At 38.3% G+C, this 72,089-nt stretch overlaps 1 protein-coding gene across 1 annotated transcript; it reads right to left on the reverse strand.

Moving 5' to 3' along the window:
- Positions 1-944: 944 nt before the first annotated feature.
- LOC306755985 (uncharacterized protein) lies at positions 945-33,081 on the reverse strand. Its single transcript, XM_079240578.1, has 16 exons — positions 32,971-33,081; positions 31,089-31,212; positions 27,914-28,036; positions 26,213-26,365; positions 22,357-22,575; positions 20,862-21,027; positions 19,173-19,278; positions 18,868-18,963; positions 16,172-16,365; positions 13,127-13,254; positions 12,868-12,990; positions 6,327-6,479; positions 4,826-5,053; positions 2,976-3,141; positions 2,683-2,785; positions 945-2,218 (listed from the first exon to the last, which is right to left on the reverse strand). Exons 1-16 carry the CDS (start codon positions 32,973-32,975, stop codon positions 2,119-2,121), a joined length of 2,187 nt encoding a protein of 728 aa, XP_079096704.1. The 5' UTR covers positions 32,976-33,081; the 3' UTR covers positions 945-2,118.
- Positions 33,082-72,089: the final 39,008 nt, after the last annotated feature.

A 72,089-nucleotide genomic window follows, 5' to 3' on the forward strand; every position in this document is an offset into this window, starting at 1 on the left:
GTCTGTCCCTGCCTTCTCCCCTGTGTGTACATGAAGACTTTACCCATCTACCTCAACTGTGTGAGATGTTGTGTGGCAAAGATATTCCTTAACCAAAGAATCCATCCTGTCAGGGTGTCTGTCTATTTATCTTATCTTGTCTCTCCATCCGTCTCTTCCTCATGCCTTTTACTTCAAACCAAATGTGCTGGAATCAATCTGTAACAGGAGCCAAATGAGGCCCTCGTCCAGCCAAAGCTGAAGTCCAGTATGCTAGTGTCCATGTTGATTCATATTCTGTATATATAAATGAAATCATACTCAAGACCAAAAAAGAAGGAGGTGACAATCCAAGCAAGGAGGTTCTTGCTGTAATCAACGTTGCCTATTCCTTGTTTTCCGAAAAAATAGAATTATGACATGCTGTAAGAGAAAAAGCCCAAGAATCAAGCTCTCATCTTAAAACACAAAAGGTCAAACGAGACAGAAGCTATTTTTCCACATTTGTAAACCACCCCCTTCCCACCCCTGTTATTTCCAAATGTGTAGTGTAGTTAAAATACTGTTTGATCCCACTGTTGTAAGTAGGAATTAATAAAATCCATACAGAACGCTTTGAACGGGGACAAGCTAAAGGAGCTATTTGACTGAGTCATAGTTTCCTCAGCTTGGACTCGACCCACCATGCTTTACCGTGCCATCCTTGTCCATGTGTTAGACTTACTAATGAATGTGGCTAACCAACCAAAGGCTTTAAAAAATGATACACAACACTTTAAACGTCAATCATGGTGGGACATTTTGTATCAACAACTTAAGAAATCCCTTTGAATACCTCATGTGAAAATTGTTTGTTGTGATGTTGCACTAAAAAAAAATAATAAAAATGACTCATTTGTAACCCAAAACTGTGATCTGTGAATTTTATTATAACCTTGTTGGAGGTGTAAGGAGATAGACCGTGAGTTTTTAAAATCCAACACTGACAGCAGTGTTTTATGTAAACTGTTGCTTTGTGGTCTTATAATTGTGTTTTACTTGATTTTATACATTTCCAAATAAGGGGAAGAAAATGACATCGAAAATAACCAAGACTTCCCTTTAAAGTTGACTTCAAGACAATAAAATATTTCTTTAATTTCTCCCAAATTCACCCTCACACATTTAAGATTATTTGATGGGTTTACATGATCCTTGTCTAACCAGCTGTCCACATTTATGTGATGCCACAGTTCAATGTTGTGTCAGTTCTATTCATTCATGGACAATAATCACTATAATTTTAAGTAAATAATTGACAAACTTTAACCAAAATTCCCTTCATTAGCTTTTTATAAAGAAACTAAAAATGAACTTCCAATAAAATGATAATTACTTGTTTTTACGTCTTTGTTTTAAGCTAGGACATGGTTTATTGCCTCTGCTATCAGTGCTAAACTAGCTTAGCACTGATAGCTAGCTTAATATATTTATCATTGCATTTGATAAAACAAATAAAGCAAATGTTGAAATATTCTTTGGAAGGTCTACTCGGTCTCTTAGCTAAAATGGAGGCTGATGTTTGATAGGGTCAGCACAAAATAAAAACATATAAAAGATAATTTTTTTTATTTTGCCTACAGGCAGCTAGCATACGCTATGTGATGATATCAGCATGTTCACAAGGTTTTTTGCCAGGCAGACGGTTATTGATTTTATCCCTCTCTCTGTCATAACATGTAAAGGCTAAATTGACCAACAAGTCAATTTCCCAAAGAGTCAATGAAATCCTTTCAGACAGTTTTTATGGCAGGTTTAACACACAAAGTAGAGACTTCACCTTCACTGCAGCCAGATGTAACTACCACAGGCTTGACTGATTGGTATTAGAAACAGATGAATATACATTTGCTGTAAATCCCTGTGGCTAAATCTCAGCAATGATTAAACCTACATCTGTGTATGTATCAAAGATTTAACACATACAGACACTTAGTGTCACATGTATATAAAAAAGGTCAATTGCTTAGAGAAATATTAAATTCTCAAAAAAAAACAACAAAAACACTAAAAGTGCTGATTTTAAATCACAGAATTTGAACATGGCAGTAGGAAAAATAAAAACTTATAATAGTAGTATAAATTCATTTTCCTCTGCAGTTACATGATAGGGTAACATCCATAAAGAGCGATGCCGCACTGGTCGTTCTGGTTGCGAGCCATCCGGATGTAGCCCTGATCGCCAAACTGAGTTCCCCAGCTGCATGTGGAGAGAAGACAAGTTATTAGAGCATCATTTCCGGGATTAAAAATAATTATGAAATGTTTGCGTTATATATAGATGTGTTTATGTCCCTACCATAATTAATTTAAAAAAAATTACTTCTATGATGTGGATTAGGATGAATTGAAAGCCTGAAAAATATGGACTTAGAAATCGTTGTGATGTTTAAATCTCTTTCAAGCAATCTTTTGTACATCTGCCAGACAAAAACCAGCCTTAGCCAGGGTTAATTAATCTGACAGATTTGTGGAAACTTGAGCCAATGATTGTACTCATGTCAGCAAAATCATAAGTCCAAGTGAAACTGGACTGGGCTTGTTGATTTTCTGACTTCCTTCTTTCTCTTCTTGTTTTCTTCTCAAAACAAAGAGTGAAGATTACATATTTGTATGGATAAGTTGGGCTTTGAACGGGTATCATTGCAAACAAAAATGTCTTACCTGTTCTTGACCAGCCAATAGTCTTGCCCATTTAGTGTCCCGTAGCCCACAACTAGCACACCATGGTTCACTTTCTGGGTGCAGGTGGGATCATTGTAAATGCCTGACAAGGTTTAAAAAAAAAGAAAAAAGACTAAAAGTCATAAATTCTGTTGATATATTTTTAATTTAATGAAATAAATCACAATTAGTAAAAATTTCTAATAAATATATATCTTCTTAAAGATTTTTTTATGACTGTTAAAAAGGAGCTCTCTAAAGATAACCCTCTCAGCTGATAGTGGAGAGCTTACCACTGCTGTAGAAAGCAAATCTGGGCCGTCTGGCATCAATACCGACTGAAATGGGCCCAATAGTGGCAACGGCCTGCTTCAGAGATGACTCGTCACCCTCAGGTAGAAATCTGTATGCGGAACAATTGGCTGCTCGGTACTTGGGGTCATAGAGGCACTGTTGTTCCTGAAGATGGTGGAAAAAAACAGTTTTAAAGGATCAGATATTACCAATGCATTTCAAGAAATCAACTGCAATGTGAAAGGACTGATATCTGAAGGGATTTCTTGTTGCTCTAAAAGCAAACAGACAAACCAAACTGTTGATTTGTTAGCTTTTTAACCAACAAATGACACATTTTGGTGATATTGTAGAAAAGAGCAAAAGTGTTTTAGGTTTAAAATGATTGATTTACAAACTGTTTAGTGCACTTTAATCTTAAATTAACTCAACCATTTGGGTTTTAAATTCCTGATTTTACTTATATTATAAAAATGACACAATTATTTGTGATATGAAAACATCCAGTAAGTGTGAGGTCACAAAAACAAGCTGAATTTCATGATCAAAATCAACCAAAACTTTGTTTAAAACATATTTTATCAAAAGAGAATTAGCTAAAAATCAGTGTTTGGTGACATTTTACATCCCAGATAGAGATTTTATTTATTTTTGGTTGAGCTAAAGCCACGACACCTCCGTGAGGCCAGAACAAAAGTGCCCTCCTCCTCCTCCACAAAAACAGTACTGAACCAGCTGAAGCCTGGAGGACAAACATGTTGTCCGCTCCGATTAATTTATTGTTGTTCCAAAGAGACATCAACAGCAGACCACAGACAAGTGAAAAGATTGTTGCTGTCTACAGCCCGAAGGATTGCACTTAACTTTGTGTTAGTGTTCAAACACCCACACTGTTGTCTCACATGGCATTTTTTCTAGCTAAAAACCCCAGTTTGGATTAGATTCTCACCTGTTCTCACTACACCGAATAGAGTGATTTAAACTGTGATAAAAGGAATCTGAAATCAGAGCTCTGACCTCCGGTAAATTAAGAGACAAAGCATTGATCTATTTGGCATAACACGGTATTACTATATTGTGTTTAAAACAGATAAAACAGTGCAGGGTGATTAACATTAGCAAAACGGAGGTGTTGATGGGCCAAAATGATCTAATTTATGTATGACATTACCTGAGAGTTCTTGTTTAAAGTAAAAAACTAACAAAATTCTATAAAACAAAGTCTGCTAGATTCAAATGACTGTTTTTATGTTTTCTCATTCTAATTACTTGTGATTGCTTTCAACGTCAGATTGTGTACTGTACTTATATATTTTTGGTGTGTTACCTACAGTAGATATCAAAAACTAATCCTGATGGGCAAGTCAAACTTAAAACTAATTAAAAAAGGGACAGTCAAACCTGCAAAAAATGTAATATATGTTCGAGGGATTGTGGAGTTTTGCACTATCAATTCTACATCAGACAGTTGTTTTTTGCCTGTCATTAGATTTTCCCTGCTGCAGTGATGAAACACTGTCGGCAGTCCTTTCCAGCGCATCCACTGCAGCACAAAAAGTAGTTAAAAATCATTTTACACAAGCAACCATTTGTTGAAAGAAGTGAAGTAATGTAAAATTCAAAAGCGTTCATGCTTAAAGTGCTGTGACATTTTTAACATTTGAATTGTTTCAGCTGATAAAATAATAAAAGAAAAGGAGAAAGAAGAGTTTTTATGACCACTTTCAGTGTATCTTGTAGCTGCTCTGCCTTCTCTTTGTTACACGCTAAATACTCAGATCAGATGTCACACAATCCCACATAAAAAAACAAACAACTAAAAGCATAAAACAAATTTTATTTTACTTACCACTCCCTTATATGGATATGATGCATCAGAATCAATGCCCTGGTTGTCGATGACATACTGGAAGGCTTTGTGCATGAAGCCTCCATTGCAGCCATGATTCCCATATTTGCCACCAGCACAGTCCACCAGATTTTGTGGACTGAGGTCTACCAGCTTTCCTGTTTTCCTGGCTAACTGGCCCTCAAGGGCCCCTACAGCGCTAAACGCCCAGCAGGAGCCGCAGGCACCCTAGATTAAAAACAAAAGAAAAAAGGAAAGAAAATGTCCATTAAAAACTTCAATCATGGTCAAGAGTCTTCAAAATTTGTCCACTTAAAAGTGAGATGAAGCTGGTTTTTAGTTCCACAACATCACCTAAATCACCTCTGGTGAAGTCTGTGTGGCTGCGACACCTTTAAAGTTTTAATCTCCCTTTCTTTGTACATGTTATCTAGAAGTAAATGAAATGATAAAATACTTTATTTATCCCAGAAGGAAACTGACTGAATTGATTTTCCATCTACTGTTCAGTACGACGTTGCAGTATGCATACATGTCTTTCTTACTGCACCAGAAAATATCTCCCTTTTCTGTTTTATCTTTTATTCTTGATAACTTTTTCATGTCTCTTAAATTTTAATTCAAGTGTGTGCATGCTCCTTGGGCGCTTTCTTTCAGTGAGGAGTGGATGTCACACTTCTTCAAATTTTATTTATTTATTATTTTGTGTGTTTTTTTTACTACACATTTTATTAACATCATTTTTTTAAAAATACTTACATAATTCTATATAATTAGCAAACTAAATGATTGCTCATTGTTGTTTATTTACTGACAATACATCCAAACATTTTTCTGCTGCAGGCACGTAAACACGGACACGGCTTAATAGTCTTGCACATCATTTGATGCACATTTCCATGTTTTGGCAGCACAACATTTGAGTTTGCAACAATGGAGCCAGCAGAGGGTTCAGCATAGTTTAAGAGGTTAAAAAACACTCCAGACTCTCAGAGAAATTTTCTGTTTGTCAATTATATTCAATATTTTACACAGACTAGAGAGAATGCCAAAATCAATACTTGTGAGAACCGTATTCACCTCTGCAGCATAAATATGAGATCAGCTGGGCCATAATATATAAAAGTAAGGATAATGTTAGCTTTAAAAGTCTGTAAGAAATATGGGAATGTTTTCCTGTCAGTTCATAAAAATAAATGAACTGAACAAAAATGGGTGTTGCTTCGTGTTTAAGTTTAATTTAAAACCATTGAATCAGTGCTTTCACATCCTCTTGTAAACCTTCATAAAAAGTGGATGTGGTAAAACACTTGCTAAACTGGGATTTGTGGGTTTGACTTCCTATGAACACAGACTGAAAGAACAAGGAACAGGATGCATGTTGGTAGCGCCACAATAAATGCATCAGAATCAATAAACATTTGAATGTTTCTGCTTCCATCAGTAAAACAAATAATAATGGGGATTGAACCATTTTTCTCACCATTCTTTCTTCATTTACCTGCATCTTGACTTTTGTTACGCAGCCTTTCTCTCTCCAGTCAATGGAATCGGGTATATCAGCGCCTGAGGCTCCTGCAAAGGGAGATGGCGCCCTCTGGATGTCTGTGGGGGGACTGAGTGTGGCAAAAGACTGCAGGATCTCCTCTTCTGTCTATGATGAAGAAGATAAATCACACAAATTGCAGGATTGCTTAAAGACAATACAGTCGACACATGGACACAGCATGAAACCTGAGCTGACCCTTTGCTGTAACATTTTAACTGATGCATTTCTTATATTTTGAACTTGACTGAAAGTGGATGTTCATGCACGTCCATATAGGCAGGAAGATGTTTTAGGTTCATATACTGCATGAAGGTCAGACAGACTGAAAGATTCAACAGTGAGTCAGACAAAGAACTCACACAAAATATAAAATGCATGACTCCTTTTGAGCGAATTGTCATCAATTCTATAGTTTCCCTCAGCTCTTACCATTTCAACACCTCTCAGCTATTTCTATTTCTACTCTATTTTTAATCACTCTCCTCCTGCGAGGCTCAACTTGAGTCATTTTCAAGGGAAAAGGTTCTGGAAAAAGAAGAGGCATTTGAAAATATTTCATAAGATGGTCAAAAATAAATGGAATTGATGCAAGACTGTAAGTATAAATCTACCATTTATTTATTTATTGTGACTCATAATAACTTCATATATTCACATAAACATGAATTGGAACAAAAGAATTAAGATTTTAGTCTAACAATAAATGTGCATTTTCTCCAACAACATACATCAAAAGACACTGTAATTACAGTAATATTAAACACCTAGTAGTAACAGCCCAATTCATGTAAATTTTTTCTACTGTTGTCTGAAATTGCTGAAAATTAGCAACATGTTTCAATGCATCAGATAAAATTCATGTGAGTTCAGACCACAAAACCATTGTAACCAACCAGATAGAAGCTTCTTTATTTGTTAATGTCGTCCTCTTTCTGCCATCTGAGCTCAGTTTCTACTTCCTCTTTATGTTGTTGGACTTTGTTTATTAGATTGAGTGAATAAACTAAGAAAATCTACTGAAGCTGAAAATCGCAAACTCCAACTCTGACTGAAGAGAAGGAGGTTAAAGGACGCAAACCGGACAGTCATTTAACAATCCAGTTTGCTGCCTGAGTGTTTTAGTCAATCACTAAGTTAGACCCACAACACTGTAGGCTCCGGCCTCATATGGGTTGAACCCGTCCTACAGAGCTGAATTCGCAGTTGAGCTGAGAGCAGAAATCATTTCATTAGTCGAGTTGGGTCCAAAAGGCCACAGCCAAGAAACTGCAGCTTCTCATGAACAGAGTGGAAGAACAAAAGGGTTTAAAAAGGAAAAAAAAAAAGTCCAGCAAAGTTTCTAATGGACGTTCTTCATGGACTTAAAGCAAAGTCACAAACGTTGTTTTTTTCTGTCAAGATTTGTTTAGTTTTATATTTTCATTTGAATGAAACAGCTAACTTTTGGGTCATATTTAGCTTTGAGTTTGGATAAATCTCATGTTTCACTTTATGTTGTATAAATGAGTAAACATAGAAATGTGAGCACAACAAGCAGTTTGTGTGCGTTATTTTACCATTTATAAAGATTGTTTTATTTTTGTTTGTTTTGTTAAGATTTTTCCACAGTACTGGCAGTATATGTAAAACATCTGTGGACCTAGAAACTTCCTGATTTCCTTCAAGCTTTCACCAATAACTGTTCAGTAGGATTTGTAGGCAAGTGGCTCCTGTAGAGGAAATGTAAGGTAAAAAAAAAAAAAGCCAAACAGAAAAAAAAAACCAAAACAACCAAGAAACCCCCTAAAAAAAACAAAACAAACATAGTCTTTAAATTTCAGTCTGTTATATTACTTTTATGCATCTGGGTCTTTCTTTTAAATTGATCAGCATTTACAAAATGTAGAAAAATCTGTAACTGAAAAGTTGTTGAGATGGGTTATTAGCTTGTGTGTTTACTGTAACCAGAGAAAACACACATCACAGTGTTTTCCACAGGGCGGCTCTGTATTCACATGCTTCGACAGTGAGATCACTGATTTGGATTTTACCTCACCACAAAGCAAAACAACAAAAACCTACCTGGCCACAAAAACCTTCATGCAAAACAATTTTGCATTAAATTTTTTCTCACATAACATTTGACAAAAACAGGAAAAAAATCACAACATTGAAGAATAATAAAAAAATATGTGCCTATAGAATCACTACTATAAAAGATACAGTATATACAAGGAAAACAACAATAAAATACAAAAAAATAAAATAAAAACCCTAACATGAGTAGCATCAGTACAAATTTTAGTAAATGTTGTAGATGGAACTCAGAATATGTTTCTGAACAATACATGGTGCTTTTAGATGCATCCATAGAAACGGAGCGTGTTGGAAATCAGACTCTCACGATGGCGCACATACACCAAGCAGAGGCAGCATGGATCATTTTCATCCATCCAGCCATCCATCCATCCATCTTCTGCCGCTTATCCGGAGTCGGGTCGCGGGGGCAGCAGCCTAAGCAGGGAAGCCCAGACTTCCCTCTCCCCAGCCACATTTGCCAACTCTGCGGGGGGTATCCCGTGGCGTTCCCAGGCCAGCCAAGAGATATAATCCCTCCAGCGTGTCCTGGGTCTTCCCCGGGGTCTCCTCCCAGAGGGACGTGCCTGGAACACCTCACCAGGGAGGCGTCCAGGAGGCATCCTGACCAGATGCCCGAGCCACCTCAACTGGTTCCTCTCGATGCGGAGGAGCAGCGGCTCTACTCTGAGCCCCTCCCGGATGACCGAGCTCCTCACCCTATCTCTAAGGGTGAGCCCGGCCACCCTGCGGAGGAAACCCATTTCAGCCGCCTGTATACGAGATCTCGTTCTTTCGGTCACGACCCACAGCTCATGACCATAGGTGAGGGTAGGAACGTAGATCGACTGGTAAATCAAGAGCTTCGCCTTCTGGCTCAGCTCCTTCTTCACCACGACAGACCGGCGCAGAGCCCGCATTACTGCAGACGCCGCACCGATCCGTCTGTCGATCTCGCGCTCCATCTTTCCCTCACTCGTGAACAAGACCCAGAGATATTTAAACTCCTCCACTTGAGGCAGGACCTCACTCCCGACCGGGAGAGGGCAATCCACCCTATTCCGGCTTAGGACCATGGTCTCAGATTTGGAGGCGCTGATTCTCATCCCAGCCGCTTCACACTCGGCCGCGAATCGCTCAAGCGAGAGCTGGAGATCACGACCAGATGAAGCCAACAGGACCACGTCATCCGCAAAAAGCAGGGACCCAATCCTGAGGCCACCAAGTCGGATCCCCTCAACACCTCGGCTGCGCCTAGAAATTCTGTCCATATAAGTTATGAACAGAATCGGTGATAAAGGGCAGCCTTGGCGGAGTCCAACCCTCACCGGAAACGAATCCGACTTACTTCCGGCAATGCGGACCAAGCTCTGACACCTGTCGTACAGGGACCGGACAGCCCTTACAAGGGGGTCCGGTACCCCATACTCCCGGAGTACCCCCCACAGGAGCCCCCGGGGGACACGGTCGAATGCCTTCTCCAGGTCCACAAAACACATGTAGACTGGTTGGGCAAACTTCCATACCCCCTCCAGGACCCCAAAGAGGGTATAGAGCTGGTCCACTGTTCCGCGACCAGGACGAAAACCACACTGCTCCTCCTCAATCCGGGATTCAACTATCCGGCGGACCCTCCTCTCCAGAACCCCTGAATAGACTTTACCAGGGAGGCTGAGGAGTGTGATTCCCCTGTAATTGGAACACACCCTCCGGTCCCCCTTCTTAAAAAGGGGGACCACCACCCCAGTCTGCCAATCCAGCAGTACTGCCCCTGATGTCCACGCAATGCTGCAGAGGCGTGTCAGCCAGGACAGCCCCACAGCATCCAGAGCCTTAAGGAACTCCGGGCGGATCTCATCCACCCCCGGGGCCTTGCCGCCAAGGAGCTTTTTGACCACCTCAGCGACTTCAGCCCCAGAGATAGGAGAGTCCACCCCTGAGTCCGCCAGCTCTGCTTCCTCATCGGAAGACGTGTTGGTAGGATTGAGGAGGTCTTCGAAGTATTCCTTCCACCGACCCACTACGTCCCGAGTTGAGGTCAGCAGCTCCCCACCTCCACTGTACACAGTATTGACGGAGCACTGCTTCCCCCTCCTGAGCCGCCGGATGGTGGACCAGAATCTCCTCGAAGCCGTCCGGAAGTCTTTCTCCATGGCCTCCCCGAACTCCTCCCATGCCCGAGTTTTTGTCTCGGCAACAGCCGAAGCCGCAGGCCGCTTAGCCCGCCGGTACCCATCAACTGCCTCCAGAGTCCCACAGGCCAAGAAGGCCCGATAGGACTCCTTCTTCAGCTTGACGGCATCCCTCACTGTTGGTGTCCAACAACGAGTCCTGGGATTACCGCCACGACAGGCACCAACGACCTTACAGCCACAGCTCCGGCTGGCCGCCTCAGCAATAGAGGCACGGAACACAGCCCATTCGGACTCAATGTCCCCCGCCTCACTCTGGACATGGTTGAAGCTCTGCTGAAGGTGGGAGTTGAAGCTCGCTCTGACGGGGGACTCAGCCAGGCGTTCCCAGCAGACCCTCACAACACGTTTGGGCCTGCCAGATCTGACCAGCTTCCTCCCTCACCACCTGAGCCAACTCACCACCAGGTGGTGATCAGTTGACAGCTCCGCCCCCCTCTTCACCCGAGTGTCCAAGGCATGTGGCCGCAGGTCCGACGACACGACTACAAAATCGATCATCGAACTGCGGCCCAGGGAATCCTGATGCCAGGTGTACATATGAACACTCTTATGTTGGAACATGGTGTTCGTTATGGACAATCCATGACGAGCATAGAAGTCCAATAACAAAACACCATTTGGGTTCAGAGGAGGGGGACCATGCCTCCCAATCACTCCCCTCCAGGTCTCACTGTCATTGCCCACGTGAGCATTGAAGTCCCCCAGCAGAACAATGGAGTCCCCAGAAGGAGCACCCTCCAGCACTCCCTCCAAGGACTCCAGAAAGGGTGGGTACTCTGAACTGCTGTTCAGTGCATAAGCACAGACAACAGTCAGGACCCGTCCCCCCACCCGGAGGCGGAGAGAAACTACCCTTTCATCCACCGGGGTAAACCCCAACGTGCAGGCACCAAGCTGGGGGCTGATGAGAATGCCCACACCTGCTCGGCGCCTCCCACCATGAGCAACTCCAGAGTGGAAGAAAGTCCAGCCCCTTTCAAGGGTACTGGTTCCAGAGCCCAAGCCATGCGTCGAGGTGAGTCCAACTATATCTAGCCGGAACCGCTCAACCTCGCGCACAAGCTCAGGCTCCTTCCCCACCAGAGAGGTGACGTTCCACGTCCCTAGAGCCAGCTTCTGCAGCTGGGGATCGGACCGCCAGGGTCCCCGCCCCTTGCTGCCGCCCAGCTCACACTGCACCCGACCCCTACGGCTCCTCCCGCAGATGGTGAGCCCACGGGAGGTGGATCATTTTCATATTAGAAAAAAATGGCTTGCAAACCAACGGCTCCAATCTCATGGTTCATTTAATGGAGCGGTTCAGACAAACTGACTTGTTTTGTCACATCTCTAGTTGTTGGGTCTCCTAGACTTGCAGTCTTGTTGATACTGGAAAACGTTTTGCTTTGAGATGTGGTGAAATTAGCTATTAAGGTAACATCTCTCTCTGGTTTTCACCTGCACCGTCTTTATCATTTTTGGGCGCTTCATCCTCTGTTATTGATGCTGCTGTTGGCCTTCGTGGCTCAAGCTAACTTTAAACACAGCTGTATAAAATGATAGTTCTGCACAGGTCCATCTGTACTGATAAAATACACAACATGCTTCAGTATGCAGGAGCTGAAAGCACTGCACAGGCACAAACACGCCCCTGCAGATCTGCCAACGCTGTTTCATTTGGCTCATTGTGTTTTGACACAGCCTGTCAGACAAGGGTTTAGTAGAGAGCAATAGTTGTTTGACCTGCCTACGAGAAACTACGTACTTTCCTGTAGGCCAAGCCATTTTGATCGCCCTTTGGATTTGTTTGCTCTGATTGGACTGATTACTTCTTGTCATAAAAGACAGGATGTGGGATTTTATTCCTGCCTTATTTCTGAACCACTTAGTTCAATTAAGGGTTGCAGGGAAGTTGGAGCTTATCCATCATTGGGCAATAGGCAGGGTACACCCGAGATCAGTCGCTAGTCCATCACAGGGCCAACACAGAGAGACAAACAGCCTTTCATGCTCACAGTCACTCCTAGGGACAATTTAGATTAACCAATTAACCTAGCTTGCATGTCTTTGGACGGTGGGAGGAAGCCGGAGTACCCGGAGAGAACCCATGCATATGCATGGAGAACAGAAAGGCCACCGTTCGAGCTTCCCCCCCTCCAAGCTGAGGCTTGAACCAGCAACCTTCATGATTATTATTCTGTTTTCTATTGAATAAAAACGAAAATGACAAATCAAAAAAGTCAAAAGACGGAAGATTGTCTCACCAAATCTCCCATGAAGTTCATACTCAGATCATAGGTATGAAAGCCCATCGATGCCTCCAGGTTGTGCACAGTAATAAGCATCAGGTTCTTCTCCCAAAGGTCTCTGCGGCGCACGTTCTCCTCCTTACATACAGTCATACAGAAAGAGGTCACAGTATCAAATACCGTGCCAGTTAATGACAGTCTTATGGATTTATGCATACAAGGAAAAAAAAAAAAAAGGTTCAATATTTTCTGCTAAACTTTTTAAAATGCATACCTCGCTGTGATACTTCTTCCCATGTGTCTTCTTCCACAGCTCCCAGTGGTAGTCCAGTGTGCCTTCAAACATGGCTGCAGCTGCAGTCGCACACAGGGAGACGAGCAGCAGGCTCCCCAACATCACGTCTACAGACACACAGAGAGCACAGGATGTTGTCTGACCTTTGATGAGACAGATGCCGGCTCACGCAGTGAGACCGCAACTTGGCTGGTAGAACAGTTTGCACTTCACATTAACCCACAAAAAAGAAAAAAAAAATCAGTGACTTGGTCAGATTCTTTTGATATTTTAACACGAAGTGTTGATGCATGAACAGGAAGTGTTTTTTATAATTAGCCTTAACTTCTGCCTGTCAGTTGAACAATGGAAAGACATTTTATCCAGAGCTAGCTTTAACATGAACTAACACGTCCAACCTACACTGAAGATCAGGGAAGTAGAAAAAAATTTACACTTTAAACACCAATTTGCACAAATTTACGTTAAAACAGATTTACATTTTAATAAATGGTGTCAAATGATGAAGGCAGTTACAGAAAACATGAAAATGTGTGCAGATTTATGTCAGTTTGAAAGAATGTAAAAAAGCTGAATATTTAAGGTGTATGAATCAAGTGAATGATGAATATCATATCAATCATAAATTATGGTTATTTGTTATCTATGAATTTGTTATTTTATGTATTTTATTCCAAGTATTATAGTTGTCAAATAATTAGCTGACAAACCGTTTAAATGTGTTCCTGATTAAGAAAGGAGCTGGTATTATACATTTTTCTTCTTTCTGCTCATTTCCTTTCATGGCGGTGCACCAAGATGTGCTTTTGAATTGTTTTGTCGTGATGTGAGATTGTACAAAGCTATGTAATAAATAAATAAATAAAATGAAAAAAACTGCAGGTCAACATCCAGAAACCTGATCAGACAGAATGACTGTGTTTTAACATATGTCACATATTTGCATTTTATTTTGTGAGAACAATAAAAGCTTTGGTGTTTTGGATCACTGAAAGAAATTAAACCACTTTGCATTGAATAAAATATGATAAAAATACCATACAGCTCCAAATTAAAACAATTTCCAAGGCGTTAAAGTCACAAAAGGAAAGTAGAGTTTTAAGGAACATCATGTGAACCTGCACATTGTTACAAAAGAATGAAAACACGCAAAGTAAACTGCAGAGACTGAATTGAGTCATCCTCAATGTTGCAAGGTGAGTTAAATATGAAAGCTGCATGCATGCATCCTGTATTTAGCTTGTAGCTGCAAGTAAGACATCAATGCATGCGGTTTATTACCATGGGGGTTTTCTTTCCAGGTTCACCTGTCCACTTCCTGTTGTTGAGCAGACCTTCACATGTGAAAATGAGATTCACATCTACGTAACTGCAATATTTAATCTTTTAGAGAACATATTTAGCTACTTGTGAAGTGTTTACTTTAACAATATATTTCCCTGGTAGTAAAAAGTAGAGTTCTTATCTTTGTTTAGACAACCCAACAAACTTTAAGACATAAGAAGAAGGTTTATGACCAGATAGATCAGGGGGAGCATCAGCCAAAGGATTAAACTAGTTTTGTACTCTAGTTACGAAAGTCCTGAGTGTAAACTAATGAAATACAAACTGATGTAGTAATTACTAATATAGGACTAGATTTAAGCTTACACTTAACAGTTTTACTTCATATGTATGATGTATTATAACCATATTTAATGTAAAATAATCAATCCTGTTTATTGTTTCCTTATTAAAAAAAAAAAAAAAAAATGAGGAAAAAAGGACGGATCATCAGTACTCGAATAAATAAAATAATGTCAAATAAGGATATGCTACAAACTTTAGACGTTTTTCTTAAAGAGTTCATTTAAAAAAAAAAGGAAAAAAAAGCCCTCCATCAGATTGTTTTTTAATCTAATTCTAATGACTGATTCTATTAGCAGAGTAATTACAGCACTTCTAACAAACTAATGTTTAGTTCGATGTTTAACCTTGAAGGAAATTCAAGGATATTTGATTAAACATGCTGCATAATCAAAAAGGAACTGTGTTAGATACCAGCTTGAATCTCGAGTTTTTATTATGAGGTTACACTTCTCATTTCGGTCATGTGCATGAGGTATTCTAACTTTCCGATCACATACATATATGTATATACACCCTGTGTGCGGCTGTTGAAGATTACTGACAGTAGCAGTCTAAGTATCACTTCCACAAAACTTCTGCTGTTACAAAATTACTCATGAATCCAAAAATGAAGCAACAGATGATCTTGTGACCAGAGCAGAAACTAGTGAGCGTCCATTTCATAAGGGGCTGCACTGCTCATGCGTAGTGCTCAGGTGTACACTCACACCTGAAATGAGGAAATGAACAGACTGGATTATGTGAAGATGTTTCCAAGATGAAATTTGATAAAAGATGTCCACTGTCTACTGGGGGTGCTTACCTTGATTATAATATAGCTCCATAAAAAATTCATTACTTCAAATCAGTTAAAGCTCCGTAAACCTTTCATTTCATAAATTATCCTATTTTAGTTGTTTACAAATTAAAGGAGTAGATTAACTTCTTCTGTAAATAAATAAGGTCTGGATTAGAAATCGTACTTCTGACATGTTTAATATAAACATTAAGGTGTTGTAATGAGAGAAAAGGGAACCAGAAAATTAAAAGTCCACCAAGTCTGTAAAGTTTAATGTCAAATAAAATCTTTTTGGGAACTTAACAATCCAAAGACATACCTAATCAATTCCCCACTAACTTCTGAGCCCTAAGATACTTATTACTTCAGTGTTCTCAGCTTTTTAAAGACATTAGAGAGATTTTTCCTGACTGGGATACAGAAATCCACCCAAAGTCTGAGAACAAACGGGGCTTTTGGTGGACAAAAACAGAACAAAAGAAACGAAAGTAAAAGCAAACGCATTTTTAAGCCATTAATTCGCAGTTTTTCCCTTTCTGAAATGACCCATCTTTAACATAAAAAGCGGGTTATTTGGATGGAAAAGCGTTCATGTAGCTATAAGGAAAGTCACTTGCCTTTTCTGGTCGCTGCCATCGCTGCTTCTGAGCTGAACTTCCTCACTGTGTTTTCCTGCTCGGTATCTATAAAGCAAATATCACATGATGACTTCTTCCTCTTTTGAAACCGAAAGCTGCACCTTGCTGATGTCGCTAAATCAGCCTGCAGGGCAGCAAACAACGACTCGCAACGCAAAGCAGCTGAATCATTTCTGTTTATTAAATATGTTCTTTAAAAACAGGGAGAGATTCAGATGATGTGCATCACATCAAATTAAGAGTAAAATGGGCTAAATCTTAGTTATTGAAAGGGGAAAATATACCTTATCCTGAGACATGAACAGAAATAAAATAATTTAAAAAAAATGCATCTTTTATCTCATGTTGAGCTGATTATTTTTTAGTATTTTTTTTTATGTTGAGAAGTGAGCATTTTGGTGGAAAAAGAAAAAGGTCAAGAAGGTCTCTGCTGAGGCTCTGGGGAACAGTGTAGAGGTCTTGGATTGTCCATTAGAAATCCATCCAATGGCAGGGTTTTTGTGATGTCCAGTTGAAATATTTGACCTGTGAGGAGTTGTGGATGAAAGGTCAAGAGGTCACAATGTTTCTGGGAAATGTGTTGTTGGATGAACACAGAGAGGCTCTGAAATGCTTTAAACATGTGTGTTTCTGGTTTGGTATCATTAACACATACCATATGAAATGCTGTGTGATGCCATGAAACTGAAATGATGTCTTATGCTGTGAGATGAAAAGCTATAAATCTCAACCACTGAGATGAAACATCGGTCATTTCCCTCTGACTGTGTGAGGCACCTATCCAAGTTTGACAAAGTACACTAAAATATCATCATTTTAATCGTTTGCTCTTATTAAAAGAAACTAAACCAAAATAAAATGTAAACAAATATTAGAAGCTCTTTTGCAGCCTTCATGCTTCATGAATCAAATGTTATCACTGTTTATTATAATATATATATATATATATATATATATATATATATATATATATATATATATATATATATATATATGTTTGTTTGTATGTGTATTTTAAATGTCGTCTTTATTAGGATTCATATTTTCTGACAACTATGTACAGGATGTTCCTTTTTCATTTCCAATGTTGTGAAATGGCGTATTAAACCCAAAACATGATGTTTCAAGTAAACCAAGCGGTGAGGGAGAATTTTTTTCTGACATTTGGATTCATTTTTACTTTGTTTCAAGCATTTGTGCTCAGTAAAGCTCAGTTAAAATGATGTTTTTAAGTGAATCATATCTGCATGTTGAAGTTTGGTTCATTTTTTAATCTTCTTTTTGACCAAAAGCAAATATGTGTGCAATACTTTCAAAATGAGGGTTTTTCTTTATTTTTTTTTAATCAATCTGAACTTTGAACATGCATAGTTGGCTGCATTACTTGTCAACATGACTGAAGCTCTTTTACAGCTCTGCAAAATGTGAGGTAACACTATCTGTGCTCATTTAATGAAGTGGCTTGTGTGTGCTGGGACTAACTGTTATGATTTATTATTGTAGGCGATCCAATCTGTATTTGAGTGCAGAGCCAGCACATAGAGCAGGACTTTGAATAAAAAACACACCTTCACGATTGTGTATCACGCATCAACAAGTAGTTACATGATTCTAACCAAATACTCCCTTCTTAGAAGTTCTTCTTGTATGCAGACACTGTAACAAAAGAACCTGCATCTATGCTGACTACAGCCCATTTACTGTACATTCCTTGTCCCTGCTGTTTACCTGATTTTACAGCAGTGTGCTTTCCAGCCTAGAGGACTTCTAATTAAACCCAGAATGTATTTTATGTTTTCAGCTCAAAGTTGAATGATCTGTTTCCTCATCAGCGAAAGCTGAAGGATTTTACCATTAGAAATGAGCTCATCTAAATAAAATAAAAAACAAAAAATTGGTGCTGTCTGTTTTCTTATTTTTCTTGGTTTAACATAGAAAAAAATCCAGATGATGCATTTAACTTCAAAATGAAACCTTTATTCAAATACAAAAGTTTACCTTTTAAATCACAAGACAAGTGTTTAACAAAACAGCAAAACACATTTGATCAAGGAAACAGACAAACAGCAAAACAAACATCAGAATTCATTGGAAATTGGTCTCAAACTACAGGAAATAAAGTGCTCTCATTGCCCAGCAATGTTTCCTGTCTGAATTACCTCAACATGCGTTTCACACCAGGGACTCAAACCATCATTGACTACATTACAAATACATTTTTTCCTCTGTTTAGATATGTAATTATCACTTTGTGCTTTTGTATAAAACTGTCTTAAGTTCCTGCTTAGGTTACCAGCACTAATTAATAAAACTTTGGAGGTACATGATTGTTTAGCCTTGTGTTTATGGAATACATACCTAATGCATTCAAAGTGCTCCATCTAATTCAAGATTATTAAACATCCAAATCAGAAAAGTTGGACTCCCAACAATACCTAACAGGAGGAGTTTCTTCCACCAGAAGAGCAGACAAGGACATTTGTCTAAAAGTCCCATTTAAATGATTTTTTTAGTTGTTCGACAATGATAAAAACAGTTATGTTTTGTTATAGCGGTTGCTGCCAGGCTTAAATGAACTCTATGAACATGTTCAAGCGTATTTGTGTGTGGATAGTAGTCTAAGGAAAGCCCCTATGTCCCTTATCTTCCTCTGAGGTATGAACCCGTCTCTTCACATGATGGGGTAGCTGGCAAGGTTGGTGATGCCACAGAGGTTACCACGGTTACGTGCCATCAGGATGTAGCCCTTGTTGCCCCATTCCTCGCCCCAGCTGTCAGGAAAAGTAAAAAACAATGAATGGAGACAAAGATGTGAGATGTTGAACATTGCCAGGAGTCAAACAGCTTTTCAGTTTATCTGTTTGTCACAAACAAACAAACTGACAGACATCAAATCAACACGGCGGCATCGAACGGTCATCGTCTCATTTTGGTGGCTTTAGGAGCCACTTGATGCCATCATACAGGTGACAAGCCCCACCTGTTCTTGATGATCCAGTACTTCTTTCCCTTGCTGACACCATAGCCGACTGCCAGCACAGCGTGATTGATGTCATCTTTGTTACAGTTGGGGTCGTAGTAAACACCTGAGCACACGTTGGATAGAAGAGATGAAGCAAACTATGAGCTCAAAGTGCACCAATGAACCAGCGTACAGACTACCCTCACTAAATATGTTGAATTAAATTGGTTTTTAACACCATTCTCTGATTTTTATTTAATCATTTGGCTATTTACAAATCCTGATTTTTTTTTTTTTTTTTAAATTCTTAAATTATTCTTTGAATTACTTTACTGTGTCTGCTTTTAGAAATGTGTTGCTGTTGTTCATCTTTTTCTCCTAACAATGATAATAGTGGATTTGATTTACTGTCGTCTCAAATTTATTCAAACCTTTTAATAAAGAAAAGGCTGAATTTACAAGAGTCAGTTAAATAACTGGAGACTAGAAAATGGATAATTTTTAATGTAGTGATATCAGACACTGTTTTGTCATTTAATTGAGTTGGAGTGGGGAAAAAAAGGCCAAAAATAAATAAACAAACAAAATCAATCCTGGACATATTTGAGCCCTTTTCTGATGAACCGTTGGACAAAATACCCGTCAACAGGTGCAGAAGTCTGACAGAGGAACAGAAAACACCTGACTGTCGTGGAAACAGGAAGTATTGTTCAACAAAATATTAGTTTATGAGAGATGTAGCATTTATTATTTTATAATATTTGTTTACTTTTTAATTCTGGTTCAATAGAAATATTTTACAAAGTAATGATTTTCATAAAATTTTTATTTATTATTACTTTTGTCAATTTAACTTATTTCACATGCAGCTGTTTTTTCATGTTTGGTGGGATGGTATGAAGAAATTAGAGGATGACCGTATAATAAACGTTTTCAAGGCACCCAAAGTGCTTTAACACTGAATCCGTTATTCATTCATTCATTAAAACTTGCTGACGGAAAGCTACATGTGTCGTCGCAACTGGCCTGGAGCCCACTCACGGAAACCCGGCAACCAATGAGAACCTGCGGCCTCTCAGACATTCATCCATTCATTCACATTCATAGATACACCAGAGATGCCGACACTAGAGGTAAAGAGGTTGGAGTGTCTTCCCCAGGGACAAGGACAGATTCTTCTGATAATTGTTAAACATTTGGGTAAACTTCCTCAGTTATTATTTATACATAGTATGTCAAATAAACTGGATTTGATCTGATTTGGTAAAACTCATTTCAGAGTGTAGCCATCTAAATTCTCTTCATTTACAGAAATTTGCTGTGGATCTGAGTGGATCAAGAACAGCCACATGTAAACAAATTCAATCCAAAATGACTGAAATTTGGTTTTTGATGTGAAATTATTAACATTCTAAAATCAAATGCAATGACATCAGATTTGGGATTTGATTTGTCCAAAAGTTAGAACAAAATGGTTGCCAGTGGAGGAGAAAACTATATTATGTATCTTGTGCAGGTAACTGCGAGACAACAGAATAAAAGACAGAATAAAACTACAATGTCAACTTTTAAATGCACATTTAAACAATGTAAAAACTGTGCTGTTCATATGAATGACCTTTCTGCTTGTAGAAAGTAGCAAATTTGTGTCTAAAATGTCACAACAACAGTTTGGTTCAGTCAGTGTCATCTCAGCTGATCACTCACCTGATTTGTATAACCAGAAGCTGGACTGTGTGGCGTCAATGCCCACAGACACTGGGCCCACTTTGAAAAGTGCGACAGCCAGTGCATGCTCATCACCCTGCGGGACTTCCTTGAAGCCTTTGCACTGGGCTGCCATTCCTGATGAGTTGTAGCGGCATGGCTGGTCCTGCAGACAAGACAACGAAGGAGAAAATGTCAGAAATATTTGTATGATTTGAAAAGTTCTCCTGGTAATATTTAATGAAAAGAGCAAGTCCAGTTAACAAAAATGTCTAAAATATAAGAAATTTAGAAAATAGATCTATAAACAAGAAATGCTGAGCTGTAAATAAGCTTGGCAGAAGTCTGAATGAAGAGACAACGAAACCAAACCTTTTGATAAAAAAATTACAAAAAAAAAATCACTGGATGCTTTGAATCGATAATGAAAATGCTCCTGACAGCTTTTTGCACGACATCTTGTGACCGTCACATGCTTGCTACACATGACATGACTCACATTCCAAACAATAATGGTTTTTGTCATTACCGAGCAGATGTACTTCCTCATGAAGGCCTGAAAAACCTGCTCTGGCTTTGTGGTGCAGCTCACTCCTCAAAACTTCTGCTGACTCACATCCACTTGATTAATTAAATATTTGTTTTTCTGACTGAATTGGAGAAATATGAAGTTTCCTCTTATGCTTTGATGGAACATGTGAACCACACAATTATGACATCCTAAATGCCAAGTTAGAAACTGTACATCTGTTTGGTTCCTGCATCGGCAGCTTCTACAAATGCTCAGTTTATTTCTTTTTCTCTTTTTTAAAATAAATAATAAAAATCCCAGCATATTCAAGGGACTGTGACTAAAATTAATACATTCTAAAACTATCATTTATATCTTAAACAGATTCAAATTATTAAGTAGAATTATTTAATAAAGCTTGATGTTCATTTTATAGCATTCATCTATCTAATTGCCTATTTAAACCATTGTAACAAAACTTTATGCAAACATGCTGTTAAAAAAATTTAGATTTTAGAAAAAAATAGTCAAATGACTGTTTTTAAATAGTTAACCATACTTTTTATTCATGAGCTGCCTATTATTTATGTTCACTGTATGATCTGTGTCAAACTGTGCTTCCAGTAATACATTTATAGTTATTGAATGACTGTCAGATACATCTTTTCTGAAACAGGTTTATAAAATACCATATGTCCAGTCAGTACCAGTCACTTATGTTTTCTGCTTGTGACTATGATGAGCGCTCGGTTTAGATGTGCGTAAACATTCGGTTTCGAAACTGGTTTCACAGAAAAAGAAGTCAGACCAGCCACAAAAAGTACAGAGTACATTACTCAAACAAACAAACAACAAAAAACTTTTCAGAATCTACAAACACTTCATCAGAAAATTCTGTTCACCAATTCACAGAAAAGTCTAGGAATAAGACATTTCACAATGCACATACACAGGCTTGCATGCGTGGGATCGTGGGTTTCTCACCTGTCCAACATATGGGTAGGCCTCCTCAGAGTCAATGCCTCCATTTTCCTGCACATACTTGAAGGCATTGGTCATGTATCCACCTCCGCAGCCGTCGTTCTCTTTGACACAGTCTACCAGGTTCTGAGGACTGAGGTCAATGAGCTGACCTGTTGTCTTGGCCAACTGGCCCTCAAGGGCCCCAGCAGAGCTAAATGCCCAACAGGACCCACAGGAACCCTGTTGAGTAAAACAGAATATTGATTGGTATGTTTCTGGATAAAATTCACATAAAACTCTGTTTCTTTTGCTGACTGTAAAAGAAAAATCATTGTGAAGGGAATTATAATGAAAATAATTGAATCCAGGATTTAATGGGCTCAATCTATAAATGGTGTGTAATTAAAAATAACAAACCAAAAAAAACACTTTTCATGCAGCTAGTCGAGTAATCAATTGTAATTTTTTTCCACTTGTACGTCCGCTCCTGTGATCATTTACTGCGTACATAATAATTAACAGAGCAAATTTGACATTTTTATGCGAATAATTTGAGTAATCTAAATGGAAAACATCATACTTACATCTTACAAAAATCTAATTTACTTAAAAAGAAGTTAAATTAAATATATTAATTTACTAAAAAGAAAAAAAAATGTTTGAAGTTAATGTCTATTCTGCTATCTGACCACTAAAGGTCAGACTTTAGCCATTTAAAAACACCACCACAACCAACAAAACTATATCTGTTTGATGAATGACAATCACCACCATTTGGGTTGTTGAGTGCTTTGTGTTGGGCAGCCTTGATAAAGGAATATGCATATGACACAGTATTCATGTTGAGTCATGGACACCTGTTTGTCTATATATCAGCAGTGTATGTAGCAATTGATGCATCTATTTAAGTCAGATTATATCAGATTTAAAAACAGATTTTGTTTATAACCCTCATATTAAACTAAACTGATGCCGGTATTCTACGATATTAAATTTTTCAAAAGCACTCTCGCCCTGATGCTCTTTCTCACAAAGAGCACTTAAACTGATGCTGCTCTGAATTACAATGTAACCATCACTGAAATATCTGGTTACTATAATGTATCTGCAATAAAAAAACAGAGGTGAAATTCATCAACATAAAAGCTGTTTTGTGTGATTTAACAGAGTTTTTAGTATGCAGAGAAGCATGTGTTGCATAATTCATGAACAGGACAACAGGAAGTGAAAGAGCTGCTCAATAAATCCTGTTTAAACAGCAGCTTCAGATCAGACTCCATCCAGCAGGGGGGGACGGTGGTCTTTACATTTAATGGCATTTCATAATTTGGCACAGGTTAAACAAACTTAAGATCCTAATTTATTTGTGAAATCTGGTTGGATCACATACATTAAGATAAAAAATCATAGGTAAACTATTTAAACTCCAACATGCTCATGTGTTCTGCAAAAGAACAAAAAACACACACAGCATTGCATGCAACAACCATAAAACAATGAACTGTCTGTCATCATCTTATCTGATTTATCATCAGATGTGACAAAGCAGACAGTGTTTCCCCACTGTCAGGACAGCAGACCATAGTTTCCCTGGAAACAAACTAAGATACATGGTTTTCATGTGGTTCAGAGCTTGTTTGGACCAGAGTCCAAAGGTGTGTTTTCAGACTTTTCCGGACTGACTATCCGTGAATTGCATTGTTTACAATGAGTTTCTCAGAGATGTTTTTCAGACGGCAGATTCCTTAACTTCTCTGGCTTTAAAATGTACTTTTTTTCCCTTCCTGCTTCCACATGACTGAGCAGAGCCGGCCTGTTCTCCTGCCAGTCAGACAGAAGTTACATTCTTGCATTTGTGATGAAGGCAGCTTTGCTTTTCTTATCACTGAATTCTTCTATAATGACTCGGCAGAAAGTAGTGATTAGGAGGCAGGTCTGATGGAGTTTGATGGAGTTGCATAAGATTATAAAAAAATCCAAGCTTGTCTTCTTTACACTTTTACACTTTGTACACCTTATTTTTTTTATTTAATTCCTAATTTTTGGCTGCAAATTTTCTTTTAAAATGTATAATTTCTCATCAGTTGTTGTTTATGTTCAATTTAACACAATTGTATTAGTGTAGGCATTAAATGGATGATGTTTATAAAAAAACATCATAGATGCCTCCACATAGACTTTATCACAACTTTTTAACAAGTTGTTGGGAGTAGTTGTTTTTCTTGTTATGAAGGAAAAATCTACCATGATGCCCACTAAATATCACTTGCACCTGTTTTACATTTTTAGCATAAGTGAGATGCATAAAAAGGACTTGTGCAAAATGACAAAATCAAAATTAACTAATGGTCTTGTTCGTGGTCTGAGAGTAAAGTCCGGGTTGGCATTCTGGCTCAGAGAGCCAAGTTGCTTCCAAACAAATTGTATTTTAATGCAAGATTTGGTTTTACATACCTGTACTTTAGGCTACATTTATTTAGCTGACTGTGATGAAAATACAAATTAGACTGTAAGCGGTTTTCTTGTATGTTTTACCTTTTGTTGGAACAACACATTTATGCACAAGCAGAAACAGAAACATTAGAGGGGTTGGCAACTATGCTCTTTGCGTGCTGCAAGTATTGTGAGTTTATCTACTGCAGCACACCTGGCTCAAATCATTGTATGTAGCATTTGATTTCAAGCTCTGCACAAGTCTGCTTTATTACTGGCCCTCCACATAAAGCAACTTTTTTATTGAAGTTGTAAAACAGATAATTGTAAAATGAATAGATGTTTCACTTCTGGTGGATTGACATAATCTGTCCCCACTAGAAGGAGCGGCTTTCGTATAACTTTACAATCACATTGAGTGATCTAGCTGTTGTAAATAAAATTAGGATATTTATTTGTGTACTTGTGTTATAAATACATTTTGTGTATTGTTGCCAATGGAATAGCATGTATGATTCTGACCACTGTGGGGTGCAGGTTTGTAGGTCGGGGACACACACACTGCGTCATCACGTTCACGTCTAGACAGCACACTCAAAAGGTATTTTTTTTCCCTCCTTTTTGTTAATGTATGAGCCTTCTTCCTCCAAGATGTTACCTCCTAAAGAGGAAAAGTTCATTGTATTTTCTGCCAAATAAATATTCCACAGGGGCTGAAGAGGATCACTGCCTCCATCACGTGCCTTGGAGTTCAACGCCGGTGATGCTGCAGTGCTCAACAGAAAGACTCGTTCCAGGAACAAGTAGTGTCGACAGAGACACATTGTCCTTTTGTATGTTTAATCTAGGTTGACTCTGTTGTGGGAAAAGGGAACGGCAGCTGCTTTGGTTAAGAGATTTGATATAAAGGATTTGCTTTGATGGATTATGTGAGAAGCATAAATGAGGTGGCCGAGAAAGGCCAGCAGCTGTCATTTAAAAAAAAAAAAAAAAAAAAAAAAAAAATTGTCAGCAAGCAAGTATTTCTTTAAGAGACATAGAAGGTGAAAGCTCAAAAGGTTTTTCTTATGTCTAAAAGAAGGTCATGACCTGCCAAATATGCTGAGAATATGGTTCGATGAGTGTTTTAATGTGTTTTATCTATGTGAGTATGTGTGAAAAGTGAGTATACGTGTAAGACTTTGGGTATATTCTATATTGTTGTATGTGAAGGCAGGTTCTTAACCATGTTTTATTCTTGCTTTTTATTCTGTAAAGCACTTTGTGCTACTCTTGTATGAAAAGTGCTATATAAATAAACTGATTTTGCAAAATCAGCTGTTGTTGGTAGCGTCATCAGGTATGGCATTTCTGTACATCTTATTTCACATCTCATATCTCAATCTTATTTGATCTCATCTCATCTTCAGATCAAACACAATGATAATACACTTTTTCTTCTGACCTGGTTCTTCACTGGGGTCACCATGCCCTTCTTACGGTAGTCAAGAGATTTGGGAAGTCTGGAAACTTTGTCATCCAGTGCCATGGTGGAGTTGCGCTCAGGGTTTGTCGGGATAATCAGGCCAGTCATCTTTGCATACACCTCTTCGGATGTCTGCATAAATACAGAGATAGTTCAAATTCTGCACCATGATTTGAGTCTGCATTGCAGACAACTCCCTTTCACGTCAGAGAGTAACAGCAGATGAGGCTCAAACAAAACAAAGGATGTAAACTGCAAAGGTCACAAGTTGTAGATGGGATTTATTCTTGGGTTTATGACAAGAACAAGTAAAACAACAATAGGGCCCTGCCAGACTTCCTATGGCTCGGACCCTAATGGGTTGTAGGAGATAGAACATATGATTGAGCAGTGACAGAAGAAAAGTAATTAATGAACTGAAGTCTAACAAGCTTTACTGCAAAATTACATGTTATATTTGTCAGACGACAAAAAGTCAAATGATGAAATCATGGAAAGGATGAACTCATGAAAGAAACTACAAAGTTAAATCAAGGTGAAAGAAGAGGAGGACCAGCAGGGGGATTAAAAGAGGTGATTTTTCTTCTGTCACAAACAGAAACAACAGGTTACATGGCAATTCTAAAAACTCTCCATTTCAGAGCTTCATTTCTCTTAATTGTTTCAAGTTCCTGGAAGGAAAAGAAAACTTATATTTCTGCCTGTTGCAGGCCAAAAGCATTGTTTCTTTTACATGGAAGCACATGAAACGATCAAGTCGGGATCCATGGATCAATGACATAACTTGTCATCTTGCTCTGGAAAAGTTGTGGCTATAGGAAGGACTGAAAATCTAGACACCCTTTTGACAATTTATAAACATGCTTAGTATAGACAGTGATGACATAACCAGTACTTAGAATATGATATTGTTGGGAGGGTTGGATTTATCAGGGAGGAAGGGGGGGGGATTATAGGGATTACAATGTGTACGTTTGTTTATCATAACATAAAAATGTCATAAAAAAATACTCCATTCACTGAATTCCACAGTTTTCCAAACAACTCAGTCAAAGATCAGAAAGAATTTTAAATGAAGTGCAATTAATTCATTTCTTAAATTACATTAAAAGAAGAAAAAATGGACTGACATCCTGAATTTACTTCCACATTCTCCTATCTAAGCAAGAATTAGCTGTTAATATAGGATTCGAACATTCACACATGTACTGCCACTAAGAATGAGTGGTTGCTCTGACGTGCTGCACTTCATGAAGCTTGCTTGATTTACACTGTTGCACCTTCTTCATGCACAAAAAATCATCACTTATGCAATGACATGAGGCAGACAGCAGATGATTTAAGGACAGCAAACACGTCACTTCACTGCTGTAACATGCATGAATGATTAAAGTAAAAAAACAAAACAGAAATTATGCTAAATTACAAATAATAAAATCTGGAACTGCTGAAGAAAACACATCTGACAATAGAAGCTGGTTTTTTGGTCAGATATGTAGCTAACTGATTTAAAATGCAAGAATGTGTTTGTTTTACCTTCTAAAACGTACATAATAGAGTTACATGATTTCTGGATTATTGTCAAGTCAATTATAGAATTTGTGGAATAAAATTTTATTCAGGAAATACAGAAAATGATGGATTACATATGACAGTCATCAAGGTCAGCGTGAGACTCACCATGTCTCCTAAGTGGTTCATTCCCAGAGTGTAGGTGTGCATGCCCAGCTCTGCCTCCTTGTTGTGAGCATCAATGTAGCGCATGTTCTTCTCCCAGATCGCTCTGCGTATTACCTCCTCATCCTGAAAGGAACAAAAGGAGAAAACATGTACAAAAACATGTCTGTTATTCTAGCCGTCTGACTTTTCTTGTAATGTAAAATTAAGCCAATGATGAACTTCATGAATTTCAAGCATTCTTAATTCAACTTTGTGAAAATTGGGCTGCCAAGTGTTTTTTTTATTTTTATTTGCATGTTATAATTATGAGATAAAAACCAGTGAATCTGGCTAATTGATTTAAACAGTTTGAAACTTTTAAATGCAAGATATTAAAGTGAATAAGCAAAGTCTAAGTCACACTGATGGATGTTACAGACAGACTCGCTTTCAGATGCTTGAATAGTCACGGATCAGACATGAAAAGCTTACAGCTGCAGGCACTGAGGCCATTTCATACTGTAGCATAAAGCCAACATGCAGGCTGTTTCAGAAAACGTGTAGAAATAACACTGACCCACATGCTTCATTACTATGTGCACAAACATCAATACATCATTTGGAAATGAATAAACAGAACATTTATTTCCATCTGAGGATTTTCAAAGTATAAAGATTTGAATTTCCTGACTTCCCAGACTGAGGATCTTTTTTCTCTTTAACCTGTCAGAGTATTTAAACAGCGATTTATTTCACTTTAAGCTGCTGAGCTTTATTAGCTGTCGAACATAAAAGTGTCTGACAATTGTTAACTTGTGTAAACATGTGAATTTTCACAATTAATAGTAAATGAGTTTATCTGCATGATAACTATTCCTATGTTTAGGTCAGTATGATCAGCGCAAATTCACACAACAATGTTGTCAGTAATCCTATACAAACGTGTTTTTAAAAAGATTATGAAAAGATCAATGCTATTTATCCAGCCACCGTCAGCTGCTGATGGTGGCTGTTCTTAATATAGGAAGATAAATACGGGAACAAGATGCAGCTAAAGGGTTTGGTTGGCTATCTGGCAAACATTTATTCTCTGCTTTGGGTCTTGACAGCCATTAGCATAACTCTAATCATACTCATATCCATTCCAGTAATGAAAAATGCAAATGCTGCAATACTTCTATTACAATGATGACATTTCAAGGAGGGCTGAATCTGTGGGAAGTGATGAAGGAATGCTGATTAAAATCTGTATTAGTGATATGCACACTATCAGCTCACTGTACAAGAATAAATTGTAGTAATGATCATCACAATATGCATATAATTGTTTGCACACCTTTAAAAAAAAGGTACAAAAAAAGCCACATAATATCTCAGAATATTTAAAAAGCACTGCACTTGCAGAAAATAGACATGTGTGCAGCTGCACTAAGTCACATGAAGTGCAGACGCAAACACACTCGCGCTAAGCAGCTGTGGAGTGCTGACCTCTAGCCGGAGGTGAAGAGCGGAGAGGGATGACAGATGCTCAGTGAACATGAAGTGGGTAAATTTTCAGCCAGCTCTGGTTTAAGACCAACTTAACTATATCCCCTTCCATTATCGCAGCCAGGAACTTAAAAATGCATAAATATCACAGGGGAATGGAAAAGCTTGCATCGGAGGAATGCTGAGTCATTTGCTGACTGGGTTTCCATGGAGAAAAAAAAAAAACAAAACAAAAAAAAAACAAAACAACAACTTTGGACACTCACTGAAGCGATAAACCATCAGAGAAAAACATGACCCAAATTAACAACTAAACTGGCAAAATTGGAAAATACATTTCCTCAGAAAATTAGCTGATACTGTGAAAAAGATGGAACAAACCTAAAAAGTTAAACTGAGACAAAAGAGTGGATCTATGTCCCTGAAGAAGTAAATCTTCCCAGAGTCGCTGGAAAGACATGAAAGACGAGGAAAAAGTGAATTTCTGTGAGCATTTTCTGCTTTACTTTTGCCTCCATCTGTTTCATTTCCACTGCAGGCCAGAGCATGGATGTAGAGCAACCTGTGAGTCAAAATCTGTTTTTTCCCATTTAACTTTGTTTACCTCAGAGTTTACAGTACACAGTTATTGTACTTGTCATCAAACAGCATGTTATTAGAACTTCAATGAATGAATAAATAACACCTCATGACTAACTTATTGTCAAAAAGGATAGCATTAGAAAACTATTAACTAATGATAATTTGATAATATAGTAGCAATAAAAACTATCCTATTTTGAGCCACATTTTTTCCTCAGTTTTTTCCCCATTTACTCTGAAATATGTTTCATAGTGTGAATAAATAATATATGTGGTAATGTATAACACATTTTCTACATCCTGCCTTCCTCTGTAAGTGAAGATTCAAAGGAAGTACTTATCGGCTGTATTTGGGGAAAAAAAACAAACAAAAAATAAAACCAAACAAGCTGGCATTATTTAAACGTGCCATTTTAAGATCTAAGAGAGCTTTGAAAAGAGCTGAAACTACTGGAAACTGACAAAGTATCTGTTCTTTTGAATGGATATTTTCAGCAAAGCTTGATTCTCAAAATAAATACATCATGTAAATAATCCTAATTAAGCAGAAACTGGTGCGGGAAAAGAGACAATGAACTAACTGGTTGCCATAATGTGTTTCAGTGAAAAAGCCAAGATGACCACATGCTGAGGAACAGGAAGCATGAGCAGCTTTAAGACAGAGACCGGATCAAAGCAAAAGAACAGAGACACGGTTTGCTAATGAATCCATGCATGCAGACAAAGCTAAAGGAGGAAACTCATTACTGCTGCTCTGACTGGGGGAACTGGCTTTGAAAAAGAAAATATTTCAATGTGGCTGTGATAACTTACGTCAAAAGGCTCTCTTGGCCTTTCTGTAATATGTTAATTAAATATACAGAGTCATTGGAGTGATTTTCATGTTGAAGTGTAGAGGTTAACTGTTTTGGAAAAACACATTTTGTTCACAGTTTTTTAGTTGTTTGTGTTTAAGCAGCATTCACTGGTTGTAAAAGTCTCTAGCCTTTCTAATCAGCTCTCTTGAATGTTTTCACAAAACTGTTTTATTTGCTTATTTCTCTTTAAATAATCTCCCTTTAATCTGATTCGGCCATGTGTCTATTACAAAGTCTTTGTAATAGAAGATATGTTGATAATTACTCACCGGGGTGCTGTACCCTCGCCTGAATGTGACCTTAAACTGCTCCCACTGGTTATTCAAAGAGGCTTCATCCAATTGGCCCAGAGCTGAGGCTGCCAGCAGCAACATGCACAAACACGACAACATCCTAGGAACACAAGAAACACTCTAAAACATATATTCATATGGACTGAAAGAGCTTCATACATGCTTTCTAAAAAGTACAGTCTGTAGTTGTGCGATTGCAAAACACCTTCTTCCCCTTTTATTTTTTCTAAATTAAACTCTGCATGACTGTCTGTAATGATCAGAGTTGAATAATCACGACTCATTCATTTGCCATCCTAAGGAGATCAAAACAACTCCAGTAGGAAGTTTGAAGCACTTTTCCTGTTGATTTTAGAAGCACAGTCTGCATTCAGTCACTCAAAACACATCATTTCTTGCCTGAGGTCTGTTTCCTGTTAGCTGGAAATCAAACTGAGGGGAAAACAGATTTTGAAGATTTCAAGAAGACATGGTGGCTGCATATCAAACATGAGTACCAGCAATCAGATAAAAAAAACAAAACAGCTCTGAACTTGTAAAGTTGTTCGTAAAGTTTTCTCTTTTCAAATTTATAAACTTCCACAATGCACACTTTTATCAAACTCACAGCATTAAATACTTTCCTTCACCTTTGCATCTGTGTAAGCTACTTTCCTTCCATCTGCAATGAATCAAGTTTGGACTGTTCTTTCATAATGATCTGCTAATCTACATCTGCATCTGTGCAGTTTCCAGTAAAGGGCACCGACATAAGTTTCTGCTTTTAGCGCTTTATTTATTTATTTATTTATTATGTTTTCAGCTTTGAATACATTTGACATATTCTGCTGTAAGTTTTCTGCATCCTACACACACTGATTACACTTGTCAAGGCTTCACCTTTGGGTGAATCAATGAAAAAGCTTTGTTTTAAATAGCTTAGTGTCATATGCAAATAATTTACAGTATGCGGATGCAGCTACAGCTGTATGAGTCATAATTCTCCTGGTGGTAGTTCTTCTATGTTTTAGGAAGAAACAGCTTTTCTTATATTTTTTCCACAAGTCATATCCAGTCTGACCCTCTGGCAACAACTGAACTCGAGTTATGTTCTACTGTATGCATGTAACTCTAGTCTCATCTAGAAACTCCTATCATATCAGCAAATCTTATTTTGTCTGGGACTTTTCATCTGAACTGAATGTAACACAAAAGTGGAAAAGTAAAACAAAAAGAAATTAAAAAAAATAAAATGAAAGCAGGCAGACAGCAAGACGCATCGAATGCTGAAAGTTTTGATTACCTGTATGCCTTCTTATAATTACAGTTTTATCTAGTTTCAATGCAAAGCTCCCGTGGCCTTTATTAACAAGTCAGAAAATGTAATCATCTTAAAAACTAAAAGGTATTTGGTAATCATGAGAATTTATGATAATAATAACCTATCTTAAAAAAAAAAAAAAGAAGAAAGCACGGATGGTTTCAGCCTGTCCACCTTTATACAAGTTTTCTAGCTCCACCACTGTCACGATAATCAGCAGAACTCAAACTGGCTCTAATATAGCAACTTTTCCATCCTACAGTTATCTCATCCTGATGTAATGTCTTTCTATGCTGGGAAATACACTGGATATGTCTAAGGCTAAATTCATGGCAAAAGAAGCCTTAAAGTCAAGCTTTCTGTGGACGCTCACGGCCTGCAGAGAAGTGAGCTTTGTAGCCTTTCTACACCAGTTTACTTTAGCCACACCATTGTTTCAAAGTTTGAAAACAAAACTTTAAACTTACAGTAAAAAAAGAAAAACACTGCAAAGTAAAGGAATGACAAAACTGAAAGCAAAACTCTGCACCAGGAACTTCAGCAACAAAAAAAACTTACCTCATGACAAAAGGCAGCAAGTTTACTGGGGTCTTCTGAGTCTGACGCTGAGTTCCCCTGCAGCCGAAGTAGGTCAGTGAAACAGTTTATATGGACTGGATTTTAGGGAAGTTCAATGGGAACTCCAGATCTGGGGAGGAGTTTTTTCCAGGCAGGGAAGTTACATCTGTCTTTACTTGAGCCGCAGAGATCCAGATGACGTCAGGTGTCATGTTACAGAGGCGTGTAGAAAAACTCCTGAGTGAGTGAACTGCGCCAGTTTGAGTGTAACAAAGGACTGAATTACCACTTTGATTTTGAACTTTGAGTATTTCTCAGAACATTGTGAAAAACTGAATTTTGCAAACTGACATAAAAAGGCAATCATGAATGTAGTTTGCTTTTAATTCTCCTAAATTACACAGATAAGCTGCTGCAGAGACGAGGCCAGAAGGAATCAAACATTTTTAAAAAGTTGGCAACCATGGCAGAATCACTTGTAAACCCACTGAACCCCTCAATGACTGAAATACAACACAGATGATTTCTTTTTTTTTGCAAGAAACCTGGTTGCCATGAATCCTTGAGAATTTGCAGGTTCAATGACATTATTGTCAATCATTATAAAGCTGTTTGTTGTATTTTAGTCATAATTTTGACTTCACTGGAGTTTTTTTTTTTTTATCTCAGTGGCCTGGTGGATATGAATCCATATGCCTTCAAAATGTTTCAAAATGTCTCTTATTTACTAAGTTTAACAATACCGTAATCAGATTAGTTTTACAGTCGAGGAGCTTTCCTTACTAAAATCAGAATATTTTTTAGGGTGCTGCGTGAGATTTCAAAGTTGAATTGTTAAAGCAAACTCAACTTAGCTGAACTTGGAAAGCACCATAAATGTGTGCTCTTTCAGTAATAATACATGAGTTTATTCATTTTCACTTCTTTGTTTCTTTGATTTTGTTTTTTTCTTTTGATTTCTTTTATTATTTAGCTTTGTTTTCTGTTTCATTCTTACAGCTACTATTGATAGCTTCTGTTTGCAGCCATTTTGTTCCGTTTGCTTCTTTTCTCCACATTCGAGTTATGTTGATCACATTTTACCATTGATCTCTTTCTGCCATAGGTGATGTCCCAATGTCTGCAATAAACATGCTCCTCATTATGTTCATTGCATCAATGTCTTTTGTCCATTCTCAATTCACCTTATGATGGAGGCTTTGTTGTTTGGAGGACAAGTCTCCCGAAGTTGGTATTTGTGGAGGACACACACATACAGTAAAGCCATTCACTGACCTTGACAGAAAAGTCTGAGTGCAACATTGACTGGAAGTTCAGAACAAGGGCACCGCCTGGACCCAGGCCTGGAGATGGAGAACTCATCTGCAAGATACTGATGATCAAAGGCAGAGGCATCAGGATGTCATGTCAAGGGAATCTCAACACCTGAAGAGTACAAGCCCAAGGTGTGAGCTGGGTGGCAGGCAATGGGTGTACCGATTTCCAGCATTGACTGACTATTGGAATGTGAAACAAACCTTTACTAGCTTTGAAGGAACCTATATTGGTTCTCAGTTTGCCTCCAGTTAAAGACCTCCACCAAGGAGGTTGGGTTTTTACCGGTGTTTATTTATTTGTGTTCAAGATAACGCAAAAAGTTAGGGACGGATTTTCATGTTTTTTCAAGGGTTGTTGGAAATGTGAAAAGGAAGGACTGATTTAATTTTGCTGGTGATCCAGATCACCGTTTGGTGAAGTTTTAACATTGTGAGATAGGGCCATTTTCAACATTTGTGCACGTAACTCCAACAAAAATGGTCGGAGCATGAAGGAAAAAACCCCAGAAAATTTAATCTACGATTGAGAACTTGTAGTAAGAAAAGAAGGGAACAGGATAAAAAAGAAAGAGAAAAGTGCAAATTTGGACAATAAATGCAGGACCAACATTCATTATGCATGCCACAACATGGGGAGAACTGTGGCCCTTGGTGGAGGTTTGCACTCTACGAGTGCTTTTCTAGTTATTAGTATTATTGATATCATCTAATTAAAATACCTTCCTACAGCAAAACTAAATTAGATCAACCAAATGCGTAGTGCATTTTTTTCTGGTGGTTAAGTACTTCCTCCTTATGCCAGTCATGTGTGTATATATGAACATGTCGTGTGACTCCTATAGTCATGCAGCAGTCTAGAACATGTAGTCACTGGTCTAAATATAAGAAAAATCCAGTGTTCCTCATATGTCCAGTGACACATGGCTGTTTTGCAGCAGGTTACTCAGACATCTAATGTGTCTACAAAATTAAATTTTAAAGGCAAAGCTTTAAAGACAGAGAAGTGACATGACCACAATAATGCTAATAATCAGAATTAGTTATAACTCATTGATTTGTTTTCCCATGAGTTGATATATTTTAGTTCAGCATGAGATTTAAGTTTTTACATGACCTAAAAAATTACTTCCCGCCACACTGAGGTAAATTTTCAGTCATAAGTAGTTTTATGTTTGCAGCATCAGAAAAAAACAAAACAAAAACATGGGAGGACCAGTCATCAATTTATCATTCATCTGTATTTTCACTGATTGCCGTTCTATTTTTTCCATTTGGGACCAAAGAAGAACTATATATCATTTAATGCAACACCTTACTTTGGGTAAAATGTTTCCCAGCACATGCATGTTGTCCCTTGCATGAGTGGAATTCCTCACACAGTCCAAAAAAAAAAACAAAAAACATGCATTTTAGGTTGATTTTACTACATTTGCTACAGTGTTGTCCGTGTGATGGACTGGTGACCTGTCCGCGGTGTACAATGTCTTTTTTCCCCAATGGCAGCTGGGAACATTCCCCTTCAACTCTGAACTAGATTAAGTGTAAAATAATTTATAAAAGGACAGTGTTAGGCTTACTAATAGGCTTATTTCAGATGAGTCAAAGCACACCAGTGTTTGCAGTAATTACTTTGCAAGAGGTTTGTAAATCACTTTACCTCATTTGGTTAGGGTGCTCTTTTATTAGCTTCTGCTACTTTGTGGGTAAATCACAGCTCATGGGTAAATAAAAAATGTCTGCTTTCTTGTTTTATTTGTAAAGATTGGAGTTGCTATTGGAATAAAGATAACATTAGCACTAAAATGCTTTATTTTTACAACGTGACTGTTACTGTCATGGTTTTACCCTTCACATTTAGATGCCCTCACCGACCGTTTTGATCTGTACTTAAGCCATTTTCCCCTCATATGTAGGTCTCATGATGGAGATAGGATCTACTTTACTGCCATGAAATGCTGTCACTCCCTCCAGCAACAGGATTTGATAAAAATATCATTCAAATGCATCTCCATCTATTTCCTGTTCTCTGTTCCTCAAGGTCAATAGCAATCTTGGGTGCTGTGCTGAAATCTCTGTTGTGTTAGGATCTTTGGTGTGTTAAGTGCAGCAGAGATAAGCAGCTCCAGGCAGTGGCTTTCATCACTGACAGCTCTCCATCTATCTGACGCATTTCTTTTTTTTTTTTTTTTTCTTATTTTTGAAGTGTGTCTTTGCTGGCTTTCACGGGGTTGGAGAGTGCATCTTAAGCTCCAATAAGACTCTTCCCCCAGGTTACTCTTTGGCCACTTTAGATAATGAGACTCATGAAAGGTACTATCTTGATTGATCCATCATCCAACCTCCCTCTCAGCATCAGTGAATGCAGAAGCACACAGAGGGTCATGACATGTGTGCAAATGTATGCTTGTGTGCAGTTAGATTTATTGTCCAGTATACTTTAATGCCAACCAGGAAGGCTTTATCTTTTGTTGTGGATGTTTTTACCAATACTGCATATGTTAAGACTACGTTCCACTGTTAACCTTTTCAGGCTTTTTTTCTTGCATATTCATGTATTTTTTTAAATAAACCACTTCAATGGACGTTAGTGAGTCATCCAATATGTTTACATTTACTGGACAATAAAAAAAAATATTTGATATAATTGAACATAATTATAATTACGCAAGTTTGCCTTTGCGATAAATAGGAAAAAAAAATGATACATCTATATTTTATACAAGAAATACATAATATAATTATGTTCCAATATGATTTTATAAATATTTTATAGAAATAATCATGATACATTCTTAATATCACTAATAAACAAAAAAAAAAAAGTATTACATATGTCTGTAGAGGTAAAGTACTTTTTAATAATTCATGCATGAAAGGGTTAAAAAGTGTTGTCCTATTAATTGAAGGACTAGAGGCCAAAAATCTCCTGAAAGTGACTGATTTTGTCTTTTAAGTCTTTGTTGTGACCACTGAACGTGTATCTGAATCTGTCCTTGACTCTAAATTTACGGTGTCTTCCTTCCTTCCCCTTCTGTTTAGCCAACTGTTTCCCATCTCAGCTCATACCATCAAAACTTGACACAAGCAACACGGCTCCCTGAATCCTCTGCTCCCGCTATTGATCAACCCATTGACTCACACCATCACGAGACATCAGCTTCCTGCTATTGCAAAACCATGTTGGCTCTGCAGTAGGGAGAGTAATCTTACATCACAGCAGTGAAGCGCCGCAGAGGAAATCGGATGACATCCTACTCACTGCATGCATCCATATGAGCCCCCTCCAGAACAGATTATGCAACCCTAATTTTGTTCCCCTGTTTAAATTAATTGTGTGTAAGCGCCAATAAACATGACGTCTTCAAGCCAACCGAAAGAGGAAGTCTGGTTTTAAATCCAGACTGGAGCGATGTACACTTTTCACTGACCAGTTCAGAGATTAGTCCAGTAGACACCAAAGAGGTTTTACAGCTTGTTTTGATTCCAGCAGATTAAACTGCGTTGTCTTTTTTTTTTTTTTTTTCATTTCAAGCTCAAATTATTTGTCAAGGGAAAGACATTACATGTGTTTACTGTGATCAAAGCTTTTTGTTGTCTGAGCCACATTTGTCCTGAATTCTCATCTGTCTGAACATATGTACACGTGCGTGATGTGAAAAAACATGAAAAAGTAAGACTTGAAATCTGTCGCTAATGGCGGGAAACTGATAAATGGATGTTTAAAATGGTCATTGTGTAAAGTTAAAGTGGGTCAGTGTGCATGTTTGCTTTAATACCTACTTTTAAAAATGTGAACAGCTTCTGACACTACTGAAATACAAAAACAGTTTTAAAAGCACTACAATTTATGGATATATTACGCTTCCTTTGTTTGGTTTTGGCAGAGCAAGACACGAAGCGTTAGTCAACTTCAGAGTTGCTCATTGGCAGATTTTATTGAAGACAAAAACTTCTCATTTTTATTTAACTTTATTAAGTAAAAAAATGGAGTTGACAGATACAAAGAGACCCTCTTAGAGTGTAATGTTAATGTTTATGTCCTAAAATCCCATTAGTTTGAACATTCCCTTTGTTTTCTACATTTATTTAGCTTTGGTAATCAAACATTTTGCCCAATATTAATTTGAAAAATGCCAACACTCGCGATGCATGTCCAACACTTTGTTCAAACAGTGTTATTTTAACTGACTTAAATCTTTAAAGTGTTAAGCCTTAAAGTTATGATAAGCAGGGCTGGCATCCTCATATTTCACTTCCAGTGATTAGAAGTGTTACAGGACATGTAAGAGTTTTTTTCCCACCTAAAATGTGGTTTTGACTTGTTCTAGATTTTCCAGCTTCTGGTTTGTCTCTTCTGAATATGTCAGGATTACCTTAAAATAGTTCTTTTATATTCTGTTTTACTATCTGTTTGCTTCCCATCATGTTGTTGTTTCTGACTGACGCTCACTTTTTATATCACTTAGTATGTAGCTATAAAATGTGAGTTATGAGTGAAGTACAGGAAGTAAATTCACTCAAAAGTCCCATAAACTGCTTTTTCCCCCTCATTCATCTCCTGTCCAGATCCTTGTCTTGCTTGTTTGTTTGAGTCCCGTTTCATCCCATCTGCTCAGTTATTTGGAAAGCTTCTTTTTCCTGATTTACTTCCCCTGAAGTTGGTGCCCTGCTGTGGCTTTAGCTTTAGGATTGACTTATAAAAGAACCATTTTATTCACTGTCTGACAGTCATCTCTGTGCTCTTGTGTTTGTGGTTTCTTGACATTTTTTTTTCTTGTATTTCTGTGATTAGGTTTCTTGATTTATCCATTTGAACTTGAGGGGCTCAGCTAATCTACTTTTTTTTTTAAAAAATTGCAAATATATATATGGCCTTGTGATGGACTGGTAACCTGTCCAGGGTGTCACCTGCCTCTCGCCCAACTCCACCTTCCCAGTGACCCTTAATTGGACTAAACGTCTCAGAAAATGAATGAATGAATGAATGACAAAATCAGATTAAACATATATAGTCGTCTTACAAAACAAACTTTAATATGTGGTAAGTTGCAACCAACTAACAAAAAAAAAAAAAAAAAAAAGCAGCTTCAAAAGCTCCGGGCAGGGGGCACACACACACACCTCCCCACCCAGGCTCCACACATGGGTAAAGAGCTCCAGACCCAGAGTTAGGAGTTATGCCTAGGGTTAGGGTCTTGGTTAGGTGTCGCCCGGGCTCCCACAGACAGGGAGACCGCTCCAGACACAGGGATCGGACCTCCAACCGAGTATACAGCTCCAGACCCAGGGTTAGGGGTTATGCTTAGGGTTCGTAGCAGCTTACGAAGCAAAATAATACATTAAAATAAGATAGAGCAGCAATATTTACAGATACGAATAAGCATAAATATGGATAGTGAGACCACCTCTATCCTCAGCTGAGAATGAGTTCAGAGATAAATCTGGACACCATCCACTTCTTTAGACCAGACATTGGTGGTTAAATATGCACATCCAATGTCAATGATTTTCATAAAAAGGAGAACAGATTAAAAGTACAACCCTTTTGAATTGAGTATTTTCCCATTACAATGAGTTTTTAATCGACATATTGGCATAGTGGTGTCACCTGCAAGTACACACAAGTATATCCTCTCAACATTTTTTGTAAAATCAAAAAAAATTCTTGGGTGAAACAGCCAAGTACAACTGGATAAAGTTATGTGAAAAAGGAGAAGTAGAAAAAAAAGCTTGTGTACAAAATCAAAGATCAATGACAGAATAATGCATTATACCATTAAAAGGTGATCCTAGTGGTATTCAGTCGCTTAACTAATATAACCTATTTTATTCTTCTGAAATGAGTTGTTTAAAATCAAATTACTGTAGGTTCACACACACACACACACACACACACACACACACACACACACACACACACACACACACACACACACACACACACACACACACACACCTGTGCCTCTGTTTTTACTGCATTGTCTTTGAACAGATAAACTGCTCTGTTTGTGAAGTAATAACCCTCTGAGCTTCAAACTACAGTACTGGTTTTGTTTGATATGTGCTAGAGTCCCATTTGGGATAAGTAATGCATTAAAAGGCGACAAAAGCACACCTGTGGTTCAGGCATCACTGCACCTGAGGTCACTGGTTTCCCTCACGCATGAAAACATGTTTATATCTGTAAAATATTTGGCACTAACGGTCACTGTCCATTGACACCTGTGCTTGGCTTTTAAAGTAATTTCTATGTACATCTTTACCACTAGATGTCAGTAATTCTTAAAACACTGTACCTTTAAGATATGAGCAGGATCTTATGCCTTAGGTTATATTAAAGGTATTTGGTCAGTGGATTTAAATCTTACTCACAAAGTAACATTTCTCAAATATTCATTTGAGAAATGTTAAATGTTATTTTCTGTTCAATAAACTTTGTAATCTTTTTCACTTCAGAGCAGACTCTTTATGATTGACAGACTTTTCTACAACAAAAGGCATAAAAGTTGCATAAAAACATGTTTGCTAAAGTGAGTAAGAGTAAAAAAAAAAAAAAAAAAGAAAAAAAATCCTTTCAATGGTAAGGCACTCTTCTGCACAGTACATACTCATTTTGAATAGCTATTTTTGGAAAATTGTGACTCAATTTTGTAATGGTATTCAGCCAGTTTAGCAAAGGCCCCCCTTCAGCTGATTTATGACACACTGAGGTGTGATATGTCCAGTGATGGCTTATGAGCATTAATAGAATTTGAGTGGGATGAGGCTGAATCAGCTTGTGTTTTTTATGTTAATTAGAGTCAAAAGAACACACAAGAGGACATCTGGAAGAACATTTGAAAGCAAAACCACGCTGGTAGAAAACAAAATAAATATAAACAAACAAAAAAAAAAAAGCATGCACAAAAATGTCACAAATGCACACCTTTCTAAATGACAGACAGATAGATTCAAGTTTCGGCTCAATCTGCAAATCAGCTCATCTTCAATTTATACATTATTCTTTGGGAGGAACAGTGAATGTTAACATTACATGAAAACACGTCATATTTTTAAGCTGGACTCTGGATCCGTTACTCCTTGTGTACTCCTTGACTTCTTGTTTTGTTTTCTAAGAATCTTATTTCTAGTTTACTAGAAATGGTTTCCAGCTCTCTTGCATCTGTGTGAGCTTTGCTTTTTCTTCAGTCTATCATGTCCCATAGTAGCACCCATCTTTCACAAGCCCATCTCAGATTGTCATGTCACAACATGTTCTGCTCCTCGTTATCTTACTTGCAGCCAGTCAAGCAATCACCCTCCCCAGTACATGCAGTACACACTCCTTGGTTTTCATGTATCTCTGTCAAATCTGTATTGTTGTATCATCTGTATCAACTCAGACTTGTCAGCTTCATGTTGTCATTTTCTCCTCCTGCATTCCCTACTTGGTGCTTTAGGTTTTGTTAAATAGGGTTTCTTAGTTTATTTTTAACCTGCCCTGTTTTATGAATGAATGTGTGTGTGTGTGCCCACACCTGTGCTTGCGTTTGTACTTGTTTTAATTCACAATCGGACTGAAACCTGACTCTACACTCCTTTTAGAGACTTCTTGTGAATTTGGAGATAAGAATCTTCTACCCACAGGTACGATCTTGAAAGTTGAGACTTGTTGCGTATACCATGGTCAGCTGTTTCACCTTTCAGATTCCAGCTGTGTGTCATTATGTCTTATTTCCTTTGCAGTGATTGGGTGGACATAATACAGGAGTGTGCAGTGCTCAGGCAAAGGTCACTGCCATTTTAGTTTGAGGGTTAGGCGTTCAGTTTTGCTGGTAAAGATTTAGAGTTGAGGTCTGTTGCATACATAAATGGACAGTCCCTGCAGGTTACACAAACCAGCCAGCCTTATGTGTTTTGCCAGCTCCTATCCCCTTCAACCAAAATACAAATGTGCATTTTTCTTCTTGTCCTTTAAAAACTTTATAAACCACCAAGTTCACGATAGTTTGACAAAATATGGTGACAAAGTTTCTCTATAAAGTTATTGTAAAACACCAAAATCTGTATGGACACAAATTCAATGTTCTGGGCCTTTCTGCCATGACTTCTAATAGTGTCTCATGTTTCAGCAATCCATTCATACCTGCTTACCCTAATGCAGGTTTGAGGGGGCTCAATATTTAAAAATGACAAAGTGGAGGATAAAAAAAATTCTAACCATAATATGTCAGTGCCAGTACTCTCTACAGCAAACTAGCATTTGTAAGATGGTTAAGTGGCAGGGACGCTCAAGGAAAGGGATCTAAATATGGTCCTCGGTGCCAGTGTCCTGCAGGTATTTATTGTTTCCCAGAAACACACCTGATTCAAATCAAAGTGATCTCCACAGCTTGTTGTCAATTTCTGCACAAGTCTGATCCGTTCATTTGAATCAGGTGTGTTGCTGCAGGGACGTATCCAATATACCTAAATATGGACATCCCACCTTGAGAGGATTTCACTATTTTGAAAATCTGGTGATTTAAATAACTTTGAAATCATGTGAATTTTTGATAAACAAAATTAAGTGTGGCTGAAAATAAAACTGAAATGTTAAAAAACCATAAAGACGGTTGTGTCAGATGAGGTTGAACTCAAGGCTCCTCCATGACTCTCGTCTTCAACCTCTAAAGGTTTTTGTAGAAGTTTTAATGTGGCAAATAGGGTCCAGAAAAAAAAAAAAAAAAAAAGAAATCACAGTGTGACATAATGACAATTGTAGGTTTGGATGTTTGAAGGTTAAAATAATATGTTAAGATACTGCAGGTTTGAATATGCTGTTTATTTTAAGAACTGGTAAGCTGGATAGAAACACTGTCACAGAACATCATAAAAATATATAAAACAATGGGAGGTAAAAAAAGCTTTCATTCATTTTCTTAACTGCTTACTCCAATTAAGGGTCTGTAGCTGGATCCTATCACAGCAGAGCCAATAAGCAGAGTGATCAAATAAAACAAGCTCTAATTTTTTGTGCAAAAGATACTGATGACATAGAAAAGTGGAAATATTTTCAAGCTAATCAAAGTCAAAGTAAGGGCAACAGAACTGTCTAAACCAAGCCCCTCCGTCGCCAGCTTGGTAAGCTTCCAGGGGAGACACTGCTATGTTCTCATGCCAGCAAAGGGACAGAAGCTATCTTGCTCATCATCTCAAAGACACTTCACTTTTGCTGGCCTACATCCTGGACATTTACACAAAAATAAATAAATAAATAAATAAAGGATTATAGCTAATTTTATGGTCAAGATTATTCAAAAGGCTTTACCTAAAAACATTGAACCATTACAGCAAGGTGCAGAGAGCAATAAAAACAAACAAACAAATGAAATGTTTAAAAGAAAATGAATGACAGTGTGAGGAATTAATATTTACTTTGATAAAAGGCGGCAAACAAAATAGTATTTAATTCTAATTTAAAAACAGCTGAGAGTTTCAGCAGACCTGCAGTTTTCTGGGAGTTTCTTCCACATGTGTGGAGCTTAAAAACTGAATGCTGCCTCTCCATGTTTGGTTTTTACTCTGGGAACAGAAAGTAGACCTGTTCCTGACGACCTAAGAGATCAAATCGGTTCATATAAAACCAGAAGATCCTGAACGTTCTTTAGTCCGAAACCATTCAATACTTTATAAACTCACAGCAGGATTTTGAATTAAGTTCTTTGACAGACAGGAAGCCAGTGGAAAGATCTGAGGACTGGAGTTCTTTGATCCACTTTCTTGGTGTTCGAGAGGAATTGAGGAGCACCATTCTGGACTAACTGTTTTTGGTAGTCCAGTCTACCAAAAATAAATGCATGGACAAGTTTTTCTAAATCCGGCTGAGACATCAGTCCTTTAATTCTAGATATGTTCTTTAAGTGATAAAAAGGCGACTTCACAACTGTCAATGTGGCTGCAAAAATTCACGTCTGAGTCCGTCACTACACCAAGATTTCTGGCTTTGTCATTAGTTTTTAATGTAACTGTCTGAAGCTGATTGCTGACTTGATTTTTCTTCTTTGGCTCCAAAGATTATTATTTTAGTTTAGTATTTATTTAACAGGAGTAAGTTCTGGCACATCCAGTCTTTATTTGATCAATGCATTTGATCAGAGTTTGGATTGGACTATAGTCCCCTGTTGAGATGGTTATGGAGATTTTTGTGTCATCAGCATAACTATGGTAACATATTTTGTTGCTTTTCATAACTTGAGTGAGTGGGAGCATGTATATGTTGAACAGCAGAGGCCCCAAGATGGAGCCTTGTGGAACGCCACGGGTTGTTTTAGTTTGCTCAGAATGGTAGTTATCAGTAGACACAATGTAGTCCCAGTCCTTCAAATAAGATTCAAACCACTTAATTACAGTGCCATCCAGTTCTACCAAGTCTTCAGCTGGTCTAATAAGACGTTATGGTCGACTGTGTCATATGCATCTTCAGTGTCCGCAAAAATGACTGCAGAGCTTAAAGATGCTAATTGCAACAGAACTTGAAAAACGAGAAGTTCTGTATAAATATTCCTGAACACCACTTGTAACACTTTGTTCCGTTTGCTCCAGTAGAGTATCATTCTTATTAAGGAGTTAGCCATAATATACAAGAGACAAGTTTAACTTCCAGAAGCCTGACAAAAAGTGAAAAAGGAAACAATAAAAAAGACACGTTGATATTTCGTCTTCGTATTGCCCAAGCTCCTGTTTTCAGTAAATCGTATCATTTTTCTTTTAATAAAGGTGTATATTGGACAGTTAAAACAGACCTTTTCCCATGCTTCTATTTATTCTTTGGTCCCATAGCTGAGTAAGTTTTTGTGTGTTTCTACATGTATATTCTGCAACGTAATTATTGTTGATAATTTGTGATATAAAGTCGAGTCTCCAGCACTGTAGCATTTTGAGAAACAGTCATGTAAAATGAATCTTGTTACATAATTTATGTAGATTTTAAAAAAAAAAAATTGAACCAAAGTCTTTTATAACATGGTTACATGATTGACCAGCCGTGACAAATAGTGAAAAAATATGAAGTGTGAGAACAATTTGTGCTTGAGTGTCTCTTTTGTTTCCTTTTATTTTTAAAGCAGAAACTTGAATTGGTGTTTTATGCGTCATTCCTCTTATTCATGCTGGTACAGTTTTTAGCTTATTATGATGGTACCTGCTCTTCAATACTTTAATTCACAGTTTCCTTCAAGATAGGGTTGCATCCTAATTACGGATACTAAAGAAAGAAAACTTAAAATATGACCTATAAGCACAAAAATAAATACATAAATAAAGCCAGCTGATTGAATATCAGGATAAAAAAAAATCTATGGAACATGTGTATGTGCGCATTAGGCCATTGACCAGAGACCTTTTGCATCTCTGTCACATGCCTATGAGAAAATTATCAACGAATCCCGTCAGAAACTGGAAGCAAAACAAAGTCATTCATGATTCCTGACGACTAATCCATTTTATATGGCCTGGTTGCAGTGCATCTGGGATATCCGTTGATGCACACATGTGCTATGATGTTTAAGGGATTATTTATTCTAAGCGGGCAGAGAAGCCCCTCCTCCCCCACAAACCTCTTCTAACATGCATGCTGAAATTAAAGCCTATTTCACAAACACAAGCTGGCGACACACATTCATAATTTTTCCAGGGGTTGATCTGTCACGTGCTGACGCGTAGCCAAGTTTGCTCTTTAGGGATTAGTGCTCAACATTAGACTTTTAAGTAAGGTGGTCGCTTTTGCTTCTGTCCTCTAATTGATATTTTTAGACAAAGGTTACCAGAAATTGCTGATGTGCAAAAAATCAGATGAGCTCAGGCTTGTAGCTTACGTGACACTCTTTATAGTCGTGCCAATATTTCAATCTGACTGAACGGTGTAACAATCAGCATTAGCTAGACTCTGATTAGAGGAGGCAACAGCTGAGGCCTCAACATGGATTTAAAAGCTAAATGGTCTGTTTGTGCTTGTACGCTCTGGTCACTGGAATGGCATTCCTGTGACCTTTGAAACCAGTTAACAGTCCATCACAGATTCCATTCATAAAGACAGAGATTTACATCAGTGGGTTTATGGAGGTCTAATTCATAGAAGCTTGAAGCATTCATAGATTATTTATTCAATGACAATTTGTTGAAGAGCAACAAAATCTAGAGGCAGTATTTTTAAATAAAGATCTTTTCAGATAAATTGTCAATGCAATATTTTTTTTTTTTTAAAAATCAATAGAATGCATATAAAATACAATAATTTACAATCATTTTATATCCTGAATTTTAAACGGAGCAGCCACATGCATGCTCTATGTCACGGGTCCTGGAGTGCCACAGTCCTGCAAATGTTAGGAGTTTCCCTGCTGCAACACAACTGATTGAACTCAAGAGCTAATTAGCTTGACATCAAGCTCTGCACAAGTCTGCTGATTAGGTCTGATGTGTTCCAGGTGTGTTGCAGCACAGAAACTCCTAACATTTGCAGGACTGTGGCACTCGAGGACCAGAGTTGTCTACCCCTGCTCTATGTTAAACATGCATATGCAAATGGATAAAGCCTTTTATTTATATTCTTTGGCCTTTTGCATTTAAGTTTTGGTCCTTTTACCGAAAAGCAGCTTCTCTGTAAATAGACCGAATACAGCAGTACTATTTCAAAACACAGGGACAGTGTTACACTCACATGTGACCGGCAACCATTGTCATCTTATCTGGTGTCTTTACTCTGAACTGCAGAAAGCATTAATGAGGCTTAAGCAGTTGTTGTTTCAACACACAACATTTTTAAACTTTCTCTCTAATTGCCGCAGAATGAGAAACAGTATTTTCATCAAACAAAGAACACTTATCCATAGCTCCTTATAACCAACTGAGAAGGTGCTGCATTGCATTTAAAACTCATTGCATCGTCAACAGAACCTGAGTATGTGTGTGTCCATAATCCAGCTGTGTGCTGCAAATAGGAGGTTCGCACGCACTTGTTCCTTAAAACTGCTCACTTATCTGTGAAACATGAATGTCATGGTATACAGTTAAGGTCTGGTGTGGAGGAAAGAGCCAAATCTAGGCCCTGCAGGAGGCTGACGAATACAGAAGACAAAGATTTATTACAAAACAACAAAAACTGCTTCATGGGCAACATCAGAAAATCAGTATTAAAACTGTAAACAATACCCAACCAATATAAGTGATAGACTTACACTTTAGGGAACACAGAACAAGGAGGATGAGGAGAACAAGAATCTGGCAGTGAACAAAAGAAACTGAAGGGGGTTGTATATACACTCATGGAGTGTAACCAAATGCCAAGAAGGTATAATAATCAGCAAATGAATACAAGGTGTCTAGTTAACAAGAAGTAAACAGAAAAGAATACACAAGGGGATAAACTCCACTAAATTAAAGACCTCGGCTGCGCCTAGAAATTCTGTCCATATAAGTTATGAACAGAATCGGTGATAAAGGGCAGCCTTGGCGGAGTCCAACCCTCACCGGAAACGAATCCGACTTACTACCGGCAATGTGGACCAAGCTCTGACACCTGTCGTACAGGGACCGGACAGCTCGTACAAGGGGGTCCGGTACCCCATACTCCCGGAGTACGCCCCACAGGAGCCCCCGGGGGACACGGTCGAATGCCTTCTCCAGGACCACAAAGCACATGTAGACTGGTTGGGCAAACTCCCATGCCCCCTCCAGGACCCCAGAGAGGGTATAGAGCTGGTCCACTGTTCCACGACCAGGACGAAAACCACACTGCTCCTCCTCAATCCGGGATTCGACTATCCGGCGGACCCTCCTCTCCAGGACCCCTGAATAGGCCTTACCAGGGAGGCTGAGGAGTGTGATTCCCCTGTAATTGGAACACACCCTCCGGTCCCCCTTCTTAAAAAGGGGGACCACCACCCCAGTCTGCCAATCCAGCGGTACTGCCCCCGATGTCCACGTGATGCTGCAGAGGCGTGTCAGCCAGGACAGCCCCACAGCATCCAGAGCCTTAAGGAACTCTGGGCGGATCTCATCCACCCCCGGGGCCTTGCCGCCAAGGAGCTTTTTGACCACCTCAGCGACTTCAGCCCCAGAGATAGGAGAGTCCACCCCTGAGTCCACCAGCTCTGCTCCCTCATGGGAAGACGTGTTGGTAGGATTGAGGAGGTCTTCGAAGTATTCCCTCCACCGACCCACAACGTCCCGAGTTGAGGTCAGCAGCTCCCCACCTCCACTGTACACAGTATTGATGGAGCACTGCTTCCCCCTCCTGAGCCGCCGGATGGTGGACCAGAATCTCCTCGAAGCCGTCCGGAAGTCTTTCTCCATGGCCTCGCCGAACTCCTCCCATGCCCGAGTTTTTGCCTCGGCAACAGCCGAAGCCGCAGGCCGCTTGGCCCGTTGGTACCCATCAGCTGCCTCCAGAGTCCCACAGGCCAAGAAGGCCCGATAGGACTCCTTCTTCAGCTTGACGGCATCCCTCACTGCTGGTGTCCACCAACGAGTCCTGGGATTACCGCCACGACAGGCACCAACGACCTTACAGCCACAGCTCCGGCTGGCCGCCTCAGCAATAGAGGCACGGAACACAGCCCATTCGGACTCAATGTCCCCCGCCTCACTCGGGACATGTTCGAAGCTCTGCTGAAGGTGGGAGTTGAAGCTCACTCTGACAGGGGACTCAGCCAGACGTTCCCAGCAGACCCTCACAACACGTTTGGGCCTGCCAGCTCTGACCGGCTTCCTCCCCCACCACCTGAGCCAACTCACCACCAGGTGGTGATCAGTTGACAGCTCCGCCCCCCTCTTCACCCGAGTGTCCAAGGCATGTGGCCGCAGGTCCGACGATACGACTACAAAGTCGATCATCGAACTGCGGCCCAGGGAATCCTGATGCCAGGTGTACATATGGACACTCTTATGCTGGAACATGGTGTTCGTTATAGACAATCCATGACGAGCACAGAAGTCCAATAACAAAACACCATTTGGGTTCAGAGGGGGGGGACCATGCCTCCCAATCACTCCCCTCCAGGTCTCACTGTCATTGCCCACGTGAGCATTGAAGTCCCCCAGCAGAACAATGGAGTCCCCAGAAGGAGCACCCTCCAGCACTCCCTCCAAGGACCCCAGAAAGGGTGGGTACTCTGAACTGCTGTTCGGTGCATAAGCACAGACAACAGTCAGGACCCGTCCCCCCACCCGAAGGCGGAGGGAAACTACCCTTTCATCCACTGGGGTAAACCCCAATGTGCAGGCACCAAGCTGGGGGCTGATGAGAATGCCCACACCTGCTCGGCGCCTCTCACCATGAGCAACTCCAGAGTGGAAGAAGGTCCAGCCCCTCTCGAGGGTACTGGTTCCAGAGCCCAAGCCATGCGTCGAGGTGAGTCCAACTATATCTAGCCGGAACCGCTCAACCTCGCGCACAAGCTCAGGCTCCTTCCCCACCAGAGAGGTGACGTTCCACGTCCCTAGAGCCAGCTTCTGCAGCCGGGGATCGGACCGCCAGGGTCCCCGCCCCTTGCTGCCGCCCAGCTCACATTGCACTCGACCCCTACGGCTCCTCCCGCAGATGGTGAGCCCACGGGAGGTGGGGCCCATGTAACCCTTTCGGGCTGAGCCCGACCGGGCCCCATGGACGAAGGCCCGGCCACCAGATGCTCGCTCTCGTACCCCGCCTCCAGGCCTGGCTCCAGAGGGGGGTCCCGGTAACCCGCGTCCGGGCAAGGGAACATTCATTCCCAGGTTGGTCGTCATCATAGGGGTCTATGAGCCGTGCTTGGTCTGGTCCCTCCCCTAGACACCTGTTTGCCATGGGTGACCCTACCAGGGGCATAAAGCCCCCGACAACATAGCTGCTAGGATCTTCGGGATGCACAAACCCCTCCATCACGATAAGGTGACGGCTCAGGGAGAGGCACAATAATTTCATTGAAAGTAATTATTTCATTGAACTGCAGATGGTAAAAGCTGCTTTCTGTTTAGATTTTGATCTTACATAGATTGAAACTTTCCAGAAATCAAGAGGATGTCATCAGGATGACACAATGTAAGTCATCAAAAAAGAATAAGCTATTAAATTTTGTCCTAAAAAAACAAGCAAAAAAAAAAACAAGCAATGTTCTTGAAAATCTGGTCACGTTTCTGTCCGATCAAGCAGAAATTGGTCCCAACAAGTTAAGCAAATTGGAGCGATTGTGAATAATAGATTTATAGCTATATCTTAATGCCAGGGAGACATTAAACAATTCACAGTAGATACAGTGTCAGAATATAAGGTCCTGAAATGAGTCCATAAAGTAAAAAGCAATTGTTGATGCACCATTGACTAAGCTTATCTTTCTTTGTCAGTGCTTCTGTTTGCTGTAGGATTTCGAGTTTAAGCTCTTTGTTGTAGCCAAAGGTCAAGTTTCATGAAATCTCTCTCCTAATTAGCTCCACTTTCTATTGTTCCTTACAGGCGATGCAGATCCTCCTCAGGGGTTCTAATCTAATTAAACTCAAGGGTAAACAGCACTTCAAAGACAGATGTATCTTTATATGTACAGGAGATTGCCAGTTTACCTTCCAGTAACAATGTCTTTTTTAAGTGCAGTTAATGATGATTTTTACTTTGATTTTACTTTGTTTCGTGTCTGAAGAACCTCTATACTCTAACCTCTTTTCTCTCTACTGATTGTTGTAAAGCTGAGTAACTTCCACCTTCTTGAGCCATCATGAATACCCTCCTGCCAGGCAGATGCACCCTCTTGTGCTCGGGAAATGAAGAAATGCAAGGTTGCTTTGCTCTATTCAGTGAACCGGAGGTGATGGGGATTAATTAAAATGGAGAATAAGGTTGAGCCCTTGACCAGCATCACCTACCATGAACCAAATGGAAAACGCTAAGCATCCTGAAAATCTGCTTATGCTCTGCGAAAATGCCAGTGAGGTGTGTGAAGTCTGATTATACAGTTTCATTGCCACTGAACTGACATTTTCTCCTGGTATAGGATTGTTTCAGTCCAACATTTTTCAGTTCTTAGAAAAGTTCATGTCCAGCTACTCCTTCTTCCTCCACATAAAGTCTTTGTTGTGGTGTAAATGATTGACTTAATGTCAATTCCAATGGGAGAACACTAAAAAGACAAATCTTTTCCATTGTGTTGTCTTCATACTGCTCGGAGAGGCCCCTTATATGATGCCAAAAATGTATTTTACAGTATATAAAAAAACACATAGGACCACTTGAGCTGGAAGACTCTGAAAGCCAGTGTGGATAACAATACCAGAATTAAAGAAAGTAAGCTTCTTCTCATTGTTTTTCTTTTCCTGATCAAATTAACCAAACTAATGTTAATTTCCCAGTGACCTTCATTAATGATTTTTTATTTTAATTTTGAAAATAGCTTTCTTAAAACAGTGTACTTCTAAAGATGCTGGCAAAAGGAAATGATTGGTTCAAGGGTATCACAGCAATATATCAATGGTGATTAATGAGCTGGTTGGCTCAGCCAGCAAGTACAATTTCACATATTTTAAAATTCAAGTCTGTACACCAGACTGTTACATAACTGCATTAGCTTGCAGGCCATTCTGCCGATGTAACGTTGCTTCCAGACAAAGGAGATCAATTTGCATGTCTGACAGTAGGTCCCTGATTTGAGTCCTGTCCAAAGTAGCTTTTGCTGGATGTCATTCTCCACTTTTTTCCCCCTGTTCCCCCTTCTTTCAGCTTCTTTTGCAAATGCAATGAAAGCTTAAAAACAAAAGTCTCATTGGTTAAAGATCACAATTATATGGCAAGTCATTTGAAAGTCCATTTCTTACAATCTCGAATGATTTTACAGTTTCTGGGGTTCATTGTTGCTTAACACAGCCTGTCCTGATAAAAACAACCTCAGGTGTAGTTTTCTTCTGAAGTGAATTTATTATAAACTCCTTCTATTTCTGCAGACAGCCTCAGTTTTAGATGTTCTTCTCACCTTGGTCTCTGTGCACCTCCTAAAGTTATGCACTTGTGTTCTGCAGTTCATAGAGCCCTGTCAGGCCCACAGAAACCCAGAGGGAAGGTCTCTTCAGATGGGTGACTTTACATTCTGTACTGGTATACATTCACTGTGGGGATGATTCTGCACCTGCTTGCAACAGCTGAATGCTTAAAGAGTTTGGCAAAAGGCCTTTGAGGTACGTCTGCTGCTACTGTCGCTGAAAGCAATGCATCAAACACCCAATGAATCAGTCATGTGCAATGCCACAGCCTACTGAAAGCTGTCAAATTAACAGTGAGCATTGTGAGTGTTTTCAAAATGTTTGCTTGTGATGTTATAGTGTTCAACATATGTCACTGAAGAGGAAACACACAAATACATTCATTAACCATTCATTCATTCATTTTCTTAACCGCTTTGTCCAATTAGGGGTTGTAAGGAAGCTGGAGCAATCATCCAGCGACAGGGACGGTACAACCCGGACAGGTCGCCACTCCGTGACAAGACAAATACAGAAGGATTAGGAATAGTTGGCTGCAGCTAACAGTAGAAAGAGTTCACTCTGTTTGGTAAATCAGAAGATTTCCTAAAGCTAAAAGCTACTGAGAAAAGGGCCTTGATATAAGCTTATTTTTAATAGCTAATGAGCTACTTTTCATCTTCCAAAGCCAGAACGATTTTTATAGCAATTTGAGGGAGAGATACATAACTACAGCATATCCTTAGCCTTCCCTTTAGATATGCTGCTCGAAGCTGAGAGTGCTGGAGGAATTCAATAATTTATAAACGCATCTGTTCTTTTTAAGCTCAGTGTATAAAGATATGGTGTTACTGTTGTCACTATCTTGTGTTTCTCTTTTCTTTTTTTCTAACAGATATCCCCAGACTATAGGCATGGTGTTTTTGACCCCTCGGTACGATCTACTCAGCACTGTATTCATCAAGTCAGATGTTTCCTTTCTTGATTATGGTGTAGTGTTCTTCCTGTTAAAAAGATTTTTCTTCTCCACTGTTACCTCAGCCATGGTCAGGATAGGGGCTTGAGCCAAAAACGAGATGTGAGCTGATCCTTAAACAGGAAAAACAGACATTTTTATTCATTTATTTTATATGAATATAGTTATAATGAATTTGATTGCTGCACATTATAATAAATCATTTCATTGTTTTATAATACGAATAAATAAAATTAGGATCATTATGGGATTTAATATGACTGTATCATTAAGGTGCATCAATTTGTGATTTTTTTTAAAGATACAAAATCAATCTAAGCTTACAGCAATAATGACATGTGCTAAAAATTACATGCTTATACCACTAAAGCAATGGCAATAGATTAAGTGGATTTATATATATATATGTATATATATAAATATATATAATATATGTATTTAACAGAACTTTTCTGTTCTGTCTTGAATATGTAATACCCCCACTCAACCGAGGAAGAATGAATGCTCATAAAATTTCCTGTTTGGGAATAAAACATGTCTTTATAACTAGACTAATCTACTCGATACATTAATACATTTTTAGGTACACTTTGATTGGTTTTCGGGTTGACATCTTTAGATTTGCCTTAATTCTTTATGGTATAGATTCAACAAGGTTTTGCAAACATTCCTCTAAACCTTTGGTCCATAATAACTTTATTGTTATTTTCACAAAGACAATCCTTGTTTCACCACTTGCCAAATGCTCATTTATTGCATTGAGTTATGACTGTGGAACTGATTAAAGTGCAGTCAACTGAACTCAATTCAACACAGCTTTATTTATAAAGCACTTTAACACACTGCCAGTTGCAACAAAGTGCTAACATTTAGATAAAGTGCAGCCTGAAATCTGAATAACACATCTAGCAGCGCTGTATGAGTGGGCTGGCTCCCAAGATGGAAGTGTGTCTTAGCCTCCTTTTGTGTTTCTTCTACAGTAACTGTGTGCTTGGACCAAGGCAGGCAGTGGTGAATACTGGGTTGCTTTGGGAAGGACATGCCCCCATCTCTTCTGCAGCAAATTCCTGGACCCTGTGTGGGACCATTTTTAGAGAATTGTTTTAAAGGGAGAAGACACATTCTTTTTATACAAGAACTTTTAATAAAGAATTTTCCCCCCACTGACACTTGTCTGGCATCCTGTTCCCTCAGCAGTGGGAAATAGCCTGGAATCAAAAGAACATGTGTGACATCAGCATTACTGGTTTGCGAAAGAGGATGAATGTTTCTGTGGCTGTCAAAGAGGCTGTTGGTGCAGATTAACTCCCTTGTTTCAGTCAGTCTGTCCCAGGATAACTGTGGCTACGCATGAAGCATGTGGAGTGGCTAAATAATGGCTGAAATTTAAGTGCTTTGAGTGCTGTTAGCAGTACAGTACAATATAAATAAAATCTTTTACCATTATTATTATGGGTGTACTTTGGTTGTAAAGCCATGGACATGATCAACAACAATTTTCAGGTAGGCTGTGGTGTTCAAATGATGCTCAGCTAATGGCTAATGAGCCAGAAATATGCCAAAACAAAATCTTCCCCATACTATTCTACCTGCAGCAGCCTGAAGCATTGATACCAGGATCCAGATGGCTCCACGCTTTCATGTTGTTCACACCAAACATGAACCAATCACATACACACTGCACATAGATACACTTGTAAGGCTTTCTGAAATTGATATTTCTTCTCGGTTTACATCACAGTTCAGTTTTCAGTGAGGTAAGAAAACTCTTTAAAGATTTATGTAACAGACATGGATAATATTCTGTCTCACTCCATTGAGTTTTGATGATGACTAGAGTCATTGACACATTGGGGAGAAGCTCTACTTTACACAACACAGCTTCTGTCACCTCTTTCATGTATGATTTAGGGCAAAATGAAAACCTTAGAGAAGAAGTTGTCAGAAAGTGTTTGCCATCATCTCTTCATGTGCATTGTGATAGGGTGGCAATGCAGCTATTCCTGAAAGCAAATACATGTTATGTTTGCTGTGTCTCTGCAACATGAGTTGTATGGTAAACAAATGTGTTTTCAGCCTGCAGGACAGAGCTGACCACAGAGGAGGGGTCGGCTTGCTGAGGGATCTGCACAAGGTGGTGTTGGAAACGAGTATTTTTGTTTGTGGCTATAAAACCAAAACAGAATAAACTGAGAAGCATGGTGGATTATCATCAAGGCTATTAATGCTTTAAAATCAATTTTCCTTTTTTGTTTAAACTCATAAAACAAAATAATGAGCATAAAAAGGGTGTGTAGGAGTGTGCCCATGAGCATAAAAACACACAAGAGAAGTGATGAGCCAGACGTGTGCCCGTCTCTCACCTCCTCTACAGCATTGGAACATACTCATCTTCATAGTATCCAGCTACTGTTCAATCTAGAGATTTGCCTGACCCATGCGTATCTGCCCAACTCTCCCTCCAATCTGTGTTACTAATGTACTGTCCTGGAAACATGCCAGCACTCACTCAGTGTTACAGATAAAAAAAAAAAAATGGGAAAAAAAAAATCACAAATCCCTTCAGAGCTGACAGCTTGGGGATTTTTCCACCCATATTATTATTATTTGCGCATCTCCACCTCACTAGCCATGTTCTAGAAGTTAAAATGTTGCAAAAAAAAAAAAAAGCTGCTTTTATGCACAGTTGCCTGTTTGGGTGCAATTATGTGTGCTTAATGAATCATTACTGAATTATTTTCCCCCTTCTGAGCAAAGATCTTGTTGCCTATCTTTAACTTTGTTTTTGCTAATGAAAGGAAATGAAAGAAAATCATTAAAAATAAACAATCACACATGAAAATGTCTTACTCTGATTAATTTGACTGGTCTCAATAACATAGTTTAGGAAGGTCTGCTGTCCTGCCTAAGGATTTTATGACTCTTACTTGGAGTCAGTTCCCCTTCTGTCCTCTTAAAATTACAGCAGATGAAGCTTGTAATATGGTTATAGAGAAATCACATAAATTGTTGAGACTGGGGAGAAAAACAATCCAGAAAAATAGTTATGAAAAACAAAAAGTGACCTTTTGTTTAATAAAGACTAAAATTTTGATTGTTTTCCAAAACAACACTTGTTTGCAGAATTCTGCTCAAAAAATCTAAATGTTGTCCCATCCTGGAGCTGTTCATGCTATGCAGCATCCAGAAGCTGGGAAACTGCACTTTAAAACTTTCTTTTCAGCCTAGAGCATCACATGACAGCTCTGTTGTGCTTTGCAGCACTGTGTCACAGACAGTCAGTATGGTTATCACCATGCTGAGCATGTTTAATGTGCTTCATGGCTGATTCAGCAAAGAAACGCAGGAGAATATTATTGGAACAAATGGCAAAAAGAAAAAAAGAATGTAGCTGAGCAAAAGATTAGGCAGGCATGAATTTTGGATTGGTTTTTACTAGCTGGAGAGAGCTCAGAGAAGATAAAAGAATGATGCCAAGTAAGCCTTTGACTGGAAGTGCCATAGTGTGAAAATCTGCCAAAGTTCAGTAGTGTTGCTTTTATATTGGCCTTTAAAATTAGCAATGCAACCTCAAGAGAGCACAAGTCAGTGTCCTCCTTGTGCTGGTCTCAAGTCTGGATAAATGTAGAGGTTTGTGTCAAGGAGGGCATCTGATGTAAAAACGGGTGGGGCTATCTGATAAAACCCTCCATCTTTATCCAGAGGCTGCATTTCTCCCGTCCCTCAGAGCCTGTGACCTGCTCAGTGTTATTTGACCAATCGGCAAGAATCCGCTCCAGGACACATCTTGAAAGACCACACCCCTCATTTGCATAATGATATAGAAATGTATAAAGAAATGTTCAAAGGATACAAAAATAACTACAACTTGGCAGAACACAGAAAAAAAAATAAAAGCTTGGACTCCATAAGGTGCCCATATGACCATGAATGGAAAAAAAACAGAGTAAAATAAGGTAGACAGTCACATATTGCCACAGACACGCTAGTAACTTATATGTGTAGGCAGGTGAAAAGTGCCTGCTTAATCTAACAATCATCATAAGACACCAAAAAGAAACTTGCAAACCAAATGACTATGTATGTCATGACAACCAGTAGCATAAGTTAATGTTTGTCTTCAAATGACAAAAGACGTGGAAATAGTCTCTCTTGCAGGGTCATCCTACCAGTGACCAGCTAGCTTCAGAGCAAAGCATCAATTCACAAATCCTTTTAAACGTATTTAGACCATTGCATTAGAAGGCGACGGTCACATAAAAAGGCATCATAGCGATCTACTTTTTTACATAAATGATTTTTATATGGACGAACTGACTGTGCATGTGCAAACACACATCTTTACCATGATATGACAGGAAAAGTAATTAGTTTGTGAAAGTCTGCTATCTTGTTAAGGATCAGCTCTGTGCCTTCACTATGTGGCTTTGATCGTAATACGGCGAGTTACTTGTGCCGCTTCTCTGCCTGGCCAGGAGGAGGTACTGTTGAGTCATTTTAAATAAAGCTTTGAAAAACCTAATTTAGTGAAGTTTTGGTTTAAAGGCCTTAAATGCTAAAACAATAAGCACTACAGGTCACAAGAAATGACCATTTGAAAGAATACACACACACACACACACACACACACACATATATTATATATATATATATATATATATATATATATATATATATATATATATATATATATATACACATATACATATATATATATACACATATATATATATATATATATATATATATACGTATATGTATATGTATATACGTATACGTATATGTATATGTGTATACGTATACGTATATGTATATGTGTATACGTATATGTATATGTATATGTATATACGTATACGTATATGTATATACGTATACGTATATGTATATATATATATACGTATATGTATATGTATATGTATATATATATATATATATATATATATATATATATATATATATATATATATATATATATATATATATATAAAAGAACATTACATCAAAGTTGGGATCTGTTGTGGTTTTTCCCACTTTAATTTTGAGTATAACTCCAAATCCAGACCTCAACACGCTTAGTTTTCATTGATAATTTTTTGTGTGATTTTGTTGTCAGCACATTCAACTATGGAAAGAACAAAGTATTTAATAAAACTATTTCATTCACAATGTGTTACTTTAGTGTTCCCTTTTTTTTTTTAACCAGTGTATTTTAAACCTTTTAAACAAATTTCTTCCGATAACTTAATCTTAATTTATGAAAAACGCTGGGAAAAAAAGTCAAGACTGGCCCTTATCTGCTTCAATTTATAGTGAGAATGACCTCTTCCTTACACGACTGGTTACTTGAGGATTTGAGGTATTACGTTCCGGCACATGGCGCTCATCCAGCCTTAAATCTGTGGGACTTTAGTTCCAACTGAGCGGAGAGATGCGGAGTGCGCAGCATCCGCTGCACCGCGGTCAGAGCGCAGCAGCCTCTCCACAACATCACCGCACACAAAGACACACAGAGTCGACCTAAATTATTTTAGTAGCGCAATTATCCGAGAAGTCCCCCGAGGTATTCTACAGTCGGAGAAGGATTTAATGAAGGAGGGCGGAGTAAAGTACGCGACTCCGGTGTGACAGATGTTGGAAAAGTCTTGTTGAGCGCAGAGGAGATGAAGGAGAGAGAGACTGTCCTGAACAGAGATGTCTATTTGTTGGAGATGAGCTGTGAGCATTAAAGCTTTGGCGATGAATCCTTCCTTAAAATCTTCAGCTGGTGAGTTTCATTCATAATTCTTTTGCTTTTCTGTACTAAACACTCTACTTACTTACCAGGTTTCCAACAGTTTTGGATTTTTTTTTTCTTTCAAAAGCAGAATATATGTTCTTTATCAGTTGTAGCCGATTGTTTTATAGTCGAATCATCATGTACTGAAACGCTGAACTGGGTATTTAAATAGGTTTTATTTGACGTTACCCATTAAAAATGATGCATATTAAACGCCAGTAATTACGATGGGACCCTGCAATGGGAAAACAATGCATGTGGACCGCATATTTATTTATTGTTTTCTGTTTTATCTTAAAAAGACTACCCATTTGTAGCTGATAGATTAAGTTAAAGTAAATTATCAATGGTCAAAACTTGCAGAAATATGTACAAAGTGGCTGTGGTCATATTTGAACTACAGACTCCTTAAATTGTTCTTTGCTTATGCCATAGTGATAAACTCCACTTGCTTTGATAATTCAGGTTTGGAGCACTTTTATATCCATGTGTGACTGTCTTAAAACATCAATAAGTCCATAACATTTTCAGATTTTTATAACTCAAAAATAGTGCAGGGTTAGGGGCAGAGGTGAGTTTAAATGTAGACCTATAATTTTATATTTATAACATTGTTTTACATGCTTTTGCTTAGTTGCTTTGAGCAATTTAACAAGAAACCTGATAAAAATGCCATTATGTCTTACTTAGATATTTAGCTCAGTTGCTTTGCTGTTTGTACAAATCTGTTGTTGCTGTTTTTGTGGGGTAACACTGTCCATGTGGACTTTAATCCTCAGGATAGTTTGTTCCATAAACCTAAAAAGGACTGCAGCAGACTGTGCTTTAACTGCATTTCAGCAGGATTACAGACAGCAGTAACTGCAGCCTCATTTCCCCCTGGGACAGTGTATGTTAGAAATTAAAGAGCTTTGCTGTCACACCAACTCTGATCAAACCTCACTTTGTCACCCAAAACTATCATTTTCCAACCTGGCCCCTCATGTTACATTACGTTGTAAGCTGGGACCAGCATTTCAGTGTGGTGCAGATCTGAACTCAGACCAGAAGCAAACTGTTCGCCCTCTTCTTCTGTCATAATCAGGACACCCATCACAATGGTTGTAGCTGTGGAGGAGCAGATCGCCATCAAGGGAAAACCAAGGATTTGACGCTTGGGATTCTGCCAAATGAGCAATTTAATCAGAGGGCATTTTATGCACAGGAAGTATGTCAGCCTTCCTTGTTATGGGATGATTTACCTGGACTGTTATATTCTGCTGCAGCTCCAGACCTCAATTGATTTCAGCCTCAGGCAAGGAAGGGTATGACATGTCTTCAGATTTGTTCTTTTCTCTGCACGGACCTCAGTGCAATAGATGTGTTTACAATTAATCCCTGGGGTGATCATACAGTGCATTTTCTTGTATGCTAATGAGCTATTTGTCAATGTGTTGAGCCACACTGGGTTGTTTATGTCATTTTAAGCAAAATGTGAGCAATGTGTCATAGTGGAGAGCTGCACTGTAAGATGTGCTTTTAATTGGGCTTTTAAGAAAACGTCCTGTTTGACAAATTGACTATTAATAGATCTAAACTTTTGGTTAAGTTTAGTTTGGAAAATTTGGAGATTGATGACTCATAATTATAGCAAAGCTTTATTGTCCAGAGTCCAGAAACTCTTACAGGTTTTGCATTTTAGTAAACCATCTCTAAAGGCTTCAGGCTTGTGTTTTAAATATGTAATAATATTTTCAGAAGAGTTTGTCTTTTCTCCAATTGACTATGGTTCTTCTCTTGCAGTAGAAAAGTAGGTTGTGCTTAGCTGCATTAACCTACTTGTGGCACTTTGGCCAAGTTGCTCATGTTTACACACACTTTACACTGTATGTTGCACTGACAAGATTGCATTTCGTTTTAGTTAATCAAACCAAGCTTGGTTTCTTTCATTTAGCTGATTTACAGGACTATTGATTATTTGGAAGCAAAAACGTCAAACTCACTGCTATCTTTTCGTGTTTCACTGTGCAAGCAAAAAATGAAAAAACAACAAATAAACAAAAAAACCTGTTAGATCTATAGCTCAAAGAAACTGTTGGGTTTCTAGGGAATCATTACTGAAAATAACTGCTGCATTTAACCAAAGATGGCTGTATTAAGCATAAACAGAAAAAGAAAACTAACCAGATCCAGAATAACAGTCTCTCCTGATGTGTGACTTTTGATTTGTACTTCATTTGAGAAGATTTCTGGCAAAAGGTGCATTTAAGGATCATGGGAAGAGGATAATAAAAGTTGGGATTTAGGGACAGAAAGGTTCCAGGACTATGTGCACAGCTGTCCACTTTGCTTGTGGTCCTTGTGTCTGAAAAACTACTGACAATTGTGTCAGACTGTCCTTTAGCAGGATAAAAAACAGATTTTCTTTTAAAGAGTGGGAACAACTGTCCCCAACATGTCACATATAATAATCTTTGCTCAAAGCTTAATTTTATTTTATTTTTTGTTGTTTTTTTTAATCTCTAAGACATCTGTTTGCAAAAAGCCATGTGAGTTTGTTTATGAACTCACAGTATTTGTCGGCTTTTACTTGTGTCACAGCTTTAAGACCGGGGTCAGCTGAAGATGGTCTGGTCTGGGGAAGGTGTATAAGAGGCTAGAAACAATGCATCATCACATCCAGCCCTCACGTCTACACAGCCATGAGATTATGTTTAACACTTTACTTTAAAAAAAATATGCTGCAAAAGGATAAATCTCTCAATTTTCACATGCGAACTAAGCCATGTGATGTTTTTTTTTTTTTTTTTTGTCTTTTTCATCTGAGTCTTAACTCCTTTTGGGGGATTGCACATGAAAACATCTATCCAGGGCAGAATCTGTAATGCACAGCACTTTTGAAACCACTGTGCACACAAGTGATATTTAGGCCACATAGTCATTTGAAGTCTGCTTATATGAATAGAAAGATCAGATGTTCAGTGGAACTGGACAAATGTAGTCAGGGCATGCATAAAGAAGTGAATGGTGCTGGCCCAGGGCTTGTGTCAGCAGCAGATGGGAAAAAAAAGCATATTTACATTATGGTTTCTTTCATGCCACATGGTTTTTCTTTCATGATTTTTCCTTTTCCAAGACATGTATGTCCTTTGCAGTTTTATTCTTTTCATTTATTCATCTGCGAGCCATTAAACCTATCTCACATACAAAAAAAAGGGAAAAGATTAAGCCATCCAAATGGATGTTTTCCTCCTGAATAAGAAAAGATTTCAAGGACAAAGTCTTTTTAGCCCTCCCACCTCTTGTAGGGAGCAAAAGCTGAAGCTTTTCTGTGTGAAACATCCAGGAGTATGTCCCACATGGGAGGTGAGAGATTTTGAAGGTGATGGAGACTAAAATGAGAAAAGCCATGTGTCAGCATTGGCACTTTCATTGTGCTTGTGCACTTTTACCGCCACTGTGTTATTGATTTATCTTGAAGCATTGAGATAATCTGTCAGTTGGCCAACACGTGCATACGATGTCTTGGTCCTTTATCACCTGCTTTAAAGATGAGGAGGATAAATTTACACCAGCACTCTTTTTGGCACGTATGCATCAAGGAATCCTCTGTGTAGTAACACACTGAGAAAATTCGGAGTGCTCGACAAAGAGATGAAATGCGGCTGAATAAACATGAGAAAGACAACTAAAGTTGAGTTGAAAGAGTTGAATGGTTCTTAAATATCCTAATTTTTTTCAGATATAATCGGATGGTAGGTCAGGTGTGTGAAGGTGTAGAAAGATGGCAGGGAAAGAACTTCTGTATCAACCTCTTTTCTGTTGTTAGTCCTCCAACCACCAGTTTTTGTGAACACAAATGTGTGCAATTTCACAAATGTCTCCAAGGACAGCCTGCACAAAAGTCTGCCCTCTTTTTTACGATTCATCGCATGAAGACTGCAAAGCCACACAAAAGACAGCCTTTGAAAAGATAAAGAGATCAGAAGGGCACCATAATGCAGTCAGCAGACGGGTCGGGCGGGGGCTTGACCTCGGGGCTTTTGCTCCACCTTCGTGCAGACATTGTATTCAGTGTATGTGGTTTACGTTTTAGAGACTGGACGTCACGAACCATGAACTAGTTTTTCTCAAGCTCACTAAACTCCTTGGCTGTATTTTCCTCTTTATTCCAATTACTAATGGATTTCTCCACTTATTGAAACATTGCTTCTGGTCCAGTGTATGGGGGCTGGAGCCTTTTCAGTGTGCAGCTATTAAGCAGCAGGTTTCCATTTGAAAAGGTGGACGTTACAGTCATTAAAAATAAATTGCAATAGTGTCAAAGTCCTGAATGTGGATTTCATGTAGAGGCTGATGAAAAGCAAACGATTTTTTCTGTCATGTCACACCTACGTCTTTACCTGCCCATCGAGGTTCTAGTGCTTTGAAATTTCTCCACTACCTGCATGATATTGCACTGTTGGCAGGTTGTCAAAATGCACACAAAAATCAATGAATAGGTTATTCATGACCACAAATCTCTCGCAGCCGAAAATTCTTGCTCAGGAAAGGTAGAAGTAGACTGAAGATATTAGCTCAGTTCCTCTTACGACTCAGTTTAATTGTCTTTTAAAAAGGGACAGAGGCTGTTACATCCTGTATGAATCACAAATGTCCTAGTTTACTAATTAAGTTCAGTAAAAATACATGTGAAAGTTAAAAAAAGAAATCATGAAAGAATAAGTGCAGCTCAAACTAACATAATTATACCCTTTCCCTTATGAGTAGTCTGCTCAATTATTTCATTTCATTGGTAGCTTTAGATCTGTTATTGAGCAAAAGTAGTTTTGAGTTAGTCACAATGCTTAAATTGGAGGAGTATAAAGTGGATAATAAACAAAGATTTGTTGAGCAATTTTTTCCTACACGCAACAAACATGTAAACATACAAACATATGTATTGTTTACATTTTTAACTCGGCTGAAGGTCTGCAGCTCAAAGCACTTTGACAAACTTCCACTGAAGACATCAAACAACCTTTTAGCCTTTAAAACAAGATTTTCAAGATGGGGAAAATATATATTTTCTTGGTAGAATAACTGAACTCAACTTAAAGAAAGCAATCGCAGACACTGCATTTAAAAGCAGTCAACATGGTGACAGAGTTACCACACAACAGCAATAATGAGCAACAAAGACTCACATTGGCCACGTTTACATGGAAGTTTTAATTCCTGTTTAATCACGAATAAAAGGTCATTCTGCTTTGAATTGGTGAAAAATGGAAAATGAAAAACTCAGTCAGAATTAAACCTAATTCCCACCTAATTGACTGGTTTTTTAAATCTGAACTGATTAATTCCTCTATCATGTAAACCTTCATTCTGCTCGAAGTCAGTTCCGATTGTTCTGCGCATACTCGTAACCTTGTCCCATCCCGATGACGTACATATTCATCGCGTTGTTTCTCTTCCCGTGTTTGGTTATTCTATTTTACTTCTCCTTCTCTTTCTTCAAAAAGTGAAGTACTATGCTTGTGTCAAACCGGTGCTTCAAAATTATAATTAAAATAGCAGCGAAACTACTTATTATGTGGTTTTCCATGTTATGACCGAAAAGACAACAAGCAGGAAGGAAACTTTGTGCAGACATTGTAGATGTGAGTACATAACGCTCTGTCCAATCAGAACCCTTCCCAACCCGCCAATCTAAATAAAGTAAGGGTGTGTTTCCATGTAAACCTCCATTTAGAATTATTATTTTCATGTAAACTCATAGGATAATACTGTTAATTTGTAATTATTTATTCCTGAGTTAATAATTCTGAATAAAAAAAACATGTAACCCATTCAGTTTGTTTTACACCAAACATTCCTCACCTTTAAGCGTTGCCTGACATTTCATTAGGAGTAATTAAAAACAATGGCAAGGTAGTGGTTCACACTTTTGATATCAGTTGTTTTATTTGCCTTCGCACCACTGGCCTGTCGGGAAGTGAAATCTCTATTATATATTGCTGTTCCATTCTTTAAGTTTATTAAGTTTAAAAATTTAATGTCAGATTCAGAATATATGAGTTAATCCACATGTCTCATGAATAGCAGTGTTAAAATTCATGATTATAAATCTTTAGCTGGTCATTTCTTTCTTTAGTTAGTTAGTTTTCACTTCACATAATTGAAATACCCCATTTTCTCTTTAATTCACTGCAAAAACTGAAATCTAAGTAAGATTAAAAATCTTAAATTGAGTACACAAATGCTTATTTTTTTAAAGGTAAGATAATTCTTAGTTTTTATGCCAGAGAATTCCTCTTGTTTTAAGAGTATTTTTACTTGTTTTGGGAAGTCTTGACAAGCCAAATTTTCTTGTTCTGTTGGCAGATAATTTATCTTATTTTAAGCAACATTTACCTAATTTTTGTATATTTTTTCTTGTTTTTTAAGGCTAAGTTTTTTCAGTGTAGTGCTTGAAGCCAAACTCCATGTGGAAGTAGGCATCATCATGTTGGAGCAGGTATGGAAATGCAATACACTGCTGTGCTACATTTGTCTAAGAGTATAGAAAACCAAAGAATGACCAGGTGACGTACGTCATATTCATACATACATTCTTTTCATTGTCTGTCTCAATTAGTATTCCTTTTTTTTTTTTTTAAAAGGGGAAAGCTACACAAATATATTTTTATAGTATTTTATATATTCAATGACAGTGTGATTCAAAGTGCTTCACAGAGTTTTAAAACATCAGGAAATAAAAAGTCTAATTTAGATTAAAACCATAAGAAGGAAAATTAAAGAACTTTGGATAAAATCTGTATTAAAATCATGGTCAGGATTGAGTGCAGCTCTCCAAGTATTGACTGTAATCCAAGCAGATGGAAGAGGAAAGTTTGCCTCTTCTTCTTAGTGTCCTGATTGGTTTTGACTGGTAATAATTATTTTTCCATTATATCTAAATGTGCATATAACACTCAGCAGCATGTCTGTCAGGTGATCGGTTGCCTGGTGTGGTGAGAGAACTTCATAATGAACTTGAATGTTGCAAGCTTTTCATGTATGACGTTAGAGGACACAGGGTTGCATGCTATACTTGTTTCCAGGAGTCTTTGCATATTTTTTTCTCTAGCTTCAGCATCTCAGAAATACTGAAATAAGAACAGGGAGATCCCATAACATGGTTTTTCCACTAAATACAAGCTGTTGCAAATGGCTCATCTATGAATAAAGCAGTCCAAATTGAACTGATTACTTGTTATTTGTGAGTATTTTGTGGAAAATGGTGCAATAATTCATAAATACATCTAGACATCGACATTTGAACAGCAGGAGCTCTACCACAGCAGGGGCTTAACACCCAAAGGTCATTTTTTAACCCTGTGGTCAAAATAACTACAGTTCTAACACTGCGTAAGATGTTTTAAGGTTGAGTCACAAGATGCCTTAATCCAAACATCTTTACGGATAAAATCCACCTTCATCACTCTGCATACCGCAACCAGTCCTCTACCATTTTGTTTGGCTCTGGCTCAACCAGAAACCAGGTGGGATTACAGAGGTCCTGTCAGATTAGCATGCAGGCAGCCAGAGGAAAACCTGAACACCGAGGGCAGATTATGGAGATGATTACTTTCCTGTGAAGCTGTGATGGGGGGGGGGGGGGGGATCACAAGTTAATCACACATTACTTCTTCCTTCTTTTTTTTAAAAAGATGGATTTTCTTACATAATTTAGAAGATTGTGGACTGACAGATGTTTTAAAAAAGTTTGGCTTCAGTTGGAGATTTTCTCAGTTTTTGTGCAAAGTTGCACAAAACTCAAACAAGTTTTAAGTATGCATGGCAAAAGTGAACAGTTCTATAATTTTTAACATTTAATTTAATTTTAATTTTCTAAATAGATTTCCCTTTTCTTCATTACTTTTCTTTCCCAAATTCCTGGTAGTTTCTTTTTTTTTTTTACTGCTTATTATTTCCTGTTTCTATAAATTGTTAATTCTTGTCTTTATGTATTTGTTAATTCCTTCTTTTCCACTTTGTGATGCTTCTTATTTTCACCTTTTAAAAATATTTCTAATATGAAAAAATGACTCAAATCTCCCTTAAAACTCCATAAAATATCTTTAATTTAGTTTCTTATGCACCAACAGACAAGCAAACAAATTCAAAAGAGTCTTTTCATAGAAATGCAACATCATTTATATGATATCTATTTATAGGTTAGACTTTCTGTCTGTTGTTACAGGTTTATAAAGGAGCCAAATGCAAGTGAGGCTTATCAGACACTGTGCCCTGAATAAGTCATTGTTTTATAATCAGTCATTTACAAATAACCTGCTTCAGGTATAAAGCTCTCTGTCTCACATCAGTCAGCCCATCTTAAATGCATGACCTCCCATCATCTCTCTGATGTACTCCAACTGATCATTTCTTTTAGCCGAGACGACCTAATTTATCACATCACATAGGCGCTGCACTGAGACTAATTCCCTTCCCTCATTTATTTGTGCTATTATTAATATTGCAGACGGTGCACTTTGCATGATGTTACGCAGTCTTAATTCTCTCCTTGTTAGAATGTAGATTTACAGCATAGTGCTTCATCCAGTGCTCTGTCTTAAGCAATAAGAATTCCTACCATGATCTCCATTCCTACCACAGATTACTGAACCACATTTACATTCAACATGTCTGTCCTTCTACCCATTTTTTCTATCACCATGTTTGCTTTTTTTCAAAAGATCAATAAGCACTAAAAGCACAAGAAATAATAACATTCAGATTAAATAAATATTTAGTCTTTTGGTTTTTCAGAGGCCTTGCAACCACACTGATATTTTTGTTGTATAATCACCATTTCCATGGATATTTTGCTATTTCTATAGAAATGAAACTCCTCACAGGTTTTCAGAAGAAAATCCAATTAGAAGTGGCAGGTTTTACTTCCATATCATTCTTTAAATATTCAGGAGCGTGCACACAGATTATATAACATAGACATGAATTATATAAAGATTACATCAAACCCACACAAATGGGATTATGTGATAACAACACATGCCCAATTTTTACTTACCCATTATAATGCCATTCATTCAATTTTGCCATTAAGTTAAAGTGGCAGAAATGTAGATAGTTGAATAATAATAAAAAGAAGCAGACATTTTTTTTACCTTCCTTAAACGCAGAAAGTTTTGTTTACATTTAGACCAAGCAGTTCTTCCTGAGTTCTGACTTCTAGTTCTCTCCATTTATTGAGCTGTTATTACAACCTGCAGGATTTTCTATACATACATTAAATGTGAAAAAGTGTATCCAAAATCTTCAGAGGAGTTTGTACCCAGATAAACTTGACCCAACCATGATCTTTATCCTAAATGCCAACCGAATTCAAAAGCATGTCACATGGATGCCAGTCGCCTGGCTTTTAAATGGGATTTTGCTGCAGATCAAGAACCTTTTCTAAACCTTTAACCTGTTACTGTGTTGCCCCAGTCTAACCAGGCTGTTTGATCTCATAACCTTACTAAATATCTTTCTTCTGATTTAACTTTTACCAACAATATGAACACTAAAGTGATATGAGAAACAGACAGGTGGTGTTCATCTCAAAATGCCACCACATATTGTATTTACTTAATGTTAAATAAAGCTTGGGATGTATTGAGACTTCTTAGCGGTGTAGTGAAAATGAGTTTTTCACATAACTGTTCATTTATTTGACCAATCAAAGTACACTTATGCAATCTGGACCAATAATGACACACTAAGGGGTTAAGATTACTAATCCAAAGCTGGAAAAGATAAAAAAAAACAGGGGCTTTGAGAACTTCAGGTGTCCTCTGCTCTGAGTGAGAATACATCAATAACAAGAGGAAAAGCATTTATCCTTCATCCAGATGAACTTTGCGAGCTGTTATAGAAGAAAGGAAAAAGTTACGTTTTAAAAAAGTGCTTGATGTTAGGACACCCCCCCCCAAAAAAAAAACCAAAAAAACAAAAAAAAACCTTTGCTTACCCACTGATAGTTCTGGGGAAAATCAGGAATAAGCCATGACAACATCTTTTCATTAGAACATTTTCAAGTCCTAAGTTTGAAAAACAAGAAAAAAACCCATAAATTGATAAGATATAAAAAGAACTGGCAACCCTTCGTTCCAAGTGTATCAGTATTTAACTTTAAAGGCTGCTTTGTCTCTCTTTGCAATAATTTGGGGAGCAAAATATGTATTTTCTTTTATAAATTAACATCATTGGATGCAAAAAAAAAAAGAAAAAAAAAAAAAACCACAACAAAACAAACAAAAAAAAAGACTATTCTAAAAATTTGAAAGGAATGCCTCACTGGCAGTAGTATTCAAACTCACCGCATCATGTTCACCTCCTGCTGCTGACGATAGCTGCCAGCCAGCCAGCCAGACAGACACAGCTGAAAACTGTAGAGTTTACCACCCAGAGCTGGCTGCTGTCATCATAGCAAAGCCAACTTCACATTGTTTTTACTGTTTCAAGAGCCTGGGACCACTTTCAGACTGCGACCACTTAGTCTCATCCTGTCACCATCATTAGATCTTGCAGTTAGAAAATAAGCATAGAGTTCTGTCTAACATCCCGAGACCCGACATTTGCCAGCAGTCTGCAACACAAAAGGCATGCAGCTTATTGAAAGTGACTCTGATTTAGTCAGCCGTATAATTTAATTCAACATGCAACTCAACACATTAATATTTACTTCATCTTGACATTAATCCTGATGATTGTTTTGGTAATGAACACACAGCTTAGTCTACAGAAACACTGGACAGATGTCTGATTTTTCTCTGTATTCAGTGTTTTATGAGCAGGTCATTTATTTATTCATCAAAGAGAATGTTGAATTAAAGCTTCTACCCATTTAAGCAGTGCTCCATTTTTACAAATTTTACTAAGTGTGAAACTTTAAAAAGTTTGTCTGGAGCCTTCTTTCTATTACATGCATTTCATTCCCCTGCTACTTTCTCTGCTTCTTTGTTGAATCAAAAATGCAATTTCTAGTATCAAGTTAACTTTATATCATAATGATTGGGAGGAGAGTGTGGGAGAAAATTCTCCACTATGATATATATACATTAAACTCTGCTTTTTTTGCTTTTGGATGATGTTTTCCATTTTTCTCCCCTTTTGTTGTTACACAGATGTAACTTCTGACTTGATTTTGTTTACAAGCCGTTTCCCAGACAAACCCAAAGGGGAAAGACCAAAAGGGTTTTGTTTTCCGGCCGTGTACCCGACAGCTGTTCTCCCAGCAAACCTTTTAATATTGCTGCTTGCATGCAGGGGGTCTCAGGGGCCATCATGCAGCAGGTGCCAGAAGCCCAAAAGTAAACAAAAATAAGAACTTACAAACACAAACTTCTTCCTCAACTGCAGTCAGAAAATATTTTGAACAATTCAAGCACACACACAGACAACACACAAAGTGAAAAGAAGCAAGCTTATGCCCTGCGATCCCCGTGCTGTTGTTCTGTTCTAGTCGCTTTAATTGGAGATTTGAGCTGGGCTCTTGTCTTTCTCACTGTCATGTGCTAAAAATAGTGTTTTGACAAGTGTCAGAAAACCCAGCCGGTACTGCATTCTCTGTCAGGACATGAGCTGCTTGACACAGGGAGTCATGCTCAGGCCATGAAGAGTCGTAAAGAAACAAAGACTGTTTCATCAGGCACATTTCAGGTCACATTTCAGTTTAACGTATCTTTTGCAACGGTAATTTTTGCGTAAAAGACTTTGTCTCAGTAAGTGCATGCGGTCTGTCAGTTTTCCCTCATTTGGCAGTTAGTTGCTTAGTAACAGATAATCCAGTATTTAGGAATGGCATATAAGGAACAACTTAAAAGGGGCCATGCTCTCAGAGAGTCTTTCCCCTCAAGGGTAATGAGGCCATATTGCAGACACGAAGAAGAGAATGAAAGGGGAATCACTGCCTCTCTTATGTGCTTCTGGCAGTGTTACAGAAAGATAATGATACAAGTTGCTGCACCACTTTGTTAAGCGTTATCCAGGACAATAGGGGTCAAGGAGCACAGTGGTTTCGTTTGAACTAATTTGCTGAACTCAATATTTCTAAAATAAACAAAAGGCAAACACAATACATGATGAAATCACAACGTGAATATCATAAACTAAATAAGGATCATAAGAATTAAAGATGGCAAAAAACAACTCTATCCATCCAAGTAATTATTTAACTGAAGGCTGTCTTTAGTCTGTGATTAAAGTCCTAATTTTAACACGTCGCAGGAGCCAGAGAGGGATGTAAGAGCCTGAACTCAGAGGCTTGATGAGGTTTGTGTGATGACAGGACAGAAAGAACAGGCTGGGCACAGCAGAGAAAGTTAAATAATATTACATGATTAAGCGACAGTGTGAGTTCACCCAAAAGTCTGTGGAGTGGGTTGCATTAGCTTTGATTCTGAATTTTGGCATCGTGAGCGTTTATTAGGTAAGCGCTGGCGCTGTTTACATTTAGGAGAGGGTTTTTTTTTTAGCCCATCCTAAAAGGCTTTAACAGTAACATCAACTGCAGCATCAGACTGGTCAATCAGGCCTTGTAGGGACACTGGTAAGGTAGGCAAGTTCAAATGAATATTGGATGAAATGATCGAGCAGCTTTGATCGGCTGACCAGACCAGAGAGGAGACAAAGAGTATGCAGCTCTGGGACTGTTGAGAACTCTGCCACTTAGAGGGGAAAGCTGCAGAGAATATCAGATGAAATGATTCTCCGATCAAGCTGCCTTATTATCGTTATGTTGAATGAAACTGCTTTCTTTGGAAATGGCTGCAGGATATTCAGGAAATGGGAGTCAGAACTTGAATATTTTGGCTTTTTTTTTTTTCTCCAAGAAATTATTAAATCCATCTAAACAGAACTAATTACATGCCAGCAAATAAACTGAGATTTGTCAGAATACATTTAATCCTAAAATATAAGAGAAAAGTTGTAAAAGAGCTTTATGTGACTGCTGTGATTTGAAACAGCATCAGTAATGGAAACAAGTGGTTTGCCTAATAGAACATACTTATAGGATAATTAACACCGTAACACGATTCTCATGTGACTACACTCCATGCAAGGCGAGAAATAGATTGCAAAATTACAGATACATTTTATTGCC

The sequence above is a fragment of the Telmatherina bonti genome (genome assembly GCF_933228915.1).
Source record: "Telmatherina bonti genome assembly, chromosome: 5".
NCBI lineage: Eukaryota > Metazoa > Chordata > Actinopteri > Atheriniformes > Telmatherinidae > Telmatherina > Telmatherina bonti.

What these genes read in the sequence shown, in the direction of transcription:
- LOC306755985 (XM_079240578.1), bottom strand. An exon ending in TGAACCACTTAGGAGACATG is followed by an intron (nt 26,366 to 27,913) that starts GTGAGTCTCACG and finishes GTATTTATGCAG; the next exon opens with ACATCCGAAGAGGTGTATGC. An exon ending in TACTGGATCATCAAGAACAG is followed by an intron (nt 18,964 to 19,172) that starts GTGGGGCTTGTC and finishes TTTTCCTGACAG; the next exon opens with CTGGGGCGAGGAATGGGGCA.